At 31.8% G+C, this 72,089-nt stretch overlaps 4 protein-coding genes across 8 annotated transcripts; 2 read left to right on the top strand and 2 right to left on the bottom strand.

Annotated features, from left to right (window-relative positions):
• Positions 1-35,908: 35,908 nt before the first annotated feature.
• On the bottom strand, positions 35,909-39,001 carry Rdgbbeta (cytoplasmic phosphatidylinositol transfer protein 1). The gene is made up of 8 exons (XM_076380063.1): positions 38,804-39,001; positions 38,518-38,666; positions 38,353-38,441; positions 38,113-38,120; positions 37,980-38,051; positions 37,807-37,905; positions 37,497-37,652; positions 35,909-37,420 (listed from the first exon to the last, which is right to left on the bottom strand). The coding sequence occupies exons 1-8, from the start codon at positions 38,852-38,854 to the stop codon at positions 37,169-37,171; spliced, it is 876 nt and encodes a 291-aa protein (XP_076236178.1). The 5' UTR covers positions 38,855-39,001; the 3' UTR covers positions 35,909-37,168.
• A 501-nt stretch (positions 39,002-39,502) lies between these two features.
• Positions 39,503-44,803, top strand: LOC143180444 (nonsense-mediated mRNA decay factor SMG8). 2 transcript variants are annotated; one of them, XM_076380174.1, is made up of 16 exons: positions 39,503-39,618; positions 39,812-39,956; positions 40,039-40,313; positions 40,389-40,619; positions 40,692-40,885; positions 40,947-41,050; positions 41,560-41,753; positions 41,858-42,097; positions 42,530-42,733; positions 42,821-42,933; positions 43,260-43,418; positions 43,490-43,561; positions 43,634-43,700; positions 43,790-44,101; positions 44,183-44,362; positions 44,570-44,803. In XM_076380174.1, exons 1-16 carry the CDS (start codon positions 39,578-39,580, stop codon positions 44,688-44,690), a joined length of 2,652 nt encoding a protein of 883 aa, XP_076236289.1. In that variant the 5' UTR covers positions 39,503-39,577; the 3' UTR covers positions 44,691-44,803. The 2 variants fall into 2 exon arrangements, with proteins under 2 accessions (XP_076236289.1, XP_076236288.1); XM_076380173.1 differs by having other exon boundaries at positions 43,490-43,700.
• A 1,816-nt stretch (positions 44,804-46,619) lies between these two features.
• On the top strand, positions 46,620-50,322 carry LOC143180454 (protein brambleberry). Of its 4 annotated transcripts, none has more exons than XM_076380193.1 (9): positions 46,620-46,745; positions 47,032-47,413; positions 47,992-48,177; positions 48,243-48,465; positions 48,529-48,825; positions 48,903-49,115; positions 49,172-49,414; positions 49,481-49,790; positions 49,868-50,322. In XM_076380193.1, the coding sequence occupies exons 2-9, from the start codon at positions 47,045-47,047 to the stop codon at positions 50,004-50,006; spliced, it is 1,980 nt and encodes a 659-aa protein (XP_076236308.1). In that variant the 5' UTR covers positions 46,620-46,745; positions 47,032-47,044; the 3' UTR covers positions 50,007-50,322. The 4 variants fall into 4 exon arrangements, with proteins under 4 accessions (XP_076236308.1, XP_076236305.1, XP_076236307.1 ...); XM_076380190.1 differs by having other exon boundaries at positions 46,628-46,865; XM_076380192.1 differs by having other exon boundaries at positions 46,628-46,939; positions 47,040-47,413.
• A 307-nt stretch (positions 50,323-50,629) lies between these two features.
• Positions 50,630-52,625, bottom strand: LOC143181128 (uncharacterized). Its single transcript, XM_076381372.1, has 5 exons — positions 52,520-52,625; positions 51,983-52,172; positions 51,088-51,196; positions 50,878-51,000; positions 50,630-50,794 (listed from the first exon to the last, which is right to left on the bottom strand). Exons 1-5 carry the CDS (start codon positions 52,623-52,625, stop codon positions 50,630-50,632), a joined length of 693 nt encoding a protein of 230 aa, XP_076237487.1.
• Positions 52,626-72,089: the final 19,464 nt, after the last annotated feature.

The following is a 72,089-nucleotide window of genomic DNA, read 5'->3' as shown; positions in this document are numbered from 1 at the left end:
TTGTATTGACTTCATAATAAGAATTTTAATGTACGAATGTATTTTAATCGAAAAGTGAGAATAAAGGGAAAATAAGAAGGTGTTTGAATACTGTTGGTAATAAAACCATTTTAGTTATAGGAAACCTTGGTCTTTAGTGAGAGAAGCTCGTCAGCGTTATTATTAGAATCTGAATCGAGGAAAGCCTATTCAGAACAGCTATTATATCCAGTATCTAATTTGTATCATTCTGTTCTCCGTTGAAAATTTTATATTTTATCATTACTATAACAATATTCATCAATAGCATGTATAAATGAATGTTTATATAATAAATTTAGTCTATTGCTGAAAAGAAAACTCGAAACCAAATGTCAAATGGTACTAAATCTGATGTATATGTATACATATAGACGAAGACGTACGTATACGTATATGTAAAGTAACAACAAATTATACAGTGACTCATAGACTCGTTCACATGTACTTCAAATATTATTTAATTGCAAGAATTACTGTGCTATAATTGTTTCAGTCATTTCGAAGTTTTTACGTTCAGAAATGTGGATATTTTAAGACACGGACTTTGTTACTTTCTCGAAATTCTCAATAGAAATGACAAAGAAACTAAAAGAAACAGTGTAACATTTACGAACGAAAACCATTGAACGATATTCTAGAGATAGTAACCACTACTTATATGTATAGGAAAAAGTTGTTCAGAATAATATCCTTGGCAACATATTTCAAGTGCATCGAAGTCGCTAAGGATGCGACTAATCTGCAGGTTCACCGATATTGAGAAGTAACACAGAATTTTTGTAGCTTTTTAAAAGCCTAGAACATCAAAAAATCTTTGGTGAACAAAAAGTATAATATTTTTAAAATTTGAACATGCAGATTTACCTATTGATCTTTTGTGAATAAATACTTGGACCTTTATACGTATGAAACTTTAGGATTTTATACATAGATATAGTATCGTATTTACATTGTACACACAAAGAATCTCATAACCAGTAGTAGGTACCAGGAGAAGACTAGCTATTCGACGGCATAAAATGAAAAAAAAGTCAGAAGCGTAAAATAAACTTTACGAGTATTACGCCCTTTGTTTTGGAAAAAATTGGGCTTAAAATAAACTTTACGAGTAAGCGTAAAATAAACTTCACGAGTATTACGCCCTTTGTTTTGGAAAAAATTGGGCTTGAATTTCGATCGACTATAACCCTATTGAAGTACAGTTGTACAGCTTGTGAGAGTAAAGGGACAAAGGGAATGCTTCTCGTTTGTCATAAGCAGAGTCGTGGTCTGACTACCAGTATTCCTCTTATTTTCGCGTACCTCTCAAGCCTTTGGAACAATACATTGATAGGTATTTTACTGGATCGAAATTCAGGCTTGATAATTCAAGGCGGATCGGGAGGATCTCCTCCATTGACACTCTCAGCCCTAAAAGTAACAACATCTACATATATTATCACATTTTGAAAAAGTTAAGTATACATTGAATGCATAAATAATCAATGTAAATTTAATTATTTAGAACTATGCAAAAATAAACTTTATATTTTAAATCTTGTAGAAGAAGGTTCAAAAATGCATGTAGCTTACGATCCATTTTGATGACGATGTGCGTTATAAAAAACTTTATTCTATATCTTGGATTTAGTTCTTCTTACAATAGAATCTTATCTTTCCTATTTCTATTATCTACTATAAGTAGCTCTACTATAAGTAACTTCTATGTCTACATAACTTCAACTAAAGGTTGCATAATTCGGTCATTTTATGTATTGTTTCTTATACCGGGCGTTTCGTAACATATGGAAATCACTTTAGACATATGTAGATTTAATATATTAACACTTAAAAATAATATGAAAAATTAATATATACGTTTCTTCTATTCTTTCTTTCGAATTATAATGAATTTATTTTTTTTAATAAAGTGTATCTATTTACCTACTTTTATACGAGATGTTCAAAATGACCTTCTTGTATTTGAACATAACCGTGCAGAAGTTTTACTATTAACTGCCTTAACTCCCCTCCCCTTTAGTACAGCAATTGTTTAGATTTCTTGGAAACTTTGTTCGATTCTCCTTTTTCTCATTTTCGCTACAAATAGTTAATTGAAATTTACTTCCGTCTGTCAGAAGAATTATTGAGACATAACACGTACTAACTTGAACACAAGAATAAATAGAACAGATATTAATGTCAACTTCTCATGTTTTATTTATTTGTATAGTATTTATATATTAACATGAATTATTCATTCTTTTTATGTGCTAAATCCATTTCTAAAGTCAGTGATTCGCACATTTTACAGAAGTCGTTGTATTAAAAAAAAGTTTCATACAGGATATATTACTATGTAATGTACTTATACACATCAATGATGGTCAAACTGTGGCTCACGAACTACATACGATAGCTCGTGATAAATTTTTAGACATTTCTTTTAGTTCCTTGGTTTTCATTCAATGAATCCAAATTAAATTATAATAGAAATGTTTTCTCAGAAAGACGTTTTGATAGATTTCTTTTTCTTATACGAGGTGACTCCCATAACTTGTAACTTGTAAGCTATTTGTTGCATAAGAAAATATTCCAAACGAAAGTTGTTTGGAATCAAAAGAAATATACTAAAAGGAACATACTCTCGACACCAGCTTTCGTTTAAAACATTTTTTCGTGCCATAAATAATTTAGAGGAAATTCAAGTGAACCCTGCATCCTCACATATGTGAACGAATTCTTGACTTGACAGTGATATCTATTAGGTCATCTTTGTTTTACATTTTAATTCAAAAAATTAAGAATTGTCAGCAGAAGAGCCTTAAAAATGATCTGATAGATAGGAAATGATAGTAGGTTTCGAAAGAATTGCCAGCAGAAGAGCCTTAAAAATGATCTGATAGATAGGAAATGATAGTACGTTTCGAAAGCATTCTTTATGTGGTGACCTATCTAATTAATATACAGATTGTCCCAGGCTTTTCTCGACAAATTGCACGGATTAAATGTATAAAAAAAAATTTTTTTAAAATGTTATATTCACTTTGACAATAAATGCTTTGTACAGAGTTATAAATAAATACTGTACGCATAAAATAGGTAACGACACAGTTCCTGGAACTCAGCAAAATTCTCAGGAATTTTGTAGCAATAAATTTTCATTTTTTTAATTTTCATTCCATTCATCGATGTCAAGGTTATATTTTGAAACGAGGAATTAAGAGTGCTAATAAGGGAACATCGTGAGGTATAAATCTCCGATTTGTATCAAACTTGGCAGGATTGTAGAATAGTCGAAAATATTCGACACGTATTTTTTTATCGGCTCTAATTCATGTTAAGGTGATGAAAATCACCCCCACAGTGGGTGTGGAAAATATATTTCACTTAATATTTCGAAAACTATTGCGTCCAGCAACATGGTGTAAGTGGGGCAATTGCGTATTTTTGAATGACGAATATGTAAATAGTTTTTAAAAATATTAATTTGTTTAAAGAATATATTAAAAAATAGTATATTTTCGTTGTTTTCACTGTCTAACTGCTGATCGATCGTTTCACAAATTTTTATGTGAATACCATGAAATAAAACACAAAATACGGATAAAATAGAATTTTGAATTTTTACGATATAAACAAAATAATAACATTCCCAGTTAGACTACATTTTATGCGAAATTGGGTCCTGAAACGAGTGGCCTTAAGAAAAACATATATCTTTATAATATTTTCGTCATTACAATATGATACATGTTGTTTATTGTTTACTAAATGTATAAATAATGACATTGTTAATGAATACTCGCAACGTCTCGCGCTCGTTGCAAACAGTACGAGAGTTCAGTGTCAGTGACTCTTGCATAGATGAAAATGTAGTAAATAAAGATGATTTATAAATTATTTTCCATCAATAATTACTATTTGCTACATGCAAACAATTCAAATTTCTCGAGAAAATATGGTTCAATCAAAGAATTGTACAAGAAATTTCAATAGCCGAGTGCAAATGGGTAATGACTCATAATCTGCAGATTCCCCAGGTTCGAATCTTTCGATAGGTTTTCATTTCTTTTCTTTCACTTTCTATTATACATAATTCTAATTTTCATATACCTTTACATAGATTAGAATTCTTTTGTAATAAAAACTATTAATCTTGTTTACAAAATGTTTCAAGCTGTTTTGTACTTTCGACATAGTCATTCGATCATCCGATGAGGAGACAATCACGAATGGAAGGATATTTTTCAATTTTTAATAAATGGATAACTATTTTGTAAGTTGAACCATACGTTGTCTACGTTTAAGAAAATATGGTAGATTTGAAAAGCACTGTTTTTGTTATGAGATGTGTCATCGGTAGTATCTTCGTTGTAGAAGCTGGAACGACTCAAACGCAGTAATATTATTCTACATAATTACTACAAAAATGAAACCTCTGGAAAAAATGAAAAATGTTTTCACCACAAAACAATTTCAATCTGTGCAAAGGTATACGCAAATTAAAATTATTAAAAATAAAAATGAAAGAAAAAAGAGAATAAAAACCTGCCGAGAGATTCAATTTCGGGACCTGCAGCTGCAGCTTATGAATCATTACCTATTCGTTTTCAGCTATCGGAATTTCTTGTACAATTCTTCGATTAAACTATATTTTCGAAAAAAAACTTTAATTGTTTGCACATAGTAAGTAATAATTATTGATGGAAAATGATTTATAAATCATCTTTATTTACTACATTTTCATCTATGCAAGAGTCACTGACACTGAACTCTCGTACTGTTTGCAACGAGCGCGAGACGTTGCGAGTATTCATTAACAATGTTATTATTTATACATTTAGCAAACAATAAATAACACGTATCATAATATAATGGCGAAAACATTATAAAGATATATGTTTTTCTTAAGGCCACTCGTTTCATGGCTCAATTTCGCATAAAATGTAGTCTAACTGGGAATGTTATTATTTTGTTTATATCGTAAAAATTCAAAATTCTATTTTATCCGTATTTTGTGTTTTGTTTCATGGTATTCACATACAAATTTGTGAAACGATCGATCAGCAGTTAGACAGTGAAAACAACGAAAATATACTATTTTTTAATATATTTTTTAAATAAATTGATATTTTCAAAAGCTGTTTACATAAGTGGATTCGTCGTTCAAAAATACGCAGTCGCCCCACTTATTCCATTTTGCTGGACGCAATTAGAGCCCTTAAAAAGAATACATGATGAATACTTTCGGCTACTCTACAATCCTACCATGTTTCATAAAAATCTGAAATTTACACCTTGCGATGTTCTCTTGTAAGTAATCATTTTTTTATTATCCGTTTGAGTCCCAAAGACTTTTGAAAAACCACGGTCGAAAAAACCCGAACGGCGCGATCGCGCTTCTCTTAATCGAGTGCGATTTTATTATATATTAAGCTTATATATATTATATATATTACATAAGTTTAATGAAAAATTTAACACAAGAAATAATGATGAATTTCCCCATTGCTTTTCAGCTAGCGCGATTTTTTTATTCAAGGTCAACTGAAGGTCATAGTCTTATATGTCGTTGAATTCGTCTTTATGAGGGCTACAATACTGCATTAAATGACCTTCAGAGGAAAAAAAGCAAGAATCGTATATTATTCGTTGCTTTGTACCAAACAATTTTGTTCCGACACATTTTTTATATTAACAAAAATAACGAAAACATTAAGGTGTGCAAAGTATTTATACAAAACACACTTTAGATTAAGTTCTTTCGATTTGTCCACAAAACCTGGGACATCTTGTGCATGCATACAAAATACCATTCTGATAAAATTGGCAACATGATTGCGCTACTTTTCCGACACTAGACATGTAATGGTAGGATAAAGTTTTCTGTAACTTCAATTCCCTTTGAAAATGTTAACCCATCCCTCCGAACCTCCCTTCGCCCCTGACCGAATTTTTTGAAAATTTAATAGCATCGATGCTCAATAAACAGAAGCCACGATACCACATTTCATGACATTCCAATAACCCAGCCCAGAGACATACAGTACAATCGACGCAAACACACACTCACACACATCCATATGTACAGATTTTAGTCATTGGTTTTTTGGTATTTTTGGACTCAGGTGACCCCAAACGCAGAGAAATTTAAAAAAACAAGGGACTAAGGCCACAATATGATTGATAGCAATACTCTCCCTCTGTTATATTATAACAGCCAAGAAAATAAAAATATAAGATTGCCCTAGTATTTCTGATAGGCTTAATACGTGACTTCTATTATGATAAAATTGAGCCATCACTGATATACAAGGTGTCCCGTAATAAGTGAACAGTACTTTAGGGACTGATTAAACACCTAAACACAACGAAAAAAGTTCATATAAACATATGTTCTGTTTCACTTTATTTACGAGACAGAACGAGTCTTCTATTCTATCATTATTCTATCATTTGATTACCGTCACAGGAGATGCTCAAAATCAGTTCCTGAATCCGTACCTGAAGTATTACCCACTTATTATGGAACACTTTATATACCATCAAGAGGTATGTATAATGTATGATTAGATTTATGTTACATTGCTTCTTCAGCGAGATACGAAAGTTATTTTGAGTGATCTCAGTAAAAAGACTTTAGGGTAAATATACACAATATGGAACAGCATATGTATATCTAATGTCGAACACCTCAGTATCTTAATAATTAACTAATGATATTGTTACGAGACGGGAGGCAAGCAGCGCGAGAGACCGCCAAGGATAGGAATATTTCCAAAGAATATATGTACATAGTGGTTGATGTGTTAGCTGGTACAATGAACGAAACTGATGCGAAATCACTTAGTCGTTGGGATTATTGTAGGCGAGGACGAACCTGATGTAAAATCAGGGAATCTCTGAGGATAGGTGAGCTTGCGGACAAAACTGAACTATGATCAGTGAGCCGCAGGAGTACGAGTTTTGTGAACGTACCTAATGCGAAATCAGGGAGGTACTAGGATCAGTTTCACAAACGAACTCAAATTACATTGAGATGCTATTAAGGAGGTTGGCAAATTCAAACAGACGAGTCTGATGCGAAATCAGGGTGCTGTATGGAGGTTAAATAATGTACAGACGAACCTGGCGTTACAGGTAGCTGTAGGATGCAGACGAAACTGATGTAAAATCAGTCAGCTGCAGGATAGGTTAGCTTTCGTGGACGAACTCGAATAAATCGAGGAGCCACTAGGCTGAATGCAGTTTTCTTTGAAAGTAGGGGTATGCGGACGAATCTAATGTAAAATCAGAGAACCGCAGGAAATGTTAGTAAGCCTGGTAACCTTTTAAATTACTAATTGATACAACTTGAGTGGCTAAGCTGTATCGTGGTGGATCTGTCAACTTCGAATGGGATCGCTTAAGGTAATTATAGGGTTAAAAGTAATCTAAGCAAATTACTTTAAATACTTGAATATATTCTAAAATCAGTCTTTACGTACAAGTGTACAGTGTAGTGTTTTCGCGAAAAGTATATGATTTTAATGCACGATGTTAACGCACTGGCGATGCGGGGATTTACAGAGTGGTCGTAGGAATTGCCAGATAGAATTTATGCCGACTCGCGGATTCTATGAGGTTAAACGTAGAATCGAAAGGGAACTTTAGCCTGATCTAAACGAATAGCAACCAACTGTAACGAACTTGACTATCAACGTCACGGTACTGTTCTGAACCCGTTAGAGCTAAAATCTCTGGGTTTATATAGGCCGAAAAATGAGTAGGTGATCGTTAGAAATTTCCATATAAGGAAATTTCTCATGGTCGGTAGAGCGTCGTGGTTGCTACCCAGCTGCTCGGAGTCGCACTTCCATTAAGATAGTGCAAAAACGAAAATGCTGGGATGTTTTCTCCTAATAGGCTGAGACTCAAATATTTGGAAGAATAATCGGAAAATATTCTCCATACGTAACAATATTTATCAACAATCGTGTGAAATATTTTCCCTTAATCAATGGATTATCATACTGACAAATAAGTGTCAGTCAAGCATCCATTAGCGAGAACAAAGCGGTTTTCGTTACCGTAGTTTCTAAAACTTTTTCAAAGACCAATAATATAGTTGAATATTTCAATGAATAAGGTCAAAAAAGATGTCCGTTGTATAACACTGTTCGACAAATTTTGACTTTTTTTCGATTTTGTAAACGTGAATAAACATTTCTTATAGATTTCGACGTGCTGATTACGAATCTGCAAACCGTTTTTATCAAGAACGTACAGTTTTTGAAAAAATCAATTTTGAAAAAAATGACAAATTTTCAACTTTGGGATTTTTTTGTGCTTTTGCCGTAGTAGTTATTTAGTTGCTCTTTGCACGAAATGATTCTGTGGACTCTCCCGAATAAAATAATATAAATAGTTATTAGATTATAAACATCGAAATAAGTTTAAATAACAATTAAAGTGAAAAGGACACCCAAAACGCGCCCATTTTTGCTGATATTTTTCACTTTATTTCAAAAAGTAAGGGTCTAGGAGAAAATTTGACTATACTACGCGATAGAGCAAACCTTTCTACTAAGGAAAGCATCAAGCGAATGTCCAAAATTATTCTTGATTTTAATATAGAAATAAAATAGTTTGGCGAAACGCGCGCCGGAGACAGTGGTACTCAATGACGTCAATGCGTATAGGGACCGCTGAACGGCAGGCGGTTGGCGAAGCGTCCTCCCCGCGCGCCGCTGTCATTGAGTACCACTGTCTCCGCCGCGCGTTTCGCCAAACTATTTTATTTCTATATTGAAAACAAAAATAATTTTGAACATTCGCGTGATGCTTTCCTTAATAGAAAGGTTTGCTCTATCGCGTGATATAGTCAAATTTTCTCCTAGACCCTTACTTTTTGAAATAAAGTGAAAAATATCAGCAAAAATGGGCGCGTTTTGGGTGTCCTTTTCACTTTAATTGTTATTTAAACCTATTTCAATATTTATAATCTAATAACTATTTATATTCTTTTATTCGGGAGAGTCCACAGAATCATTTCGTGTAAAGAGCAACTAAATAACTACTATGGCAAAAGCACAAAAAAATCCCAAAGTTGAAAATTTGTCATTTTCTTCAAAATTGATTTTTTCAAAAACTGTACGTTCTGGAAAAAAACGGTTTGCAGATTCGTAATCAGCACGTCGAAATCTATAAGAAATGTTTATTCACGCTTACAAAATCAGACCCGTGTTGAACAGTGTAATTAATCATTAAGTATGTTTGTCCTTAACTGTTTAAGAACAATATACCGTTAATATTAATTTTTTTGGTAACCTAGTTATTGTTTTCTTGTAAAAACATGACTGCACGCAATATGGAACATATCTTGTGGTCACAATACGGAACATGATGACGCCAATGATAATGATACAAAATGCTTATTTTGTGGTGAAAATTACAAAAATAACAATAATGAAAATGTATGAATACAATTCACCATGTAAAAGACATAAAAATATTAAAAAATGAAAGGTATTTGTTTATTTATATCTCTAAATTAAATAAAAATTCGTTTTCTATAACGAACAGAATTTTTTCAATTTTCCTCATGGACCTTTATGTTTTCCATATTAAATATCACTTTTTCAAACTGCCGACATTCTCATTTTTTAATTCTTTTACTATAATTTTAAATTATTTGAATTTTTTCACACTTAATTATTTAAATATGATTCTGTATTACGTTCTTTGATTTTTTACGTTTATTTCATTAGAAAAAAACAACTTCTTTATTTTTGGCAAATGTTTCAAATCAGATGTTCAATATTACGTACACTTACGTTAATTATTTTCTTTAGGGACGTAAAGAAATAAAATTTGCCACGAGCAACTAACCTCAACTGCAGATATGAAAGTTCATATTGCTCGAGCACATAAGTATGTAATGTTACAACTACAATAATATTTAAATGTACACTAGTAGAACTCATTTTAAATCCAAATAAGTATGTAATGGAAAATATTTTGCACATTACTTACATTAAAAAGTCACTAAAATTACGTCTCGATAATTAGTGGTATTCGATAATTAATACCCAGATAGCACACGACGTCTTGAAGACGTCTATTTTATGTTCATTTTATGCCTGAACGTCTTACGAGATAATTTAGACGTCTTAAAAACATCCAAAAGCGTACATCTTAAAGACTTGCAAAGTTTACGTCTATAAAACGTCTTAAAGACACACGTCCTAAAGACTTACGCTTTTGGACGTCTTAAAAACGTCTAATTTTTGTCTGAACGTCTTATATACGTAATTTGGACGTCCCTAAAACGTCTTATAAATGTTTCTTAAGACGTCCTAAAGACATACTGATTTGTAACATCGAACGTCTTAGAGACGTCTTTTGGACATTTTTAGGACTTTTTAAGACATCTTAAAAACGTCTTAAAAACATCCAGTAAAGTCCTAAAAATGTCCAAAAGACGTCTCTAAGACGTTCGATGTTACAAATCAGTATGTCTTTAGGACGTCTTAAGAAACATTTATAAGACGTTTTAGGGACGTCCAAATTACGTATATAAGACGTTCAGACAAAAATTAGACGTTTTTAAGACGACCAAAAGCGTAAGTCTTTAGGACGTCCATGTAGTGTATCTTTAAGACGTTTTATAGACGTAAACTTTGCAAGTCTTTAAGATGTACGCTTTTGGATGTTTTTAAGACGTCTAAATTATGTCGTAAGACATTTAGGCATAAAATGAACATAAAGTAGACGTCTTCAAGACATCGTGTGCTATCTGGGTATTGATTTACCAGTGTTCAATATATTCTTAAATTGCAAGGTCAAAGGCTAAATGCATATTTAAAAACCTGACTGTGATCTTCATATCGATAAGAAAACAAAATAACAAAGAATGCTAATTGTTATACCATATGCTCTCTTGATACTACATAACAATGTTTTGAATCATTCTTGAATATCACAAGCAGTTTAAAAATAATTTAAAGTGGTTAAGTTAAATAGCTCATTCTGTACAAATTTTTGGTAAAAAAGTTACATTAAATTGCGCTAAACATATGATACTCAGTATGTAAAAGTACACTTATAACGTTACATAACGTTATACATATAACAAACCTACATACAGTAATACGAATATTACAACTTCATTCGAAAATTAGGAATTTTATGTCCTTAAATGAATTTTGAAAATAATTTAAATGTAATAATGAAGCCAATTAAAGTGGAATTTCTTGTACATGTTTGACAAGACGGCTGACATAAGCGTTAAAACTAAATATCGTAAAAGCAATGAGAAACAAACCAAACAAACTATACGTATATTAGAAAATATACATGTAAAATATTTATGACTTGCCATTTATTCTACTCCTGAAGCAGTGTGCATCGATCAGGTCAGGCAAAGCGAAGTCAATAAAATAAGTCTCGAGCCAAACACATTTCACGCGTATTAGGCATTTTCTCAACAATTTTTAAGATAGATGTAAGTGTACGTGATTAAAATACACTTGTGTGTATAACAATAGATAAAATTTATTCAATGTTAAATACTTAGAATTATACAATGAAAACTTCGTCAGAAGCGAAATATAAAATGTGCTATGCAACGCGTTGCCTGTGCACCGTTCGCATGGGCACCTAGGACTTTTCTGCTGTTCCTTGATGTCTCTTTACAAAGGGTCCTCGCAGAATAGCATGTGTTGGTTTTTTTTGAACATTACAAGGAAGAAGAGAATGTTTCCCTTGTAACGCTCAGAACGACAACGACGTGTCGCTGCGCAGAACCTTGCACGCTCAATCACATCTAGTATTACCAACATTTGCTGATTAAAACGATGTAAAACTAAAATCGTTAGAACCCACTAGAAATTAACCCCTTGGTAACGAAGTCTAAAATGCAATTTCGTCTATTTTTATTTTTGTCTTATTGTAGCACATGGGACTACCCTTTAATATTTCTGACACTTGTTGTCGAACACCTTGTATAATGAATCTCAAGTCATGGGAAAAAGGGTAATGAGTGGGATGGTTATCCTACCATTATTAAATAAATAGTAGCTTTAGGTTTCGAATAAAACTTAAACCCTTAAAGACTGATAAAGCGAATCATTTTTCTGTTGTTATGTCGTGGACATTTATTAAGTAAAATGAGACAACTAAATTAATTTAACTGCTGAAATTTCAACACTAAAACCACATTTTATAAAAGCAATCGATCAATGCATGCGACATATAACGATTTTGATTGTTTGATTTTCTTCTATAGTAATTTCCAAGGAAAACCAATGATCTCACGTCACACCACGAACTTAATGAAACTTTGCACGATTAATCACCCCAGGAACGGTACCATAGTCGTTCAATTTAAAAACTTTGTTATCGTTGGTTCAAAGTGGTATACAGAAAGTATGAAAACAATGTGCAAAACTTTTAAATGGAGTTGCAGAGTAAATCAAAACACGCGTTTTTTAATAATTAATAGTTAAATGGGGAGAACGTGCAATTACTTCCGTACATGCTTGAATGAAGATATAACGCTCTATATATCATGAATTTCTCAATATTCATGCAAGTTAATGCCTGTATACTAAAGCTACAATTTAAAGTTTAGAACTGTGCAAACAGAAATAAAAACATTTTTCCTAAAAAGAAAACAAGATTTACAAATTTTGCAATATTTACAACGAATATTTGAAATTGTGTCTTGAATATTAATGCTAGCAAAGCAAGGTCCCGAAGTGTAACATTAATTTCTTAAAGAGCTTTACACAATATCCAAACTTAATATACTTTAGCCAATAATAACCGATTTTGGAGAAAAACGATTATATAATAGTCTTTAACATACTAAATGTTATGAAATCATTATGCATCTTTTCTGCATTGTTTCTTCCCATTTCTTATAACTCTTAAGTTACAAAACATATCGAAAAATGATCCACATAAATCTTTTACCATTTCTGAAAACCAATAATCGATTGAAACAATTTTCCAAACAAAAATAGTTTTTTAATTTAAATTCTATTAATTATTTTTTAAATATTATTTACTTCAAATATAAAAAAGTATTCTTGTAATTTTGAATTAAATAATATGTTGTTCCTATAATTACAACATGTAACTTTATCTGTGCACGTACACGTCGAAGATGACAGTGCAATTTTGGACCAAAGTATAGCTCATACATATCGGTAAGACATGCATTGAAACAGGTGGTTGATCTGGACGTTCCAGTTCGATAAAATGTACATGTGTCTTAGAAGACTTCCAATTTCTCCTAGATAATATATCTGCGACTGCAGTAAACAGATCAAGTTACCAATAGGTCAGGGTTTCTAAGGGAGCGGTCGCACACAATCATTACCACCATTCAACAGCCACCGACCTTTCAAACGTAATAACGACAGATTCAATGTAGTAATTATATCTGAGAAATAATACTGTTACTTGCAAATTATCTACTATGAGTTATTTCTTAAATATAATAGCTGTATTGAAACTGTAATTTTTATGTTTGAAATTTGGTCGGTGGCTGACGATCGGTGGTGGTGACTACTTTCTAACTGACTGGCACAGATTGATTAAACCCATTTCTTCAAATATCATGGATATACAAAACTGTCATTGGAAACATGTCATTGGGAAATATCGTGTAGGAAAGCATTAAATAAATTGCAGTGGCTACACAATTTTTAAACGAGTAAGTGGTACCTGTAAGGAGGTTAGGACTGTACGTCATGAATTCACAAACCTACATAGACGGCTGATTGGATCAGGGACACCAAACCTGAATCTACTAGTAGCCGTGAAAAAAATGCGTAAAAACCTAAATGATCACGAAGAAGCATAGAAATTAATTAACCGCGAAAGTTGTGAAGAATTAATATTGCCATTCATCAGTTTAAAGAGAAACCCCTTTTAGATTCCAGAGAGATTAAATTACGTTTTAATCAGAGTGTAATCGTTGTTCGTAATTTCCATTCTGTATCACAACTTATTTCTATTAACTACTCTTTCTGTTAACAGCTTATATTAAACTCATATTGTTGACAACCCGTACATGTATTGTGTATACCGTGTAAATTCTTAAAACATACTTGTGGCATTACAATTAAAAAAATTAGAGTTAAATGTAAAAACTCGAAATGAGATTAACACATGAGAAAAAACAACATAGTAATTCTCGCTATTAAATAATATTTTGAATGTATGTAAACGAACCTATGACTTACAGCGTATATAAACTATTAATTAATTAAACAAATATTCACTTTCCACAGGAATATAAACAGGTATTTATTCAACAAACGGTTTTCATATGTACTGATTACGATTTACACCACTGTCTGATAATAAAATTAACAAAATACACATATATACACAAACAACAGCAGTTATTAGCGTTCTGCGGTACGAGTTTCTCATATAATGGATTGTTCACAGCGTCAACTTTATTCTGGATAATGTCGCGCATATAGAGTAAAATAATTCAGATGGAAAATAGTAAAAGTTGCCTGCAAGTGACACATTTCATTCTATTTTTGGAACTCTAAAATATTATACGTAGCATAAAGACATGACAGTCCCCAAAAAATAAATATTCTATTACATTTCGATACAAAGAACCCTTAATTCGCAGAAGATTGACGTACAAAAGATTTTTACAAGTAAAAAGTTTCTTTCAAGACAAATAATTATTTGTGCAACTTCATGATAAAAATTCTTTTAAAAGCGATTTAAAATTACATTTTAATAAAATTTTGATTCGTATAACAATTTAAATACATTTAGGTATTACGTTTATAATTACTCTCATATTCAACAAATACATACTATTTTTATAAAAACTACAATGAATATCAATATTGTACATTGTCATCTATCATTAAGTACAGCATTAAAAGAAATCTGTTGTTTAAAAAAAAAAAAGTGTAAACTTTTGTTTAAAGATATCCTTTGACAAATTTTTCTTTTAAAGATAGACGTTGACATAAATCAAATATGACAGCTTTCTTAAATCAGATAAGTAAATAGTTCTATAGACTGTATTGACGTACAGCAGTTACACTCCCGCTTATAAGTGTTGGGACCAACGTTGCTAGAAACATTCACTGCATCTCGTTTTGAAGAAGTGGGAGAAAGATGTCCCGGACGCGGTGTTGCTTCTCCCGCTCCACCATATGAACCGAAGTGGGGTGGGGGGGTCGCCCCACTATCCTATCATCCCTCCACTTCTTGAAACAGAGATTTAGTGACTTTTCTAGCAACACTGGTCGAGACACCTGTAGTTTTTAATAAGATTCTGATATTTGGTTTGTCTGTGAACCTTTAATCTCAGTAATCACACAGCATATGTAATTTCGTATGCTCAATACTAGTTCTACGATATAAAAATGATGATATCGGTTCTTTTGTAATAAGAATTATAAAAAAATATATTCCTATCGACTTTTGACGAATTTGATATGTTCAACAAGTGATAATTCGTTGTCTTCATTTGCACCAATACGTAGACATATCACGTTTTGACTTTGGTAATGTCACGTTTTCTGAATCGGTTACTGTGTAAGTAAACATTTTGAAGTGATAAAGAAGCGTGGTGGATTTTTCGATGAGAAGGAAATGTAATAATTTTCTTTTTGTGAAAGTTTCAAATCATGAATACATAATTCTTTCCTTCATGCATATGTATACTATTAAATGAAATAAAAATTCTTACTCTTTTCTGAAGGATTATTTCTTCTTTTCAAACATAAATGCAAATATGACAAGTATCCTAAACTTATGAGTGGGAGTGTACGTTAGTAGATATCTTGTACTTTCTTAAGAAGTATAATATAACTGTAACTGCAAGTAGAACTACTTAACCACTGCTCAGACGAAGTGAACGTCACTGCAACCTTTTTAGAAATTGAGTTTATTACTCGATATTCAAATGTATAATAACGCGAAATAACGTTCGAAAAAAAGAAAACGAAAAAAGTACTGTTGCACTTGACCGAAATATTTTTGCCGCAAGAAAAATAATTGCACCCAACAAAAACCACCATGACGGAGAGAATGAGGGAATGAAGTGAATAGCTGTAAACCGCGAAGAATTCTAGCAACGATTCAAGTTTCAAAATTGATCGTAGGCGTTCCTTCTACAATTAGTAAGTTTCTGTTCATTGACAGATATAAATTACTGCAATTCAAGTAATTAAAACGATATCGTGAAGTAAAAAGAGAAATGTGGGTTAAAGGTACAGAAATGGAAATATAAACTGAATCGATATATTTACTTATGCAAACTGGACCACCGTTGTTTATATTTTTGTAATGAAAGAATTTCTTCTAAATCGAATATAACAAATGGACTAAAATACACAAAAGCGTCGAGAAGATCTAATCTCACCAGAAAAAAGAATCATCGGTAGAAAACACATAAAAAATTCACAAACTTTCAAGACTTGAAGAAAACCACTACCCTAAAAGGAAAAGAACCGAAAAAACGAAAAGAAAGAACGAAAATCCAAACTGTAGCTAACTTCGTGGAACGGAGTTAAAACAAGAAGAAATTTAAAAAAACAACATAGTCCTCGAAAAGCTTTGTCACATCTTCCTAAAGAAAGATGCACTTCGAAGAGAAGTTTTCTCAAACTCGCGAGCTAATCGAATTCGTCTAATAAAATTAAATCCGAAACGAGAACAAACACACAGTAAAGAATAAAAATATCTCACCGAGTTTCGCGGCACTGATTTGTTTAAACCTTGGGAGTTGTTTCGCTGATCGTGTAGAAGGGTTGGTCGTCGATCGACAGAATTCAAGCACCACGAGACGAGGAACGACGCGATCGTGGCACGGTACGCGCGGCAACTGTTCGGGACTGGTTAGAACCGCGTCTAGTCGCGCAAGTAGTCGGTACCCCTTCCCCCTCCATCGACACCAAAAGGGTTGCTCGCGCTACCGTTGATCCTCCGTCCAGGCAAATCGGTCTACTAGGAAATGAGGCAACGGATCCTTTACTGTTCGGTCAATGTTAGAACGGAAAGCTGGAGACAGCTCGATAGAGAAACCGCGTCGAATAATTTAAAGTGATTTATTTTTAAACGTGAAATCGACGCTATCGACGAGCTGTCGAGGGTACACATTTATTTTCTTTCTAATGGTAAGTCAGATCTGATTTAAATTTGAAATTGATTTGTGTTATTTATATTTCAGTAACAAAAATAATAAGATATCGAGGGCTTCTTTGTCTTTTATCGATTATATATTCTTAAACGATATGATACCACCATGTTATCTTCCATTGCTAATATTATAACTTCAATAGTATGAAAGGTTATGAAGGGTGTGTAAATTAAATAAATACATTATATGAACATATAAGATAACTTAGTTTAACATGACTTCAATAACTAACTTACGAAAGAATATAAACGCAGAAACATATTTATTTAATTTGATTCTAGCCTCTTGTCGAGCCTCCATCAGTTTTTATAACAAAAATCATCATATAATTTTGTCACGCTTTTCCCTTGAAATTGTAGCTGCTCTTATACGTACACTGTTTTTACTTACTCTTGTTTTCAAATTGTTGGTCATTAGTACATCCAGAACTCGTTAAATTTCCCCAGTACATTTTAATGACATTCAGTCTTGAACATCTTGCCGACCTTTAAAGCTACAATTTTTTAAATAGTAGAAATCGTTTTTGCTATACTTGCTGTATCAATACAAGCGTAATGTTGTTGAAATATAAACTCATTTTCACCTGTGTTCATGGTACGACTATTAATTTTTTTATTATTAAGATACTCAAACACAAAGTATTTCGCTGTTGAGGGGTTAAATATTAAAAATGTTTTAGTAGGTCAAATTCGGCAACCTTTCCCTACTATTAGGCGGCCAAACTAAAAAAGTAATAGAGGGAAATCTCCTTTTTACTTCCGTAATTTGGTCACTTCGTCGCATTTCATTTTTTTAAAATATAGCTCCGATATTAGGTGCCATCCGGCGCTAGGAAAACTCCCCTTATAATATATACATATATAAAAATGTATTTTTGTGAAAAAGGAGTACGTAAATGTTGTTTTCTCATCGGATATGAGATAATTGCACCAATGTCGTAATTTCTTTTATTTTTATTTATGATAAAAATAATATAATTTTTGTTAAATTAAAAGTTATTATTGTAAGTTCATTCAATGTATGATAAAAACGTAAAACCCTTCACATGTATTCTAGTATCTATACATGTAATTCGATTTTAAGAAAAAGTGATCTTTAACCGATAAACTAATTTTTTCACAATTTATAATTTTATATTAAAAATGCTGCCAAATGATTTCAAAATAATCCTTTAATTATGGCCCACCATGTATACAATGTGCTCCGTCATATGTGGGAATCGCTATAGAAATGAATTTAATATATTTCTACATAGAATAATAGAGAAAGGTTCATATAAACATATTTATCTTCGTTTTCAAGTTATAACGAGTTTCTTTTTTCATCAAACTGCATTTGGTTACTTTCAATGTATCTACTTACTGTCCAGAGATATATAATTAACTGAGTCACCTTTTCTACTGGTTCAGTTACATATTACTTGGATTTGCTTAAAGTCTTGTTCAATTTTTCTTTTTCCCCTTTCACGTTTAGAAACAGTTCAAAACAAAAAATTAGCTTCGCTCAAATTAACTTCGCTCATTTCTTGTATGTGCTAAATCCATACCTAAAATAATTTCTACATGTTACGAGGCACCCTATAAACACGATTGTTGTGGATGGGCAAAAACTTAAAAAGTGATTCTAAACATCGAGGAAGGTCGATAATCAAGAATAATGAAATTGCGGTTGTATTTAATTTGTTAATTATAAGTGTTTAAAGAAATTAGTGGCTATCGCAACCACTAATGTAACAAAGTCTCGCTTCATACATACATATACCTGCGGTGGGTTTCCACGACCTCGACTCGATTAGTGGCTACAAATGATAATAATTGTTTTACACGGTCTGATCACTATCATAAGTTTTACATTGACAATGGTGCCATTCGATTTACCACATTTCTGACGAATATTATAAATTTTTTAAGTCTTGTTTTAATAAACGCAGGAGCAATTTTATTATTTTTAATCATACTTTAAATATACTTCCAACTTTAGTCGAAGACTCATAACTTTATTAAAGACTAGCATTATTTCCTGGGAATTAAACACTATTAACAATATTATACCAGAAGGTCATTGTTAATGACATTGTATTCTATTTTTTACAGAAATACCATTTCTTAGAAAATGTTGGGATACGTTACGGTATGACAAAGTATATTTGCGTTTATGAGACATAATAAATCCAAACAATAGCTATAGAAGCCACTGAATTTGAGTTGCCTTACTATTCTGTTTATTAGTTCGATCTACAACAAACAATATAAAAATACAAAGATTACTTAAAATAATTGTATAAACCAATTCTATCATCTCATATCTCTTGATTCTTCATTTGTTTACAAATCATTTCTCGTAAAATCGTCCATATAATCAACTAGAAATTATCTTGCACTTCTTTACAAATTTTGTTTATGTGTTTGAATTAATTACAATCAATTTTCACAAAGAATTGTAAGTAGGTAACTTTGTTAACACATTATAGTAATATGGGGAGTAACACAATTATATACAATTTGTATGATAGAATCTATTACTTCATTCTAGTGGGTGTCTATTCATAAAACAAGTAACGAAACGATTTAAATGATTAACTATACGTGTAGCGTAGCGTTTGCTAAATTTTGAAATTTCTTCTTTCATTCTAGATACTCGTATTTTTTCAGCATAAATTTTGTTGATACATACCAAGTGGCGCCAGAGGCGGATTAAGATTTTGTGAGGTACGGATAACACTCTTAATATTAAGAGCGTGGCGGAGAGGTGGATGTCTTTGATACTATACTAAAATACTTCCTTCTCTTTAAGAAGATTTTATAAAGGATAACTATTTTTAATCCTTGGTCGAAAGTGTATTTCAAAGTAAATATGACTTTAAAAAAAAACATTTACAAATTGAAAATTATTTTTTTTCTTGAGTATTTACAAAAATATATTTTCATACATGAAAAGATGTGATCACTTGAAGGGTGAGACCCAAGATTATACTGTCTCTGCAGAGAGATGTAAACTTTTTTGCATTTCTGGCTTGGATAATTTTGAACATTTTACGTCAGTTATAGTGTAAAATAGAAGTTTTAGACTGGAATCGTTGAAATACTTCGATGAAAGACTTCGTCTCAAAGCCAGTAATTCTTTTAAAGACTGTGTCTTTAAAATGCCTCTGTACATTATGATTTTACTTTTAATACTTAAGTTCGATTGGAGTAGTCAATACATCCGGTTTTTATGAGCTGTTTCCGTGTTAATCTTTTGTCCAATATCTTACATAAATACTTAACTAGTTGTGAGTCCTTGGTAAGTATTTTGAAATTAAAAGTATTACTTTCACAGTATTCAGTATCTGTTATTACACATGTCAGGATTAATAACCTTGCCATCTAATGGGCCATATTTTGTCATATACTAAAATAAGTTTTTTGCAAATGCTTGAGAAAAAGATGATTTTCACTTGATTAATGATTTCCTCCAAAAGTCCCATTTACTTTGAAGTATACTTCGGACCAAGGATGAAAAATAGGTATCCTTTATGAAATCTTCTCAAAAAATGAGGAATATCTAGGATAGTATCAAAGATCGCTCCCCCGTACGCTTTTCATATCAAAAATATCATCAATCGTTACCTTTATTTACATTAATACTCCATTTATACATATTATAATACTAATATATTGCCAGTAACTTAAATCTATAACTGTTCTTACCTGTCTTTACAAAGTCTATATTTAGTCAAATTAACGATACATCAGTGTTCGAACACAAGGTGTCTTTGACCATTGCACTAAGAAAACTTCAGAAATCCAGAGATATACCTACGTATATTCTGTAATACTTATATTTAGAATTTCCAAGTTACGACATTTCTTAATTCAATTACAAAGTTATCTTGTCACGCTTTATTTTTTCTTACAAAATGAAAAAACTCCATCCTGTGATCCAAGTTACGCAAACGGGGACGAGGGGAGGCAATAAAGGAGGGTGGCACGGACCTCGGCGAGAGTTCTTATCAATTAAATGCGGATCACGGATTACGAAACGATCGCGGGGGCTAGTTAATTAAATCAAATAATAGGACGGTCCCGAGCGTCGATCAAGCGGAATTCCATTAATTCCAAAATACGATATATGTCGGCTCGTTAGGATGGATGTTTACGTAAGTCGTGTGCGTACGGATCACGCGGCCCTTCACGACACGTGATTCGCCACGTGATGCCCGCCCAACCTCCCAGTGGGCCATTCTTTTCTTCAGTTGAAAACGGTTTTCTTACCGCGTGACATAGGTTTCCAGCCACGCGTTACGTAACTATCCAAAGCAAGAAAATCTTTTGAGAAATCCGCCCATCTATTCCCCAGTCCTTTCTACGTTTCCTTGAATATAACTCCTACCCGTTTTCTGTACTTGTAAATCTATTTCCACCGTCGAGATCGTCAAGGGGCTTGCAGCTAACACTATTGCAGATCTCAATGAGTCTAGGTGTTGAATGGCTAACTTTCTACTAACAATAAAATTCTATTAATCTGTAGACATTCCCCTAATAAAGGCTCTATAACAGCTTTGTCCAAAAATATTCAATATAAAGTACAAAGAACAGATCTAAAGATACATGTCTATCAGTAAGTAGCAATCTGGGATCTTTGGTAAGGAGAGAATGATCAGAGACCTTAGATTAGTATTTACATCTATTATGAGACATGTATTGTTATCGTTACCTTTGGTACGGAAAAGATGACTAAAGAACCAGTTTATGTAAAACCCTAGACAGCATTCGTAACAGCACTATATTCCGTTTAGCATTTTCTAGAATTCGATTTGTTTCTTGGAGAGTACTGTCAGGTCAATTAACCTAATATTTAGTTGTACAGGGTTTCCAACACAGGATCTTGCTAAGGCTAGACATATACTAACAACTTTAACTGACAGGTATTAACATAATTGTCTGGAATGTGTCACATTGTTTCTCATTGAGAAGGGCGCACTAGCGATATTTTAATTACAGCCATAGTTGTTAGTACGCATGTGTCCTCAAAATCTAGTCCTATTTGACTGACAAATTCTAATATCATTTTTCTAGAGTACATCAAATTTCGAAAAATAGATTAAACGATACCTATATAAAAATTGTTAAATTGTCCAATATTTAAAGATCCCATGTTTTTTGACATCTACATTTCATATGGAGTTTTTTCAATATATGTCATTCTGTTTGTTTTAAAAGGTGATAATTATTTGAACCACAGTAAAATACGTGCACTTTCTTCATTTTATTAGATACAGATCAAAAATTTGCTATATTTTGTTCCTTTTTATTCCATTTTGATTGTTTGAAAGAACTTCGACTACTTCGAAAAAAAGTTTATATTAAGAAGACATATTTTCAAAAGTTATACAGGTTCTACTGCCGCTCCTTTCTCTGAACTGTTGTCTTGAGATCATATTTGATATGCAAAAGTAAAAACGTGCTATATTAAACGTATATTAGTGGATGATATTACCATACTTGAACTCTTTCTCTTAGCTAGAATACTTTGTTAGTCATACAGTAACAGTTGTAGCAGTATGAGGAATGGGAATTTTCCAGAATTTTCTCCTTGAGGTTCCGTTTCAGAGTTATTAATTTTTCAGAAAACTTTTAAAGAATCCTGCACTAATTAAAGGGAAAATTGAGTATCGGTTAAATTTGATGGCTTTTAGGTATATTGTAGAGTATGATGAGCTGAACAAAAATATGTGACATATTTTCCTGCATAAAATGTGTCTGACTTGCTACTTCTTCTACTGATATCACTGTGTCTGACCTGACTAGTACACGTCGGTAGATAAATAATTCCACGCGTATCTTAGGTGTTTCATTATTAATTAATAATTCTGAAACGTTTAAACACAATTTTATCATTTTTTATTTTCATCACATTTTATCACGTACGATCTTTCCTTGATATTTCTGACATCTGTTGTTATACTTCTTATACAATAAGAAGTTACATTTGTAGGTCCTTCGAGTTTTACTCGAATCAATCTCATGCTTTTCTATATTGAACATGACTTAGCAAGATCGGATGCAAGTACCCAGCAAGTAAGCTAACCATATATAAGGTGTCCCAGAGCTGGTGGTACAAGGGAGAGGGGATAAATCTACACAGAAAAATGAGTTGACAATGTAAAATAAAATTTCTTTATATTATGCTTCGTTTTCGAAAAATCGACTTTGAATTTTAACCGAGGATAAGTGTATCTGAATGTTATCTGATACCCACAGGGATCTTCAAATTCCAAAAAATGAAGAAATGTCACGTTAAAAAGAAATTCAATTATTTCAAAATAAAAACCATGTTCATTTCAGTATAAATAATAAACGACGAATCATATCTAAAAAAAAGGCTTCGTTTCCAGAGCCGGAATGTCATGATTGAGCACCTGTGTACAAAATTTGAAATCGATTAGTCAAACGTAACCCGAATTATTCGGGCCATCATATTAAAAAATGTAGTTTTAAGAAAAACAGCTTTAACGGGTTAATCTTTCAGTGCCAACCGACAATTTAACACTGCTTCCTAATACCGAGAAATTCTACCTTGGCACAAAAAGTGTTAAACCTGAGTTAGCTACTAGACTACCTGGATCGTTCTATTCAAATATATGATTTCGCTAATTTTTCAAGCTTTTTCACGAGATTTATTTTAAAATATTCTTAAAATATTAGTCTAGTAAATATGTAAGAAAATAATTTAATTTAGTGAAACTTTCAAATGGTTAATTTGAAAAGGCATATTCCTAGCATTACTTTCGTTTGCTTTTGTAAAAAATGTATTCAATATATATTGCATAAATATGCTTAATACTATACATAGAGGAAAATAATTAAATATATATCCTATGTCAGCGGTTCTCAAACTTTTTTAGACAAGAAGCCCAGTTTAGTTAAAGGTCCATACATGCTGCGAAGTCTTAACATTTTGCTTAGTTTAATTTTATCTTCATCATAGTAGAAAACAATTTTTATAGCAACGAAATATAGGTTAGAGATTAAAGTTAAAGTGGCACAAAATTAACCCTTTCAGTGCCAAGCTACCGATCTATCAAAAGTAGGACGCAGTACTCAAATTACCGTGGTACGATCCATCAATACCTACTTTCAAACTCCTGTAACTTCTGACTCTTTTACTCTTAAATATGTGGGGAAAATATAATTAGACTTTCTTACATAAGCGAAGTGGGAAATACAAAATAGTCCTTATCTGAATAAGCTTTCAAACAAATAAATGATCAAATATTTTGGTAAACCATAAGTAGATTTATTCGCTTCAAAAATACATGTGAAATGCCGACAATACGTGTCATGACAATCCGATTCGGATGCAATACTGACAGATACGTGCACAATTAATTCAGAAAAAATATTTTTTTGAAAATTTCCTAACTTTCTTACTCATTCTAACAATAAGATGTATACAGAAAATCATATTAGATGCGATTGAAGGCATTCTTATAATTCTTTCAATAATTTTTGGCTAACATCGGCAACAGTCAGCAATGAATAAAATACACTGCAAGCAATTAAGGAAGTAGACTAGGACATTGTAGACAGGTGACATTATCGACAAAATTTGGAAAAAACATGTGTTTACAGGAACTAATTTTTCGTCCTTATATGAGAAGCTTTTTAGCTGGGAAAGGGTTCATTTGAAAGAAAAAAGTTCAATGGAGCGTAGTCAACTTGTGATTTAGCGAGATTCTGCTAATATTTAGTAATACGAGTGTTGTAAAGTAGAGTAAAAATCGACCGTTCACAATCGTGAGATCCAAGCAATTTTATGTACTTCAGAGAGTGTTTTGAACGAAATCACAAGTTGACTGCCCTTTATTGAATTGTTTTCGGTAATTGTTTAGGATTAGGGCCTCCCTACCAATTTTTTTGCGCCTTTGCTACATTGTAGATTTTGATGTGTAGATTAAGAATCTGGAAGAAAAAATTACTGCTCACATCTAATTTTTGAGATATAATAGTTTATAGTACGGTGCGGGCGCCGCAGTATCAGATATACAGTACTGGCAGAATGAAACTCATGCGCATGCGTGAGTTCTGCGAAGTCATGTTTGCTTCTGAAAGTTTGAAAATCTAGCAAAAATAGTTTACCGCAATGATAGGATATTCAGTGACTCAGATGATGAATAACTCTTGGCTATTGCTTCATTAATAAAAAGTATACGACGAACAGACACATGGTTTGTATACTTAAATTAGAGTACGCAAATCATGCGCCTTTGCGTGGACTTAATTTAAAATTACATTGTAATTTCACTCGCTTCTTGTGAGTGTTCTTTGCATACATAACTTTTCTGCACCTGAATATTAACGTCTGTTTAATTAATTTTAATTCACTCCCACATTTTTCGCATATCACGGTTGTAGCCAGTACACTATGGTCTATTAAAAAATCAATTAGTGTATTACTATGAATAATATTTTTGAAGTCAGCAAGGGACAATTGTATTGCGGTCATTTTTTGCAGTATTGTTAAACCAACATGAAAATAATGCAGAAAATTCGAAATTTCACTAGCACGCAAGCGTATCTCGTGACTCCGCGTAAGATGTGCATGCGCATGATCTCCATTCTGCCAGTACTGTATAACTGATACAGCAGCGCCCGCGCCTTAATATAAACCTTTATATTTCGAAAATGACAAAAGAGTGACGTAAGAGAGGGTTTCGAAAAATATGTACATATGCAGTATTTCGCCAGAAATTTCGTACGTGCAACAGTGCAATTGAACATAATAGCATTAGCAGCAACTACCAAAAATTTAAAGCAAATCAAATGAAAGATATACTAAGTTATTGTTAGCTTTTCGCACCTAGAGTGTGGATTAAATAGCTACATTATTATCGTGATAAATGTGAAATAAATGTCTTTTCAAATACTTGATCCAAATATTCTTAATTTTATGTGTATTTGATATTGTATAAAAATAAAACAATATATATTGTCCATAATTTATTTATTACAATGGGGCTCAAAAAATCTGTACGGTCACGAACCTCTTGAAGAGTAGATCCGCCACTGCTGTCTTTTAATAAATTGAGAAATGAAAGTATTTGGGCAATTGAAACGATCGCGTGTGGCTCGTATCGCTTGCCGATAACTTGAACGGTTGAATCTTAGCGTTTCAAGAGCGAGAGAGTAAGAGTCACATCTGTCTTCTCACTCGACTTTTCTCAGTTGTCGATGCGCCGAGCTCACATACACGTGGCTCGTGTAATAGTATGTATAGTGTAGGGGGGAATTTTCTAAGCCGCGTCCCAAATTCGAAATCATAGAGTAGCTCCATCTCGCGTTCAATAAAGAGCTACGTGTCTGTAGGTAATGCAATTCCTCTAACACAAACTGTAACAGCAGATACCGACTTGGGAATCTAGAAAAGTCACGTGACTAGTCTACCCCCTTAAGTGTGACATTGCTTGAATATTTTACGTTATAATTAATTGTAATCGATTAAATGTAATCATTTAAATATTTCTTAATAAAAGTGACGAAATAACAAATTATCAGTGTCTTTATTGCCTTATATAAAAGTATGTCTAAAGTAAATATATAGAAGAATTTATAGTTGTAAATACGAACAACATCGATTTTTGCGTTTTTCTCCTTTTTATTAAAAATTAAAATACATTCTGCCGTACAAGTCGCAACGTGTCAACAAAGCAATACGATATTGAATTTCGTAGGTTTTCTAAATCAATGTCGTGGCCAGGTGAAAATCCTTAAAAAAAACAGTCGAGTCGTGAATTAAGATATTCAACTATCATCAGATATCTCATAGTTATCCGGGTACGCGCTACAAATTAATAGCTCTAATACCCACTATTTTGCAATTGGACAAAAAATAGTAATCGTTGTTAATTTTATTTACCTACAACCAAGTAATGATCTATTAATTTCTCTTTCCAGCACTCAACAGCCGTTCGCCAAGAACATCATATTAATTGGACCGAAACTTTCAGGAAAGCATCCCTACTTAAAGGCATACCAGAATGCGCATTAAGTACAATCCTCAACTCTATATCAGACTTAACTAAAACACAGTACAGTATAACTTATAAAAAATGGTGGCCATTCTGTGAAGAAAATAACAGGTCCTCCTCTGGAGCTGGAGTTGAAGATATAATAACTTTCTTACAGAGTATTCTCGATAACGAGAAATATAAATTCGGTAAAATAAATGCACATCGTTTAGCATTAACAGTTATTTTATCTGAAAATAAATGCAGATACAAGATTAAGAGGATTCATGAAAGGGCTTTCTAAAACAAAACCGTCAGTACCATGATATATTACTACATGAAACCCTTAACAAGTTTCAAATTATATTAAAAACATGGTAGAAAACAGCTGTACATTATTAAAGTTATTATCGTATAAACTGTTTACACTCTTGGCATTAGCTATGGGCCACAGATTACAAACAATTTCAACAATAAAACTTTCGAATATATTCCACTCACAGAACGACCTCCAAATTTTTATAAGCGATCAAATAAATTCATCAGCCATAAACGATAAGTATAACCCTATTTACAAATACCTTACTATCAAGAGGATCAAAGACTATGTACAGCGACAATTATTGAAGACTACATTAGTCGGACTAAACATATCCGAGACACCAACCAGGATTATTTGTTTATTACACGTGAAGCTCCACACGACAGAACTACTACATAGTTAATAACTATATGGGCCAAAGAAACTTTAAAAGAAGTAGAAATCGACACAAATTCTGTTTTAAACCTCATTGAACAAGACACACAGCTACATCAGCTGCATTTAGAGCTAGAGTTTCTATAGACATAAAGACTGCAGGTTAGATCACATCCACGACAGTTGCCAGAATTTATAATAGAACGATAATAAATCAGTCGGACTTTGCACAAAACATAATTTATCTTAATGAAAACAGAATCCGTCTGTAATAATCTTAGAGCGGTGATGTACGTAAAATTGACTCCGTATCAATTAATGGTAACTTGACGTCAAATTGACTCCGCATAAGTATTGTAAATGTTTACGTTTTCTTTGTAATTAATTTCTATTATTATTTTATATACAAAATATTGAATTAATTTCTATTCTGCTTATTATCAATCTTGTATTAAAATTTATTGTTACATTATTGTTAAGTGTATCCGAAATAAATTTCATTTGTTGTCATTGTATTAACAAAAAATACATTTTATTTATGAAATGTTATAAATATAATAGAATTATCTAGAGAATAACAAATAATAGTTTCTTAATCTAAGTAGAATATACCTTCATCTAAAGATACGTCAAATTGACGCACGTTACTACTGGTGATAAATCATCACCATTGATACAAAGTCAATTTCACGTCAAGTCACTACTATTGATACAGAGTTGATTTAACGTCAAGTCACCACTAGTCATATTAAAACGGTGGTTATCACTTGAAGGTTAAATACCTACATGGGATTTTATCCCTTCTATCTATATTATTTATAATTGATTCTTCCTTCTTATGGGAAGGAACATTAGGGAACATTATTTAAAATATAGATTCGTCTGCTTAATCGCAAGTCAACTTTTAAAAATCTGCCAGTTAAATGATATCAAAGATGATACTTGGTTATACATACAATTCTATTCCCGTTGGCTCGCGAAGCTTCTACGATCTTATTCCTCAATTCAAGGATAATAGTTTTTGTAATGTAAGAAATTTTCATGAAATTCAATAAATTAAAAACTAATTTATTATACTACGTTATAAAACGATAGTTGTATTAAATCTTTTATGATTTTAATTTCTAATCGTGTGTGATTTCAACTCTGAATTACAAAACCATTTCCTGCACGATTTTAAACACTCTCGCTGGGAAAAATTACTAAACTTAATTATATTCACTATGAATTTTTAGTGATTAATAAAAGAACAACCCGAAGTGATAATTTCCGATTTTCATGTTTGGCAGGTTTGTAGGGTAGCCGAAAATATTCCACACAAAATTAGGCAAAGACATAACTTTACGGAAATCGACTTCTCGTCCTTATACATATATGTATATCTTATATGTATAAGAAGATTTTGAACTGGGAAAAGGTTCATTCGAAAGAAAAGAGTTTATCTTCTGATGAATCCAATTGCAGAAGTTCAATTGTTTGATGAAATCGTTTCCATATAAATTGTGATGTAATGTTATGCGGTATGGATGGAACTTATAAAAATGTAAAATTCAAAACAGTCGTATGACTGATTCCACGTTCTCTTGCAATTGGTGTACTGCTTGCATGAGGATCCACGTTAACCAATGCCAATACATTAGTAACGACATTATCCGTAGCCACATTCTGAGGTTGATTTCTGTTCACTTGCACAGTACCTGAACGGAGTAAAACGTTGTTCTAGTCTCTTAAATGCCATATGCGATTTAGATGGTCGATTTGGGTAGCGTTGTGCATACTTTGCAACCATTCTGTAATTTTTTCTGCACTTTCCTAATACCAAAAGAATTTCAAAAGAATTTTGAAACATTTCCATTTTTACAACAAATTTAAGGAATACTACCGTTCAGCAAAGGATAACTTAGCACGAATAATGATAAAAGTAAACTTACTATCTTGTAAAAGAACACAATAATACATAAATACGTTTGTTTCCATTTCATTGATAATGACTTCGAAAGCACGGAACGTGTGAATGAAATGAATACACAATACATTTGTAAAGCGAAAATCAAATTCCTTTTTGGAAATAAATTGAACAAAGCATTGTTAAGTGTATTGAAGTACAAAATAATCATTTTGAACACTTACTAAAGTGCAAATAAAATGCAAGTACGTTAATTTATCAATGCATTTATTTCAATCACCTTTTCGACATTTCCCTACAAGTTTGACCTTAAATGACCTTCTGTACATAATTTTCAAATTCGTCTTAACATAAACTACAATGCTAGCAAAAAATAAAAGTATAATTCCATTTGAAAAAATGCTCGTGACTTTCACCTCATCTTTGCGCGTCCACCAGGAAAAATAAAAGTCCCATCACATGATATTCCTCGCGGTGCTGAACAACTTTCATCTGAAACATTTTTGAGTATAATTAATATTTTTGGAAATATTCGTCTGTAACACTTTATAATTTCCACCCTGTATTTATTATTCTTAAAATTGTTTTCAGTATACAAACCTGTCATAAGTTTCATAAAAATCGAAAATTATCACTTCGAGCAGTTCCCTTGTTAGTATGTTTCAAATTACACACCATTTTTTTGCCTTTTAGTAAAGATTTCGTAGTTACATTTAAATTATGAATAATTTCTGTATAATTGTCTACATAAACTAGTGCTGCGCGCAACACTGTAATCTGTAATGTCCGACTGGGAACCGCGAATAATTGGGGCGTAAATTGGGTGAATTGGCGTAATACGGTGCTGGGTGTGTGCTAATGGCTCGCAAGAATATTATTTCAAGTAAAGGTTGCTTTGGGGTGGTGTATTGCGACAGTAATCTACAGGCCGTGCAATGTGTCGGGTACACGACAATTCAGAACAGCACGCAAAAATCAGACGAGATCGGCCGAATATTCGTGACATGTGTAAATACATATACAGGGTGATCAATTTATCTAGAAATCCTCCGAATATTGACAGCATTTATCGTAATTGCTGTTAGCATTGTAAGTGCTGTCAACATTTATTAAAGGGTTTTCAAATAAACTAATCACCCTGTAAAGACAGCGGGATATAATATAGCGACTCCAGAGACACAGCAGGGTCCTTCACACTTCTAACAATCGACGTTGCGCTGATAAACCGGGGTCCCAGGTAAAAATAAACGTATTTTTCCTGATTTCTTCCAATTCACAGCCCCAGGAATTACTAAAGAGACGTTATCATCAATACAGAATTATCAATTAATCACGTAGTAGCTAATTACGTAAAAATAGAAAAAACTCACCATTTAACATCTACTTCACTAAAATATCAAATTTTGTTTGCGTTCCTCTCTTTACTATTTGTAATATTTGATTAATTATTAATGCTATACTGATGATAATAAATTGTTGAATAATGGATCTTATAGAATTAAGACTTGTTTACCTCTTTTGCTACTTCTGGGGCCTCGAATTCGCAGGAATCAAGAAAAAATACGTTAGTTCGTACCTTGGTCCCCATTTGGTCATCGTAACGCCAATTGTTAAAAGTACGAAGGACTGATACTCTGCTGTTTTACTGGAATCGTTATATCCTGCCGTCGACTATACTCGAGTAGCCTGATACTTTCAGATAGCCCAATTTTTTGGGATAGCCCGATTCTTTCAAGTAGCCCGATACTTTCGGTCAGCCTGACACTTTAAGCACAAGCTGATGATTTCATAGTTGGTTCTACGTTCTACTATTTCAGGTTCAGGTACTGTTTAGAGCTGGTAAACTTGCACTGGAGACGGCACAGGGGCAAGAAGGGTCCTTCACTTGCACCAATTGATTTCATCTTTCCTCAGTAGTTGTGACCATTTCGGCCAACAATACGTTTCGGTCGAAAGTACGTGTGAGATCAAGCTGGGTCTATCCACTGTAACCAATTAGACCCATATACTTTCTAGATGCAAGTTTACCATCTCTAAACACTACACATTTTTAACTGGAAAATAATATTATTTGATAATTGAAACTATTAAACAGAAACAATAAATATATTTCAAATTCTCTTAGATTGAACTATGTAACGGCTAGGGATGAGATCAAGTTCAATATGTAATCATGAATCCGAATCAATTTCAATACTCGAGTTTCGTTTCATAGGTTTCGAAAACCTACTACCCATACGACATAATGTTTCGCTGATTATATTTATAACGTATTTAATTTATACAAGCTGGTTTCAAACCTTGGAATGAGTATCTGTAGCTTTCGAAAACGTACTTAGAAGTACATACTTTGATGTTTGAAAGAACTGTATCTTGGAAATGTAGTACTCGAATCTTAACAAAGAACAGACTCTCTCTTCACACATCAGATGGATCCGTAATATTAAGTAACACGTCCATACTCCTATTTACAATTATACAAAATACAATTTCTCCTAACTAAATACTTCGTTTGCGACATATGCTTTCTTTCAAACATTTTCTCTTCTCAACAAATAGAATACGCTTACATAAAAAAAGAATTAAAAATTAATTTTTGGTGTTATAAATAGTTTTCCAAGTTTTTTAGAAATGTCCATCGATTAAAAAATGCAGTTACATCTCTAGAAGCCACGACAAACCTTTCTTTTACACCCTGTACAGGATAGAAAATTCCTGGTTTAAATACTCATAAAAGGTTCGACTTTACTTAGTCAAGGTTCGATTATACCTGGAAGTAACATTTACATTTATCAAAGTACGTATAAAGAATTCGAACTTTTTTTGTCTAGATTCAACTGTACTTACAAATATTGCTTTCTTTTTCGAAGTATACGTGAAGTGTTCAAACCTACATATGTTCAGTAGTGTAACTCATAATTGCACCCAAATCGTAACAGCTATCTGCACCTAGAATATCCCTCCTATCTGAAGGGCTAGGTGACCCTTGGGGAGCTATTGCAGCAAGGGTCCAAAATTCAAAGAACAATGCAGCCACAAAAGCTAGAAATCGGACTAGACCTTAGCATTCTCAAGTATGCAATTCTATATTTTTTATCATATTTCGTTGCAGGTACTACCAATCGATTCCTTACGTTTTCCCGATCGAAATGATACCAAGTACGACACAGTTAAGATGACTTATAAAGAAATTCTGTACAAAAGCGATTTTTACAATTTTACCCTAACTTCATTCAAAATGGTTCAATTTGCATAAAATTTTGTACTATTTTAATCGATAGGACATAAGGAATTCATCTGTATCACTTTAATAAACCTTTGATTGCCTGGCCCTAAACCGACGTGCGCCCGACGCTAGCAGACGAGGCACACCAAGGAGCCCGCCTCCTTATAAAATACAAATTAAGATTATAAATAGTATTGTTATGAATAGATTACAAACACACTTTCGAGAATAATAACTTGTTTCTAAAGCCTTTGGGGGGACACTACACTTTTGAACGGTGGTGTATAGGTAACAAAAGGGTTCCGAAAATGGTGTGAGAGTAAAATACTCAGGACATGGCAGTGACGTAGCATTGTTATCGACAATTCTGTCCATTGTCCCGGACGACGCGAAACGTTATGTCCAGATAGGTAAATAATCCTAGCATAGGATTTGACAAGACAGGACTATATTTCACACGAAGTATTTGCGCGTGAATTTTCTAATTTTAGAACGATGATAACGAATTCGACCGAGAAACGAATTTAATGGATAGTTAGACGGAGTTAGATAAGTGGGTCGAGAGTTGCCCGTCCCTCGTTTCTTTTCCGAGTTATTTGAGGATCCATAGTTTATTAATTTCGCATAAGCTTATGGAAGACAATTAAAAGTCAAGGCAGCTTTCCTTTTCTAATTACAAACATTTTTCAAACTCCTTCAATCAAGAAGTAAGAAGATAATGATGATAGTACGCATACAATGGTTCTCATCACAATTATAAGTGTATTCCGAAATTACCTGAGACTGGTAACATTGCTGAAGCTGAACATTCGAATATTTATCCGTTCCGAAATTACATTCTGTAGTTGCAACACTGACAGCAGGATTGTAATTCGAAACGAAAATAACGGCAATTTTCAACAAGTTCAAATTTCAAACTGTAGCGCGAATTAAGAGTTATATTTATATTATTCAAGCATGGATGTTTCAACAACTGCGGCAACAATTTGCAGCTTAGTAACGGAATTAATAGCTTCATTTGATGATGAATACAATGAAAACGAAACAGACATGGAGTTACTGGCGAAAATATATTATTAATAATTAATAATAATAAATATAATAATATATATTAATAACGTATTAATATAATAATAATTAATGTGTTATTATTTCTAATAACAAGAATTGAATAATGCAGAACTTTCACAAAATCTTATAACAAAGCAAAGAGCCACGTGCCAGGGCTCACACGGTGCTGTCGTTGCGTCAACTAGACGGATAATGGTATTATGTGAAACTGTGTGCTATACGTTAGCGTAGATAAATAGAAACAGCCCTCATGTAGCATCCGCCATATACATTGCTGAAGCCACACCACATCTTACAGATCAGCAGAAATAGCCGGAAATGAGCAGTTCCTTAGGATCGACTTATGCAAAAAAGTAGTACCGAAATGACAGTTCAGTAAAACCAGCACGCTACTTTGAAATTCAGAACGCATTTGCAGCACTTTCAGCGCTGTCAACTAATTTCAAAATGCAGCTATACTGCTTCGTTTGCTTTCAAGGCCATTTCAAAATCATTTTACATTTTCTAAACGAAACAGTACATTTCTTGGCCGATAGTGAAGGCTATTGTTACGTGCACCCCTCTGTATACAGAATGTTCAACAAGAGGTGACAACTTTTAAGGGATGACTCTACACGCGAAAATAAGACAAAAATCGAGAATGATATAAATGCGTTTGTGGCCTCGTTTTGAAGTTATTAATTGTTGAGGAAATACTTAAAATTCGCGTAAAATGTGTTTGACTTGAGACTTATTCTACTAATTTCACTATGTCTGACCTAGCTCAGTGCACGTTGACAGCAAAATAAATCCTAACCCAGCCACATTTCACGCTTATTTTAGGCATTTTATCGATAAATAGCTATGAAATAAGCACTAAATGCAATTTTGTCATCCTTATATTTCGTCCTATTTTGTCATGTAGGATCACGCCTTAACATTTTCACACCTCTTGTTGAGCTGCCTTATAGCTAATCTACTTTATAGATGCCATAATAAAAGAATAGAGAGTTAGTTATTATCAACTAAATTACTGACTAATAAAACAATTTGTCTTTTCACAGTTTACAACATCTGAAATATGTATATTGTACATTGTAAATGATCATTTGATATTTTAAAGATAAAGTTGTTACTACATTATAGAGAAATCAGTTATAAAAGAACTTTAAACCAAGACGCGTATGACCAATAATTTTGTCGGTTTAACTAAAGGCTGATTACAGACTAAACAATTCTTGTTTTTCTATCTAATGCAGGCCTGCGAAAAGTTTCAATTTTTCGTTATACTTTCGGGTATACAGCCTACTGCTGCATACCACTCGAATCGTTTCGCAGGAAACATGGGTAACTTTTTCAGCACATAACATGAGGGAAACAATCAAGTAGTGTTTGAGAAAAAACAACGCATCGACAATAGTATCTGCAGGGTGATGTGGAAATACATTGTATTCAAGTGTAATATATACTGTAATATATACGAACATCAGTTCGTCAGAACAGGCATCCACTGTAACTGCAGTCTAAAACGTACCAGAATACAAGTATTCTGTAGAATACTTGTAAAAGAACAATGTAGAATGTAGAAGTACAAGGTATAAAAATACAAACCGAAAGGCGCAAAATAAAAACCTTTCTAAACAAGAATTTAATATTATACAAAAGTTTTAGCTTTATATCAAGAACTGTATTAAAACAAAAATATCAATGATCTACTCAAAAGTATTAAAATATCAATTCATTTCTTGTAATATTTATTCAACAAATGTTTAATTTCATAAAAACACCATTATAATGAAAATTTTATGGTAAATTAACTGTTTTGAGTTACAATGTTACAGAATAAATAATAAAAGATCTATGAGAACGGTTTGAGATATTTATTTAAATACATATATATACATCGAAAAGACAATTAAATACTTTACAATTCATGATCTTAAAATGAACAGACGTAATTTTAAATGTGCCATAAAGAATAAAAAAATAATAAATATAATTCTGAAATTTTAATATGGCAGAGCTTTGTATAATTGCAAGTGTAATTTTTAACTGTCTCAAGGTGACAAATATGCAATGTGTGAACATTTGTGCTTTCTTTTTCTTCTGAGTTTTTCAACACATTTGGTCCCGAGGAACTTTTAGAAAAAATCTCATCAAATACTATTATTTCATAACAAAGTATATCACTATGTTACTCAATTAATAATAAAGGAAAACCAAACATTTGTGCTAAATTAAAACTCGTTTCCTTTAGTTCTACCTAAAGCTATAATTCTAATCAAAGAAAATTAATAGCAAAAATTAAAACTGATGCCTTACTACTATTACCAATTCTGTATATATGTACAACTTACTTGACCAATTGAAAAAATAGTATAATTCGTAACTAATGTAAGTTTCATTATAAAATTAGAATAGAACACAATTCATTAGTGCCATGACAATTCATAGTTTGCTTGAGTAAACAGTACATGTATCTTTGTGCAGTCACAGTGTAGTCAATTACACCACTAAACAGTTGTTGTACTAAACGCCAAACGCTATCATTAGTTTTTACAATATTTGATACGTAGACTGTTTAAGCCAATGAGTATATTATCAAGAAGCATCCATATTTTTCGATACTATGTGACGTATTTTCTGACTAGTTCAAAATCTTGCTAATGTTATTAACGTTGTTTTCTTTTCAATGATATAGCAAAATAAGTTTATATACGATAATTGTATTGAGAATATGATTGATATTTTATGACGCAGCAACTATAATAATAACAGTAATAGAAATCACAAAAAGCTGATTAAACTAAAGAAATATTTAACATCTGATCAAACAGCTAATATCTTTTTCTTAACAATATTACGAAATAAATGATTTATAAAAACGATTTAGAACATACAGTGCTTTTCCTTATTTTAAAACTTGGAACTCTGAAATTCAAAATTCCTGGATCTTAAACATTTCATGTTTCAGTTGCAAGTACTTGTAATACATACGCACACATACACGTGTATTATATATATATATATACAGAATCAAAAATGCTGATGTTTATTTGCACAATTTCAATTATCTTTCCTAGATAAGCTAGCAAATAACTAAATTAATTTCTCTAAAATTGTGACTACGACCAAGAAAACCATGATCGATTAGACTGAGTTGGAGATTTAGGTATTGGAGAAGATGGTACTGATGCAGTTGGTGTAGTAGGAGTTGACGGTTTCTCACTGCCCTGATTTCTAAGGCGTACTTTCTCATTAGTTTCTGCTTGCATCTTTTGTTCATATTCTCGAACATCTTCCAATGTCATGTCATACCACTCGTCGATCCATGCAAATGCTTGTCGATGACCCAGTAATAAAATATCTCTTATGCACTATGGATGAAAAAAACATCACTCAGTCACACTAATTTTCTAAATTAGCACTAAAGCTCTTCAAAAAAATAATTACCCTATGAATAAAATCTTCCACGCGAGTTTGCATACCCCAAACTTCAAATGATGCATGAACTAGTTTATAAGAACACATTATCGGTTGCACTGTTTCTCTCCATCCTTCTATTAATGGTCCACGACCAGTTCGTTTAGATTGAAAAAACTTGGGATCCTGTAGAAAAAGTATATAACAAAACCTATTTCACTTCTGCAACTTGGGAGAATTGAATATGTACACATTCAAAAATACATGCTTCCATTCTAAATGTTTTTGCAGTAAACAATATAAAACAGTACAAACAACAAAACGTTAAATTCAGTAGTACCTCCTCTTCCTTATAATGCTTTGCAGAGATCTCATCATAAGCAATATCTACAAAATCAACTTCTCGATGTATCAGTTCAATAGGTGAAAGACCTAAACACTATTTCAAATATATTATAAATAACACTACACAATAATGTATTCAATTTATGGAATGTACATTGATTTACATACATTTTCTGTGGACCCATTATTATCCTCGTATCGAGTTCTTATTGATATACGAAATTTAGGAATGAATGAGCACTAGAAAATTTAATTTTATGTAATAGAAAGTTTGAAACAGAGCAGAGATATTAATACTTACAGTATATTCTTTGTTGACCATAAATAACATGTAAAAAAAATACGGTATTATTAAATCGAAGAAACACTTCATAACATAATAAAATTTATAGTTATTCTTTCAAAAAGTAATACTGAGATCAATAATATTTCAGTCACATTGTGCTCGCATTTAAAAAATGTTAAAGAACCATAATTATAATCTCTTTGTTTTACTTAGATATATAAGATTTTATTGTATAGTTATGGATGTTATATATACCTGTAATAGTAAAAGGATAATAATTCCATGCCTTCTCCGTTACATAAAATATCCTTGGAATGACAGATTGAATCCAATATGGTAATTTACTATAACCAAAAAAAACTCATTAATATCTTCCTATATAAAACTGTAAATACGTATATAAGATATCGTAATTATTACCTAGACAAATGAATTCTTTTTTCTGTGTATTGACCTTTTCCATGCTCTGGATGATCATACTCTATGTTTTCAACTACTTCAACACCTTCATCATTATCAGATTGTTCATGACTATGCCTTGCAATCATATACAGTTGGCCTATGCGATACTATAAAAGAGCCAACTTATTAAATGAAAGTGAGCTTATAATAGTTACTGAAGCTACACTTGTTAAGAAATACAATGATATCTAGTGTTAACATTTTAATTTTTCAGAATAAATCACAGAAACAAAAAAAACATTACCTCCTCTGTGGTGAGCGGCATGCATATACGGTATTCCTTTGTTAATACCATACTTGTAATGAAAAATTTGACAATTCTTTACAATAACATTAAATCACTAGTAGCTAGCAAAGCTGTAATTTCTCGTGAATGAACAAATTCTTGACTCATGAAATTGTCATGTAAATGTTAATTGTACACACTGTGTTCGACGAAGGAATAAACAATTGAATAGAACGAAGTAAGCCGCACTTTCTTCAATCGATAATAAAGCTTAACAACTTAAGTTGAAGCATAACTAGAAATTTAATAAACAAAAATTCCCACCAGCGTAAAATTACATTTATTAGCGATCAGAATTATTATAATTTATAATTTTCGAATGTGAAATTCATTTTATAAGTCTATGTAAAAATAAATTTTTATATAATTAATTAAGTTGTAACTTACTAAATGAAATTATTTTGCTAGGCAAAATATTAAGAATATAAATTGTTTAACAATAACTATTTAATCAATTATTTTTTGTAAAATTTAATATTAAATATAATCTTAAAAATTAAAAAATATTTTTAAATAGTTCAAGATTTCAATAATTTCATTTTAATTGAAGAAATATACATAATTTCAGAAATACATAACTTAACAAAAATATTAAAATTAAAAGAAAAGTGTGTTTATGTGCACGTGTTGTAATGTGTCAAACATTCTGAAATACACTGAATTTTACTGCGTTAACTTTTGTAACGTATAATGCTGTAACCTCTATGTTATCAAAACGTAAACAAACATATAATGAGACCGCAAAAATTTCGAGTTCCATGCAACTTAGACAGGTAATTAATTATTGAAATAGGAATCAATTTTTTTCAATAATGTAAAAATGACATTAATACTTTATAAGTTCTACATAATTGTATATAATTCATAAAACTTTCATTTTTAAAGCATTGCAATTTCAAATGCTATTAAAATATCAAAGTTAAAAATTATAACAAGTTTTACTAATAATGCTTAATTTTATTTTAGTTTTGTACATACTGATAAAAAAGTAGTGATTGTATCGGTATTTGGAAAGTCACAGCTAAGGGCTAAAGGATGCAAAACAAGTATGTTAAGTTCGATCCTTCAAGTGGATCTCCTGGATGAACCAGAAGTAGATAAAGAATCATTTGTAAGAAGCTTGTTAACATTGCACTAACAATATTAAATTAAACTACAAGAATCATAAACGTTTTCTTATATTCAACTTTCAGTGTGAAATTGAAGGATATTATGATACAAAAGATCGAACCGTATATTTACATTTAAGGGGTCTATTAGATACTCATACTCTTTTAGCAGAATATGATAGATTTATAGAGAAACAGGATTGCAAAGATTTTCTCAGTGTATGGGCTCATATGAGAGATAAATATGCTAGAGCATTGCTTGTCTTATTTCATATATCCCATGTCATTATTCTCACTCATCCAACTCATACATTTGATTATAGTTATGTACATTTATTTCGAGCTATGGATATTGTGAGGTAAAAATCTGTTCTGTTTTAAGAATACAAAAAATGTACAAAATTAATAACTTTATCAGATTATTGTTGTTTTAGACTAAAAGTTTCACCTCAGCTTTCTGATGTCTTGAGCTGTATTTATAGCTTGCCCAAAGATTGGGTATCCAATGTTAGACCATGTTCTCCAAGAGTACTTTTTTATTTTGAAACTTGTCCTACTGTATTTCAAGATATTTCTAGTGGAGCTAATATCAAGAAATTAGAACACTCTTTGGAGGACCAAATTTATCATGTATTAAGAAAAAATCGTATAGTAACTAATATTAGGTACAAAAATACTTTAAATTTAAATATTAAGTTATTGTATTCTACTTAAAACAATGTTATTTTCAATTTTAGTTCAAATTCCTTATTTGCAATTCCTGCAAACCAAGAATTTGTTTATGTGTATACTGGTTCAACAGAATCTAGAGATATTCTGGGTTACATGGCAAAGAAACTCATACAAAGTTGTAAAGTTAGTTCTGGTGGCAGCACATCAAGAAGTTTGGCCAGTCAAGACTCTAATTTACAAGTAGATGAAACAGAAACTGGTAAGTGAACAGTAATCAAACTGAACTTATTGAAATTGTGTTATATCCTATACATTTACAGAAACTCGCTCCTTCAGACAATTTTTACAACAACATATAAACTTAGCTTTTGCAAGAGGTTTTGATGATAATGTTGGACGACATTCTGTGCCTGCCTACTTTGAGGTCAGTATACAAAATTCAAACGAATAATTATAATTTAAAATTAAAAAAGCTTTATGTTTCTTCTCTTTCTTTCTTTTTTTTTTTTATATTACGCTATGAAATCTCTTACAAGGGTTATTAGTAGCATGTGCATTGCTGTGCACACTAAGAGCCTAGTCACACAAGCGTTGATGAAGTCTGTCATATATGTCTTTCCTTGTTTTCCCAGTTAAAAATAACAAGGACACAATTACAATGGTTCGTTAAATTCGACGCCCGTCAATACTCGTGTGATCAGGCTCTAACATTATACCAAACTTCCATGAATCTTATCTATAATATTTATACTTGTAAATATCTATGCTTATATCTAGTGTTTAAAACTAATAACTAAGTACCTTTTCACGAATATCATTAAATGAACATCATTTGGCTGTACAAAATTCAAATTATTGAATATAATTAGAGATACAAACTATGCCTTTTCAGAAGTTTGTGAATGCTTAGTAATATTTCTTCTCTTGAGCTAGATACCTACCATTAAAACGTTCTGTGAAGTGGTAAATAGAGTGTATGACTATTTCATTCATGGAACAGATAAGGAATTATTAACTTTACATAGTTTATTGGATACTGACGTTAAATTCAGTAAGAGCAGATGTAGCAAAGTTCTACCAAGAGCCTTGCAAACCTATCAAGAGAATTTACCGCAACACTATACAAGGTATAAATTTATTAACGAAAAGACAAATTTCTTTAACAACAAATCATTAAGAAATTGATCGATTGAGAGGATTAGAAATATTAACTTTTCAATTTTTATTTCAGAGCTTATCACGAAACTAAATTGGCTCATGCGATGGCAGTATTCGAGATGCATGCACGCGGTCCCCTTTTTGAAGAATTCAGTGAGAAATTACAAGCCGAATGCGAGAAACATTGGCGTGCTGGAAGACAAATGTGTGAAGTTTTATCCCTAACAGGCAATCCTTGTACAAATCCTATTCACAGAGGTGGAAGCGAGGGTGCAGGAGGCGGAGAACAAATGGAAACTAGAGAAAATGACAGGTGTAGTAATTTGAAATAGACTTGTCATGCTGTTATTATACGGTATGTCTGGTTTAAAAATATATATACACGATAATTTTTCTAAGCATAGAAATATGCAAAAAATGTTTCAGATAAGTATTACAAGATACCAAGGAAAGTATATAGCGATAATTATTTCCCTTGTTATGATCTTAGTAAGATCAAAATAAATGTCCAAATAATGTTCTGAAAACGATTCTATTCGGCTAGTAAGGTCAACTTAGATCATAATAAGATCAAATCATTATTATGATATGTACCACTTAATACCAAACAATATTTGTCTAAAATATTTTTTTCACATTTTTAATAGTTTCATTTCGAGAAATAATTGCGTGTATACATTTAAACCAAACATGTATATATATTTTTTTAAATTATTGTGTAACTTAAGTTTATTTCATTTTCTAGTGATTTGCCAATTAGAGAACATTGCAGCGGAGTTCGATACATTTGTGCTTGTAATTGTGGTCGATGTCAAGGCTCTAGAGAAGATCCTTTTAGTCTGCGACAAGCTAACTATGATTACTTTCAAATGTTGGCAAAACAGTGTGGCTGTGCCCAACTGGAAAGTATACAGTTCCCAGTTTTTCAACCAAGTACACATAATTATAGGTAACTTTCAAAAAACAAAATTCATTATCATGTACATTATGATTACATGTTCCTGCTTGTTATTTACATTGCTTGCTCTTATTGCAGGCCAGCACAATTATTTTCAGTATCAAAACGGAAAGATTCTTTTAGTCACGCTGAATCACCCACGCCGCAAGAGACTACACAAGCCTGTAGCCTTGGTGTTAATACTCTAAACGGTATTCCCATTTATGCTACAAGATTATACTGTGCAAATATCAGAAGTCCAAAAAAATGTCAGTTCAACTTATCCTAGTATAATCTTCTTATAGCTCACTTTTAATTGAATCGGATGAGCTAGCGCGTCCTTTTCTTTTAATAACTGAGCATATGTGCATAGTTCTCAAATAAGAAATTCGTCCCTAATTCGAAAGCAGAATGACACAGACAGACCCATGCGAAACAAGTGGAGTACTCTTTTTACCCCTGTGCCATCTCACTGGACTTCTCATTTCTATACTGTACATAATTTAGAATTTCAAAGTAATTTTTCCAACTTTTCCAGATGATATTCGTACACCATATGGAAGTGGTGGTCAATCCCAAGAGACAAATGAGACTAACGAAGACATACCTAAACTCAGTAGTAAAACTAGTTTAACTCCTAGCGATTCGCATAAAGTTGTCATAGAGGTGTCCGATAGTGATGCGGAAAATGCTAAAGGTGATTATTTATTTTTCTTTTTTCGTAGCATTTTAATAATTAAAGATATTTCTTAAATTTAAATTTTGCAGAAAAATCTCTGATTAGACAACCATCTACGACTGAGTATCTACCAGGAATGTTACACACAGAATCACCGTCTGGTTTGTTACCACAATTTTCCAGTTGGTCTTTGGTTTGTTTGGGACCTAGTAGCTTGTATTCTCATAATTTAGGTCTACAACATCAAGCTGGTGTTTTACCTACTTCCGCTTTTCTTCTACCTTGGGATGTTACTGTGAGGTTGTTCAAAATAGATAAAATATATTTGAAAATTTTAAAAATTGTATGTTATAGTATTAAATTTCCATTTCTATGTTTTATTTTGATAGATTAGAACATCAAAAAGAAAGAGGTTCTCTATGGCCCACAGTCGGTGATCATGGAACCCATGGTTACTGTCAAAGAGGAAAAAATTTCCAAAATATAAATACTATTCGTGGTCGTAAATCTAAGGGTGGAAAGGAATTCGTAGTGAAAATATTTGTGGGAGTGGAATATGAATGTCCACGAGGGCACAGATTTATGGCATCAGCACCCGATAAAGTTTTGAAAGCAACTGGAAATGGAATTGTAAAGGATAGTGGTAATAAGGTTACATCTAGTACCGCGGACATGCCTCTTTACTTTCCGTGCCCTTGCAGGTATATAAAAGCTCAGACTACAATAAATTGTTTAACAGTTTATAAAGTTATGTGAATACTACTGTTTATCTAATCACTTAGGCAAACAAAACCACTCATAGCTCAGTTGATGAGGATTCACGTAGTAACGCCAAAAGCACCTGTTCACGTTACTTTGAATCCCCGAGTTCAACCAGGACCACCACCGTGTCCAATTTTTGTAACCGGATGTGATGAACCAATAAAATTGTCGCAAAGTGCCTATTGGGTTTTGCGCTTGCCGTATCCTTTTAAAATAATATTACTTACAAAAGATCATGTTGTTCGTTCTTAAAAGCACAAGTACCTTTATTTTTTATTCTTTAATGTTTGGAATAATAGAGATTTTGTATACAAAGAAAGGTAGCCCTCTGCCCAGTATAAATAGAATTAAATGATATACTGTAAAGTATAAAAGATATTTAAATATTTTTCTTAATAGAGATGTAGATATGTCTATATGGATGAGAAGGGACCGTATTTGGCGCCAAAAGAACCAGTTCCTACTTCACATGGCAGATTATTGGCGGGAATGTATGGAATTAGTGAAGTAGTTCCAGAGAAGAAATAATGCAGTATTGAATTTTTTTTATAAGCAATCATTTTTATGGAAGTGTAGATTAATTCTTGTAAATACATAATCTTAAGGAAAATATAAAATTTAATTGTTTTTATGGCATTATATACCTAAATAATTTGTTTGAATATTATTACAATTATATGCAACAAATATTACAGCAACTTGAAATAAGTAATCAATTAATATTAATTGTGTAAATTTCTCCTTATAAACGTTGTCATTTTTTTTTTAATTCTAATATTCATACAAGATGCAACAAATATAACCTTTAATATTTTTAGGGGTAGTAGGCTAAACTAGCAATCAGAGGATTCTATAATTTTACAGATGCATTCAAAGGCAGAAATAAAGCAAAAAATTTTCATTTTGTTGTATCTCTTACGGTTCAACTTCTATAAAATCTTAAAAATTCGCAAATTATTTTCTCTGAACGTCTCGGATTTTTAAAACTTTACAGAAATTAAACTGTATGAGATGCAACAAAATGAATTAAAATTTTTCGCTCTATTTTGCCCTTCGATACATCTATAAAATTATAAAATCTTATGATTGTTAGTTTAGCAATTTAACATATAGGTATGTTAACTTTTAGGTAATATTATTGTATAACAAAGGCACATTGTGCACTATGTCACAGGATATTTTATGCTCCAATTTAAATCCCTTACCACCCTTTAAAATATTGAAGGCAATACTTATTAGACCTTGTATATGTATATAATATACTAAGTTTTTTTATCAATAATGGAATAACAAATTAATCAATTAAATTAGCTACATAAAGTGTTACAATTAAACTATTTTGTATTCATAATTTAACACACTAGCAACCACTCCCTTCAAAATAAAATTTTTACTTATCTAAATGATCCCTTGGATTAAATGTTTATATAGAATATTAAGAAATTATGTAAAAAATTGTAATAAAAACTGAGGAATATCCATTTACAATAATCTATTATTTCTGTATATTTCCACTGAGTAACATTACCACATTATAATAAAAGAGACGAATAAGAAAACAAACTTTGTTGATTAACACATGAAAATAAAATTGTTGTAAATGTTTACATAAGTGTTTGCATATATTAATTCAGAAAGCACATATTTTCTGTTCCTTTTTTTAGAATTATTAATTTCTATTTATTCTGTAAAAGTTAATTGTAACTCTATCAATAAAAAATGTATTCGTTGTTACATATATTGAAAATAAAAAAGTTCATTGTATCCAATAACAAAATATTTATAATGTATAAAATTATTAACTAAATTACAACTTTTTTGAGGTGCAGTTGCAGCAACCGATACGTATTATTGACTTCTCAATTTTTATTTGTTTCAAAAAGAAAAATTTGCTCATCGTTAATATAAAAGATGGACTTATAATTTAACATTTACATATCCTACTTACCAGAGTGCATGCAGTTCTCCTTTTAAATTGTTTATTCGTTTTTAGGAGTCTTCTCAAGCACCAATGATATGAAAAATTTAACTTTTGTCGAATTTATAGAAAATCATCTTCGTGTCACAATCGCGGCGCGAAACTGTTTCAATACGAAATGGTTAAGCAAGTATCATCGTGATTGGTCTATTTAAAAATAAGCAGTTGTGACGTCAACTTAAGACTGTTTCTGATAGGTCGATGTTTCAACTACTTCGTAAAAAATTTTCAAATCCATTGCACTTAAAATTCATTCTATAATTTAATTCTAAAAGCTATTATGCAATACACGCAACATTTAATGTTTATCTTATGATAGATTTTCATAATTTTAGAAATTAATTGAGATTTAATTTATATATTTCTCGTAAAACCAAGAACGAGTTCTTAAATAGAATTTATCCGCCACTGTCTGCAGCGCTTTGCGCTAAGAAACGTTAGGAGCTGCAGCTTGCATGCACGGGAAAAAATAAACACATGTCATCACGATCTCAGGTTCTCACCTGCAGAGCAGTTATTTTTGTCATGCTACACACAACTACCAACAAGATTTTCGATGACATGAATGAAAATTTCTGAACGGCGAAAATATTCTGTTGCTTTTGGTCAGTGAAAGTTATTGCCAGGCGCGTGTCATCTATTAAGACGATTTACATATTTAAACACATAAAGTTCCAAAAGCAACAACTAGTCATTATTGAAAAACTATTTAGAAGAATAGTAATGTAAATTGTTTTATTAAATTATTTCTTTAATCTATCGAATTCTGGAGGTTACTGCCTTTTAGTCATCATTTTAAGTATGTAATTTTAGTTAAATTGAGCAGTGAGTAATTAAAACGAAGTATAATAAATAAAAGGTGTTCAGTTGTATTTTTGTTGTATTTTGCAGGAAATTAGTAAGCATGGAGTATGCACATTTGCTAATGCTTCTATTTATGACAGTATCTTGCGAAGGACAAGCCTCTATGTTTGGATGGTTATGGGGCAAGAAAACAGATGAAACAACTGTTTTGGTGGCTGACGGAGTACCACTGGTTTCAATTCCATATGAATCCATGACAGAGGATGAAAAGTTTTTGCAAGAGGCAGCAAAATTTACAGAGATTCAAGTATCGTCTCCTTTGGAAACCTGCCAGCACAAAGTCATTATGAAGATTAGAACTTCTTGTTCTGAAATGACAGAGGAGGAACTTGCTAAACTGAGTGTTAATCTTTTAAACTGTCAGTCTGCTGTAGAAGGTAGAAAAATGTTTCCCTGCACTGAAGAAATGGTATATTGCTTATAATACTAATGATTTTTACCTGTTAGAACAATTTAATAATTTGTCAAATATCACAAGTTTAATGTAGATTCCTTGATTTATAACTTTTTTTTAGTAAAAGTTTTTAATATCTTCTGTTATTGTTATTTATAACAATTTTTTAATCTTTTTTTATTGTAATAAACGTCATTTTGTTAGTGAACATTAAAAGGGGATAATATTATAGATTCAAATCAAAGTCACAAATAAGAAACTTACTGTATGTATTTTTAACATCTGCCAGAAGGGTAGTTTAGACTTGTTCAGACCTGCAATATTCCCCCTCCTAAGAGAACACAGACCACCTCTGAGCTCTGTTCAGTTGCAGAGGTTCATAAGAAGAAGTACTTTTTATGTGTGCACATCTAAAGTTTTTTTATATTTTTATCATTTGTGTATAGATTTTATAGTTTGCACTAAATAATGTATGACTCAATATCTTATAGTAGGTGTTAAAGAATTATAATGATAAATTTGAAATATTAAGGGAACGTTACTTGTAATATACATATTTTGTGAGTAATATGTATGACATTTATGTTTTTTAGTCTCTAAAACAATGTACTACAGATATGGATGCAGATATGTGGAATGCATATCACTTAATGAGTAACAGAGCAAGAGCTGTTTGTTATGCAGCTCGCAGTATCCAGTTTCGTGCTCTTACGGAATTAACAGTTAATAAGTTAATGCAAACTGCACATACCCAAATTAAAACATTAGGCTCCTTAAAGGTAATTATATAGAAAATGCATTATTATCAAGTGTATTATTTATTTATTTAGTAAATATGAATTAGGAAAGTCAAGATCGGTTAGAAGAACAAACAGTAGAAGCTCTATCTTCATTGTCAGAAGGCAATAAGGCACTGTTGGAACAGCAACAGCACTTAAAAAACGCCCAAGCTTCAGCACATAATCTTGTGACAACAAATCTAAGAGAATTGAGTAACGAAAGGGCATTAATCCGTACAGGTCACGCACAGCTTGCAGCAATGGCAGAAGACATCAAAAGAAAATTAGGTAAATAAATAGTAACAGAAGTAGTTAAATATAATCATCTTAATTAATTGAATTCTTTTGTAGAGGAAGCTAGTCAGAATTTAGAAGAACAAGCTATTGCACGTGGTGCAAACCATCAAGAAATACTTCAGGATTTATTGCATATTCAAGAACAAGCCCAATTGATTTGGGATAAAATAGATTCCAGCACTAATCGTATATCTGCGCAACATGAAGAAACACTTGTCCAATATGAACAAACTCTACAAAAGTTAGCACAAATTAATGATACAATTCAATTTATTTGGAATATAACAAACACCATGCGTGTAGAAGTGGATCAGAAACTTAACTGGTTAACTAATTACATTGGCGATACTGGTATTTATACAAAAATTTATTAGTTTCGTATGACAAACAAGTAATTGAATCAATATTAATAGTTTCCAAACTTTTAGGGGAACAAATGCAGAGAATGTATCGTATATGTTTACACATTGTTTATTTACTGTGTGCTATGATAGTTGCTGCGTTTTTGCACGCACCTCTTTCAACTAGAATCACTGTTATGGGAATTGTACCATTAAATTTAGTATCATATTTAAAACATGGCATGGAAGCTTGCTTGGATTTCACTTCTATAACTGCACTGATATTTTTGATCACAGCAAGTAGGTATTACAAGAAATAATTGTGGATTTATTGAATAATATTTTTAACTTTGTAGTGCATTTTTTGATGGTTGGAATTCAGCGCATATTTGGTCCAAAAACGAAACAAATACGATCAGAACCAGTACAAGTTATTAATCAAAACGGTCACACAAATGGCAATGCACAAAATTACGTATCGTCTTCTTATGCTAATCTACAGTCGTCTCAAGTTTCTTCAGTGTCTTTGTTCACAAAATTAAAAAGAAATACACAGGAGCTCTACAATGTCTTTCTTTATCAAATAAATCGTTGTATTCGTAAGTGTACCAACTTATAATTAGGTAATTAATTTTGTATTTATTTTAAAATTAATATTTTTTCAGAGAAATTTAGTTCTTTGATGCAGTCAGCAGCTTCATGGAGCCGACAGAGTTTGACACAACGCGAAGAGTTGTCGTGCTCGTACATGCCCTCAAGAAAAAATCGTGAAGACCTAGTTTATAATTACGAGCACGAATTTCCGAGTATGATGTCTGACGATGCAACAGATTTTGAAAATTCAGATGTAATAAACGATAGACACGCTGAGGATTTTGACAATCTGATCGATGCGAATGAACTGAGGAGACGGTTAAAAAAACTTGAGGGTTCTGACAAAAGATTTTCTTCTCGTCAACAATCGCCCTCCCGGAGGTATATATAAACATTTTGAAAAAATTAAACAGTATTCATAATTTAAAGAGTCAATTGTTCTGATTGACTGATTTTAGTGTTACCCCGTCCTATGCAACTTCTAGAGTCTTATGCAATGGCGTAACAAGAAGTGGAAGAAAGTGTCGTATGGTGTCAACAAGCGGTAGTAATTTTTGTTTTAGACACACCACTGGATCTTCTATATTAGGAGATTGAAATATTTATTAGGCATGATCAATTTTTAATTTGTGTTGTAAGGATCAATTATTTTGAAAAGGAAGGATTTAAGAGTTCACGTAATTCTTATTACATCAATTGTGTAGGAGTTGTTAATTATAAGAGTGACATTATTTTAAGTGAATTCTATTTTAAAAAAAAGTTAATACTTACATCTAGATGAAATTTTTAATCCTACGAGGATTCAGTATTGGTATGGTGGCTCAATTTTCAACATGTATTTCATAGGTACCATGAATTTTTTAGTGTTATATTTGTAAATATTCTTCGTAATTTTAATATGTATACTGTGCCTTTTAAAAGTTATATATAATCAAATACTATTTTACCTTATAACAAGTAACTATTTATTTAAGCATAATGAAAAAGAATGAAATTGAAATTCAATAGAATGTATCAATTAAAAAGACATATGCTACTTAATTGTAATTTTCTATCATAGTTCTTGATATGAAAAATATGTACATTGTAAGTTATTTTTATAAATATAAAAAATTGATAAAGACAATTATCAGAATAATTCACTGTTTTATTCAATGAAACTTCCAAAAGATATGAATAAATATTATTAAAGTAAAACTGCTTATAAAATGTAAAAAAGACTAATCGCAAACCGCCATATTATATTGCGTGCAAACCGTATTAGTTGTAAGTTCTACAAATCTTGGATTCTTATCAAAACCAATTGCAGTTACCAGATTATGCAAATTACAGTAATTCGTGCCGTAATCGAATATTCTGAACCATTCATTCGATACAGATTCACCCTATAACAGATAAAACAGAAGTTAATAAGTTCCTATTTTTATAAATTGTGTGACGAAGTTTAACGGTAAAAAAGGTATCATACCGTTGCAGTGCAGGTTTTATTCACCTCTTCGAAAGTTATTTTAATTGTCTCCATAGTCTTCATATTTGAAGCTAGATGAATTGCTCTGATTATGTTACTTTCATCTCGTTTTGGTTCTTTGAGCTGAAAGTTTAATTTTAAAGTGGATCAAAGTAAAAATAATACGTGTATCGTTTTGTGAGCAAGCTAAATGATTTCTTTCTTTCTTACTGTGTAGAGACATTTGCTACCCCTTGAACCACAATTGATGCAAGATGACCAGTTAAGTATCTGGCATCTAAACTTTTCCATAGTATAGGTACAAGGATCTCCGAATTTCCTAACGTGAAAAGAATTATACACTTTGTACACTTTATATTATACACTTTATATTATAAAAATCAGAATCTGACCTGATTTGTTTCTTATGCAAAAAGTTAAACTACTACATTAATAGATAAGATATCTTTTGAAATTAAAGTTTCAGAAATAATCGTAAAAAAGAAGAGAGATTTCTACTCATTGTTTTAAATAAACAATTTTTCAATACCATTTCCCTGTCTAAGAAAATTTATTGTCATCTGTTCAAAGCATAAGTTCAAAGAGGAGTACCGAAATAACGCTGTATCAGCGTGGTAAACGACAAGTTGTTCTCAGGGATTTGAAAAGTGTAGCTCGTATATTTTTCAAGCGGTGTCGTCTAACCACAAGAAAATATACGAATCTCACCCCAAGCAATATTGAGTTTCCCTGTATACAAGATTGTCTGCAGAAGCAGCTAACAACTAGATGTTATCTCAGAACATATTTTTCTCAGATTTTTGCAGGGGTAGACAAAACAATCATGTTAAGTTATTAAAAGATTAACTATTTTTATAAAAGTAAAGCAAATATTTTGAAGTTAATAAAAAAAACTCATGGGAGATACTACAATACGTGTAATCAGCAAAAGTAGAAAGAATTGTAATTGAATATATATAATCCTTTAAATAAAAAGTATTGATAACTGATTAAACTTTAATAAATATTATAGTAGAAGTATATTAATAATAAGTAGAAAAAATGTTAAATTTCTATAATTAAAATGGAATTAAATTTCAATAAAATATAGGGTTTTCAATCATACCATTTAACAATACAGGAAGCATGCATTGGATAGGGGAAACTTAAATTGATTAAAAGAGCACAAAGAAGGAACATGGACAGTCCACTGACACAATAAATGATGTATTGACATTTTGAAAACTTTGTACAACCACTTCTAAAGATTATTGTTGATGTATCTTCATTCTTCTCTAATTTCGCATGAGTGGAACCTTTATTTTTAAAATAAACGTTTCTTCTAAATTGCATTGACCACCAGAAAAATATAGAAGAAGATTAAACAGAAGCTAATAGAAGTAAAAAAACTATACAATTTAGGAATTCTTTTAAAGAGAACTCAAGATATTAATACTTTTATTTAACATTGTGAACAATTTAAAATGTTAAAGATATTACCCTACAGACATTGGGATTATGATCCGAATTGAAAGCATTAGCATTGAAGTTTCACAAATTCAACATATAATTGTAAAGAAAAAAGATTTGTAACAAGGGAAAAATAATGAATAACTCAAAAATAGACTAAGAGTAACGTTGGTGAAATAGCACGAAGAATAACCGTTTTGTTGCCTTGATGTAGATTCATTATGCAAGTTTATGAGCTCATGTTTGACCACTTCGGAATAAGGTGGTGGTGGCCGCTTCGACATCGACCTGAGCTCCATATATTCTCTATTTGGTATTCCGACCTTCTTAGTGTTTCCCTTTGACCTGACCATCACGAACCGATCATCTTTCACGCGAGAAATGAAATGATCTGACGTATTTCAAGATATGTCAAAAAGAAATGAAAATAAGCGACTGTCTTTTCCTTCTGATTAAACGGCAAATAATTACATGTACAGTTTATAGTTTTATAGATCATCGAATAAACATACCTAAAATTGTATACACCTCATAATTTTAACATTTTGGTTTGACTATCTATAAATAGGTATCTATTATAGCATTTTAATTAAATTGTAAAATTTACAAGAATTAAATTATGGTATTCCGTGTTAAATATTATATCTATAATATCTACATATGTACATGTAATCTATTGTTCGCATACGCACCTGTACTATTTATATTCATGTTTTGCTCCGAATCCACCATATGTGACTATTTGAACGTGTTGCAGTGTTCGAAATGTTTCGATTGAAAATTTAAAAAAAACAATTCCTTTGGAATGAAGAGACTCTAAATCACTCGATCGATTAATAGAAGCATTCAGGAAACCATGACTTCCCACGAGTATGGATTCAATCATTTTTTCTCAGCCTTTTTTGTGCGTAAGGCAGACGCGTATTTGGTGTCCCTAATAAATGCTATCAACGAAGATACGATCCATAAATGTACTTACTTACTCCTCTCAGCTACTACTTCCATTTCTCTTTACATCGCTGCTCGACTTTGTTTCTCGATGCTCGAACAACCTTGTCATGGATTTATCTGCTGTGTGATTCATATTTCTCAACATTGAAGTCATTGTTTAGCGACAGGCGGTCTTAAAGGAAAGGAAAAGGAAGTGAAGAAATGTCTGATATGTTTAATGAAGTATCAAATACTTGTTCTTCATGCCTCATTCGATGTTTTACAATTCTATAAATAATATTCAAAATTTTGATAATTTAAGCATTATGTATTTCTTAAAGAGAATATTCTCATTTGGAGCTGCTGTTTTTAGAGCGATATCTGGTGTAAACTACTTTTTATTATCAAGACGGATCTATAGTAGTGTTAAATTTTTATGGTATTATTTTCATTATTATTTAAATAATTGCATGTTTCCTGCACTATGGTATTTTAAACGGCTGTCACGATTTATTTGCTTACGATGTATTTGCTTGAAATCAAAGATTCAAACACGTTTTGAATTTATAGATTACATAATCACTATCATCTGCACTAAAATGAAACAATTAATTCTTTTGACAAAGTGGCAGTCGTAGGTATACAGCAAAAAGTTACATTTTTTATTTCTTCAGGTGACAAAGAGAAGCTTATTGTAGATGTTGATATAATTTTATTTTACACAATATAAAAAAATCTAGACGTAAACATCTTATTTATAGAATTTCAAGAAGATTCATCTATCCATACTTGGTACATCATAACAGGAAATTTGAAAAACACTGTTTTAAGACAAACGTGTTCAAACTTTCTGAACGAATTGCCCTGCTAGCTACATCGTGTCGTTTAAAACTCCATAACTTCGTTAATTTTCCGAATCTTTTTCAAAGGACTCGTTTAAAAATATTCTTGAAATATCAATCCATGTAAATCTGTAAATCATTAAACGGTCCCATCCTTAAAGTTCAGTGTCTATATAGTAACACCAACATCGTGCTGCGTTCTTTTGCTCGTGTAACTGTGTTATAACTTTGTTATAACTCATTTCATCGAATTCTAGTATACAATTTTCGGAATCGATATTCAAGATGACGCACTACAAGAAAATGCAATTAAAAAAATCGATTTTTAATTCTTCTGAATGGAAATATGAAGTGTAATTGATACGTTCTTATTTTTTGTATCTCTTAGGTTTATACAATATCGAAAACTACTATATAAAAGCTTCATGGATTGAAATATATTTTGTAACATTCTCCTATTAACATAACGTTGTGCCTATGAACTATTATATTTTTTGTAAGTATATAAATAATTGTTTAATTAATAAATTGCAACGAAATGAGAAAGCTATAAAAAAAATATTTGTAGAATTTATTATATACTTTTATAAGTGTGAAAATAATAAAATTAGGCATTAAGAAAGACTGCATAAGATTACGTGAAACTTAAGTTATAACTTATTTTGACAATATTTTGAAGAAATGACATATATTCAAAGTTTTATATGTAACACTTACATATGTACATCAAGGTGAAATCACTCACTCGTAAATTTTCCAATAACGAACTTAAAAGAATTGAATCAAGTGTATAAGACTTAAAAATTTGCAAATTGTAGATTTGAAAAGTTGATTGTTCAAAAATTTGAAAACTTCAATTCGATCATGTAGGAGAAATAGTATTGAGGTCATTAACAAAAAGTGATCCCACCTTGGTATGCTAAGATATTACATATGCATCAACCTAATACCGAATGTTATTGTGAGTTGCGAAAAAAGAATTGAAAGAATATTCTATGTGCAATATTTTTGGACTTACTGTACCCAAATTTTCTTGGATAGCTCTTGAACATTCCTCGCAATTTTCCATGAAAAAAAACGATTTTCTTTGGAAGCTTCAAAGAAGAAACATATCCAAGGGAATGGTTACGAAGTAACGTCTGTCAGCGCGGTGTTCCATCTTCTCGGTCTTTGATGTCAACTGACACGCGGTACAAATGTATTTCTTCGAATCGAACGCCACTAGGCGATGCCTGTGCAGCGTGATCCCGACTCGAATTAGTAAATTAGTCGAAAATAGTCGGGTCCAATGTCTGCGAAGACGAAAACAAAACGGAAGAAATGGAAGATAGGCAGTCGGCGTGGTGCTGTCGCACCTTCATGTCCTTCAACAATGCAGAAAAGAGACAATCATGATCCACTGACGAATGAATCAGGCATTCCTGACGTCATTTACAGTAGCAAACATTGAGTATCTTCAAATTGACATTTTCAATCAGATTTAGTGTCTTATAAAGTAAAAAAGTGCTTCTTTAAAATTTTAAACAGATAGAAATTTCGGACATTGCTTCTTTTACAATTGGACATTTTTTTGAAAAGTAACATTTTGCAACGCTGATTCTTCAGAGATAACGGTAATTTTAAACAAAAATTAAAATTCGATTGACAGAAAGTGAGCTGAAGAAAGGGAGAGATTGTTCCAGATTTGAATTGCTGCGAAGAAACGAAACAAAAACTACATAACTCGAGTCCTTCTCAGAAAGATTCCATTCTGATCACTCTTATCAAAAACAATTTGTTGTTGCAACGTAAAGGAGCGAATCGGTAGATTAAAAGCGATCTTCAACGAGCCGTGGTCAGACTTATGAACGATTGTTCGAGGGCGAGACGGCCAGAAGAAAAGATAGTGATTTCTACGAATGTGGGTCAGTAGAGAGGAATGAATGCGGACAGTGTTTTCCTGTTTACTGATTCAACCGTTCGCCATCACCATCTTCCTGCGAATCTATTGCAACTTGAATGTCCTTGACAAATATGATTGAATATCAGTTACGATGTTAATCAATACATTTTTTCTATGATAAATTTATGTCCATTTTTTATTTGTTAACATTTGCTATGCATTCCCAAGCGAAAATAGAACTGATTTTTGCAATATTATGAGCTAGCAGAATGTGTAATTTGTAGAAAATCTGCTTTAACTGAAATTTCAATTATGAGAGTTAAGATTGGATACGCGTTAGAAAAATCGTTTCCACTAGGTTGGTCCGCCCACAGAACAGGAAATTAGTCGCCGACAGGCGGTTCGAATTATACATTTCCAGGGAGACCCTGTTAAGTACCTTTCTTTCCTATCTTCCGTCTCGCGATTTTGTTTTATCGGCGAGTTCAAAGGCGAAACACGTTCAACTTAATTTCTCAAACACGAAAAGAGTTTTTTTAACTATTTAATTTTCAATGAAAATTTTAACAAGAGACCTATAGTGTAATCGTAAAAATATTATCATAAAAATATTTCGCAAAAATGTATCTATGAATATATTCGAAAAAGCTTACAAAGCTTTCTTCTTTGCAAATCAATCTGCAATAGTATTTGTACTCTACTCATTTTCTTCTTCTTTTTGTTGAAAATTTATGGCGTCGATGTATATGTAGCGACAGTAATTTCAGAGGTGTTTTTATTGAAATTTGTTTTGTCCAAAATTGAACAGACTCTAGCAAGGAAAAGAAAAGAATGAGAAGAAAATAAAATAAGATCATTATCAAACAGAAGCTTGGGACAAATAGACGTGTTGACGTATAGATACCTCAAATTATAATTAAAAGTTCAAAAGTTATTGTAGGTATATAGAATATTTTAGGAAAATTATAAATATAGTCTTACTTTAAAATTCTATTTTATTTAAATTCAAATTCAGTCTTCGTATTTAATTACAAAATTATCTAGCTTTTTCTTTAATTCCTATCACGTATTTCTTAATGCATTTTCGATAGAGGATCGTCTTTGAGTGATTGCGATGCCTTTTGCTTATCTGTCTTCGCGTATCTCTTGTACTCTACCTTACCACGCGTACTTCTTTTTATGTGAGCATGGCGTGAAGAGAGAAACCGACGATGTGTCCCCTCGACAGCTGCCACTAACGTAAGATCCGGTTCACACGAGTCTCCCCCTCCATCAAACATCCTATCTCTCCCACCCTCCTTGTCTCTTCTTTTTGATAAAGCTCGATGAAAATTTCAGAACTTTCTAAAAATTAGTTGTGGATTATAATTCAAACATAACTTGATGTTTGTTATTTTCAATGCAATTATTAACTGTTTATTGTCTTGTAAGCTTATCATTTATCGCATCAACATTGACAGCATCAAAAGAAGAAAAAAGGAGACAGAAAAGAGAGTAAAATAGTAATTAAATTGATCATGATAGTTGGCATGAAGGAAGAAACTGATCATCTCCACTCGTTCATTTGATCACAATAAATATCTGGAAAGAATTATAGAACCATTAATGAATTTCACTAAATATTAAGTACTTTGTTCGGTACCATACGAGAATACACACAATATTTATATCTATTTTTTCTTATGTATATATACATACTTTTTGTATATCTGCCATGTACTTTTTATAACTGTTTTGCAATTCTAAGTATCCTGGCTATTCATTTATGTAGTATATCGAATGTTATATTTTTCAATTATTTTCGTAGAATTTAAAAAAATATTTAAAAACTGTTTGGAGACATAAGAAGGAAATAATGTACAGTCAACGCATATGCTATAAACAATTAACAATTTCAAGAATTTGGAAGATTAAATCATTTACGTTCATATAGCTAGAGAACATTCCATGTATATTCACACTAGAATTTGTAAAAGAAAGTAATTTAATATTCATAAGACATATTGTAAAGCAAAAGTTCACTGAAAATGGTAGATGTCCTAGTATCTTTGAGTGAACGAACGAAAAAACCGAATATAATACACCAAGGCATAAAACTGAAACTGATATATAAGTATTTAAAATCCTAATTTTACTTATCCAGCATATCACTTAATTATATAATGGGATTTTTCATTCTCTTATTCAGGAATTTCGTATTAAATATTCAATTTACTATAACTCTCTCTTGACAATATTTGAATCTAAAAAAGGAATTAAATACATATATATATGTGTTACCACCCCTAAAGTGGTTTAAATATCAAAATAGAAAACCATAAGAAGTAGGCCACGTATGAGGAGATTTCAAGGGAAGAAAAAAGACAGGACGAAAGGTAAGAAATAGGGGAGGAAACAAAAATCAAAGCACACAAGAAACTGAAGAAGAAAATTAAAAAATCATAGGAGAGTATAAAAGAGCGAAGGATGAAAGTGTAAAAGAGAACAATTTTTTCTGTATCAAACTCCTCATTTTCATTCGAGTTTTGTCGAGAATCAAAGTAGTAGATTTAAATCTTAGTTTTTTCGAAAGATCTCTTCGCATTCAAAATGCGTCGGCAACGTTTCGTCAGTCGAGGAAACAGCTGCCTGACGAAAGTGACGCCCGTTTCGACGGCACGATAATGTAATGGGTCCACTCTATTAAAACCGGAGGCTCAATTTTGTCACCTCTTCGACTCCCCTGAGTCCCAACTGCTAACATCTGCGGAGGGAAAGGATTTTAAACCTTCATCGACCTGCGGAAGATCTCCGGGAACTTCGTTTCTTTAAAAAAATTTAGTGTAAGACATTTTAAGCATTTCCCTGCGCTCATAAAATTTAGAATAGTCCTACATTCCTTTTTGAATTTGTGAGTCCATGTATAGTAGAACCTCCCATATCCAAAAGTTCTATTATCTGAATAAAATAGGTAAATAGATATACAGTATCTTCTAACAACCTTGCCATTTTCTATTGCAAGTATGTAGTACTTGTACATTTACAATACATGTACGTAGGTATATAAATATATTCTAAAAGAAAATAACTGAAAAATGGGTCCAATAATTTGAAGCGCAAAGTGAACATAATTCTACAGAATTACTTATGTCGACAAGTTTATTTATGCAATTTAGTAGTCCAGAAGAAATGAAATTCAATTGTGGATTACAGGTACTGTATAAGGCGTGTGAGGCACGTGTCTGGGTCTCTTTGGCAAAGAAAGGAGAATCAAATTAAACAAGAGATTACTCATTTTTTCTTATAAACAAATGTAACTTTTTATCTATGATAGCTTTTGTATTGATTAGTTTTTCATTTTAAGAGAAACTCTTTAATATGAGATCCTTAAATATTGTAAATATTGTCAAATTTGTTATCTAGGTAGACAATTCAGATGAATAAACGAAGTTTAACAACTTAAGTAATGTCGTTCTATTATCCGAATACTTTTATCTCCAAATTATACCTGCCTACGTATAGTTCTGATACAGGAATCCTTATCAGAATATCGTACTTTCAGAAATGTTCTACTATAATAATAGAACTCTAATTTTGTAATAAATTATTGGCTCCCATGTACCTTCAATTGGGTCTTAATAGTAGTTAATATCTATTTTTGTAAATAAAAAAATATAGTGTCGATAAAAATAGAGTTTCGAACTTTAGTAGCGTATAGTAAGTATTCATTAAGAGGGGTAAAAAATATGTAATCATAGGTCCTAAAATCAATCTTTTTGATGTAAAATCGATTTTTATTATTTTTGAGCATGTGATATCGTAAATGAGTCTCTTCACAATAAATTTAATATAAACAGGGAAGCTGATTTATAAGTACAGCGAATCCTATTAATATTCGGACACTAGTATAACTTGAACTTCTACGCTTCATATCTTCAATCAAAGAAATGTGTCGCTCATTTGCAAAATCGGATGACTTCACCAAAGAAATATTTATATTTATTTGAAGTACGAAAAGTTAAGCATCAATCATGTTCCTTGGCACTAAAATTTTAAATAATTTAAAAAGTCGAGTTAATCATTTTGACTTGTGAATAGCTCAAATGTAAAACTAGCAACCGATTATGTATCTACACTATACACATTAATGCTACACTAAATCTGAAATCATTAAACTAAAATAAAGATATTTATACAAAGACATAGAATTTGGTTGGTATTTTTATTCATTAATCAGAAATTACTTTTTTTTAATAATTAAGGCTTACCATTTATCGTTTATTGTTTTCTGCAAATTTTACAGTCCAAGTCATTTCATAGTTGTAGTCATACTTTTGAAAAAAATCATTATTTTAATTTTTACATATGTACCCACTATACTGTAATGTGGCGTAATATATTTTTCGTGATCGTTGTTTAGGTATTCGGAATACAGAGCTTAAAAATTGAACTTACGTTAGTGTCTGAATATGCAAGTCACTGTACATTAGTCCAAAATCATACTACAAATACAAGAATATCAACAAAAATTATGAGAGATACAAATCTTCAATATCCATCCAAAGCAGTTACTGCTATTATCATGCCGTTAACTCTGTCTATGTCTGCCTATTATTCTAGCACAGGTATAATAAATACAAATTTTATGTATAGCCTTATCAATAGAATCGCCTTTGCATTTGGAACAGAATATATCTCGAATTTAATTACAGATAGAAAAAACCGTAGAGGCAAGAATTGAATGATATGGCAGTGTCCATTTTTCTACGGTTTTACTTTTTTCATAAGTATAACAACGTACCTGAGAAATGTAAATGCATTTTTAAAAAAAATGGAATCACCTATATTTTTTATTAATATTGATTTCTCAGATATTGTGCGTAGAAAAAGTATTACGGTACCATATTCAGAAAATCAATATTTCATAAGAAACTTCACATTCTTTTGTAACTCGTTTACTCACTTTATAAAAACTGTTCGAACGTTCCGCCTCCACATTGTAAGCACTTCGTACATTCATTCTTAGTATTTTTCATAACAGAATTGATGTGATCACTGTTTATGTTTGGACAATGTAATTTAATTCGTTCTTTCAAGTTTTCCACAAAAACAAATGGCCGCCAATGCACTTTATGTTTGAGTGAGCTCAAGATAAAAAATATATATACCTCCCGAAATATTGATTTTTTGAATATCCTGACCTAAACTTTTTTTATGCAGAATGATTCGAGAAATCGACATTAACAAAAAAGAAAAATGGGATTTTATTTTAAAAAAGTGCATTTGCATTTTTCAGCTGCATCGTTGCCATGAATATAGGAATAATGGGATGGAGCAATAGCCTCGGGTGGCGAAGCCATCTTACGGGGTGCGGGGATAGGGTCACGTGGTTTCTAGGGACCCGTTTTTTATTCTAACCTTTAATAATTTTATTTTAATCTCTCAATAACATGCATTTACAGGACACCATTAACACTTCAATATATTAATTTATAAATAAGACACTTTATTTCTGTATTTTGTGGAAAATATTCTATCGTATGTACATTTATAATTGTTAACAAAGTGAAGGTCTCATATTGAAATTTCTCGCATTTATACTAGAACCAATCACCGATGGGTCCCCAGAAACCACGTGACCATATTCCCGCACCTCAGGAGCAGCTTCATTCCCCTCGCCTAAAAACGGGGTTTATGCTCCATCCCTTTATTCCTATATCCATGATCATTGCACTCACAAAAATAGTAAAGCCGTAGAAATATGAAAACTATTATACTATAATACCATTCAACTTTTTTCTGTACAGTTTTTTCTTATTCGCTACTAAATTCGAGGTATAACTCTTTCCAATTGCGTGACTTATCTTGTATGCAGTTATTTTTGTAGTAACTCCAAAGTAACGGAAAGTAGCGTCAAAAGTTTCATGAAAAGCTCAATGTAAAAACTGTTTTGTATTTTTTATCAGAAGGCTAGGTTTTATATTCTAAAAAGATGTTACCAAGACATTTTTTACTTCTTTTAGTGATTACTGCAACTCTATAAAGTTTCAGACCTTTCTTTTAGTACTTTAGGTGTAACGAATAATGTAATTTCTTTTGAAAAATATGCGTAACCCGACCGTTGTTTGAATCAGAATATTAAACTTTACTTTATAATTAATCTGCTTAATTTCTCATTGAGTTGCATCTATTGGTTAAAGTAAAGAAGAAAAGTGACGAAATAAGTTTGTTCTGCTTCCAAATAAAAGTTTTAATAAGATCAAAGCTTGCAGACATGTTACTCTTCCCGCTACTCGATTTGATGGGTCTGTGGGTAAAATAAAATTTCATGGTCTGATCAAAGGGATATTTCCGGGTGTAAAAAGAAATGAAAGAAGAGATTCCAACGATCCTCTTATCGACATCCTTTTTCTTTCCAAGACGCGGTAGATTCCTATTTCTAACCTCTACTCGACTATTTGCGCATATAAATATTTTACGAGGGCCAGGAAAAAACTCTATTTTTGTACGAGGAGAACCCTATCGCGCATCGTTCATAAGGAAAGATTTACGGCGAACGGAAGGCGATTATTATCCTCCAGTCGGTTTCCTCTCTTCGACAATGAAAACCTCAAGCTTATTATATTTTTATCGTCTGACACTATGAAAAAGAAATCAGTTAAACTTCTTAATCTATAGTTGCATGTTTATTTGAAGGAGCAAAATTCGAGGAGACCGAATTAGTACAAGATGCTGAAGCAAAGAAATGTTAGTAAATATTGAAGTATTGAAATAAAAGAAATAATGTTCAGATATTTTCATTTCACTTTAAATTCTTCTGGAAATGTTAGAAGAAGAAACAAAATTTCACAGAATGTCCAAAATAAAAAAATTAAAATGTCTAATATTGGAACATAGAATGTTAAATTGAAGAAACGAAAATGTCATAAATAGACTGTAGATATTTATGCAGGGAGAAGATATTTCAATATGCAAACGATATGCGAAATACATATGTGTAGACATATCATATAGTATATTACGAAATATTAGTAATTTTATTGTAATTTATATAACTATTTTTTTACATTCCTTGATGCATTGTTACCATCTATTCCGAAAACTTAATTTGTAAACAGAAAATAATTATTCTACGTTATACGATATAATATAGGTACTTATCTATATACATATAATGTTTACTTTTCTATCGTGCTGGTGCATCTTCTGTCCTTTGATAAATGTATTATTCAAAATTTTTGTAATTTTTAAGAGTGAATCGTAACTTGGGTTTTTCTGTATGGTACGATTAAATTTCTTTTTAATTTTTTTTTTAAATATAGGTATATCTTTCATGTATCCAGCAATTTAATTTATTATTGCCATTAATGCAGTTAAAGGTACCTTTATTTTTCAGTTTTTTTTATGAGAAAAAAGAAAATTGCAATGCGCGCTTTAATATATTATACATAAGTCAAACCTTGATTTATCTTTTCTTCTCGAAAACCTGTTTTAGAATATGTAATATGTTCATTCACCCGCTGCTTATATAGATAAAATTTGCAAAACATACAATAATAAATATCCGCAATTTAAACATAGCAATAAAATCAAAGAAATGAAATAAATTCTTTATAATATAAAGCAAAATGTTTTTAAGTGCAGAAATTGAGAAGTCGTTAAAACATAAAATAAAGTGGGCCAAATAAAAATGAACGTAGTTTCGTAGGTCAAGCTGAACGCTGCAGTAATAATTCTTTTTTACGCGAGATAATGAATCAGGGAACGGGTAAAAATACCGGGATCCTGTCAAATTATAGAGGCACGTTCGCCATGTTACAGGGTGCACCAAATAAACGTCACCACGAATTAAGAACTGCTATAAGGCATTCAGTGGCTCTATAATAGCGATTTACGTGCTGTTCCTTCAGCCGCTTCATTTTTCACACGATACACCCCACTACAGGGTTTCTCAAACTGTTTTATGGACTTTCATCTTACTATATTCTCGATTTTCGAGGGAAAGTTCCGCTTAATTAAGTTTACTTATATTGCTGGTATAAATCGTATGTCCTAGATTTAATTATAGCACCTCTAAACTCAAATTTTTTGAAAACTACAATTTGCAAAGAAAAAACAATTTGTACAGTTTCTCAAAAGATGTCTCAAGAGAAAAGAAAAAAGATAGACATAAGAATTTTTTCTAATGGAAAATAAATGTAAATGAAAGGAAGAAATCGGTTTTTTTCCTAGAGTTTTGTCATCTGTGGACAAAATTTTTCCCTTTTTGCTTACAGTTCCAATTCAAAGTAATAAAACTTTGTAACTTGTACTTTGACTACTACTTCTTTAAAAAAATGTTTTTTAAGATATATATATCCACGTTTCTACATACGAAGAAAGAAAAAAGTGTCTCCTCTTAATGGTGAAACTTGAGAAACACTGAATCCTTGAAAGAACATCTCGCATCGTCAATGTTTCGAGGTTCCTGGAAGGAATCGCGCAATTTATTTCCTTTCTTCCCCTATTCTTCACCCTTCTGGAGGGGAAGAAAAGAATATCCACGGCCGCTAATTATCCTGGGACGAAGATTTATGGAATTTTTCGAGTAGCAGCGCCAAATACGTCGTATCGAATAATTAAAATAGATCGGAACGTGGAAACAGTAAATTTCAAATGACTCACACACTCCACCCTCTTTCTCTTGGAATTCGCTTCACGGAATACCGCGGGATCACGACCACAATGCCCTCTCCACAGGTCCAAGCCAAAGAAAACTCGTTAGTTTTCTTGGCGAGCAAAAAGACGTGACAACGAGCGTCGAATTATCTACGGTGAAGTGTATAGTGCCGTGTAAACAAGCTTTCGGTGGCGATCGAAGGCAAGAGGAGGGGGGACGGGGTTGCTGCTGCATCCAGAGTTTATTTCGGACAGTGAAGGGCCGTCCGAGGGAGGTTCGATGAAAATGATGGAGGCGAAAGGGGAAGACGCGTTCGTAGTTATGGCTGAACGCTGAGATGGAGAAGCGAAAAAACTGGAACAGTAGTGAAAGAAGATTCAAGTGAAGAAGAAGTTTTTCTTCACTTACCTTATTCGCAATAATATTCGCAATATTTTGTTGCATTTATGGAATCGAGGTGAGGGATTGCTATCAATAATACTTCCATAACATATAACGAAGACCAATTGTACTGTCTGTGTAAAAACGTAGGTATTACTCGTTTACGTCTAGTTATGTACAGTGGGTGATCAAATTATTATGAAAAGATAGAAAGACTTTGTTTCCGATGGTTTTATAACTTCAATAATAGTGTATTATCTGTAATAATAATAATTGGTATTAGTGTATAGTGTGTAATAATAATAAGTATTACGACTTCAATAACAAATATATTATTCAATAAATAAATATATTATTTAAAAAATATACATAGATTTATATTATTTCTATACATTTATACAATACATATATTTATATATACCTATTTATGTCTATCTATATATTGTTGTAATTAATAAAAAAAATAAATTGTTACAAAAAAATGTAAATATGTATATGCATAATAAGTTGATATATAGGCTGGATAGAAAATCGTAGTACAACCGACCAGAAGGTAATTTCACGTAAAAAAATAAGGAAAAACTTTGGTATACATTATTTTCGTCCGAGGTTTTGTTTTCGAGAAAATCAAATTTGAAGTTTACTATTTTTATTTTAGTTTATTACTTTATAAGTACTGTTGGAAATGCTTTTCTCGTTGCTGCACACATAACTGCGCTCGATGAATTAAAGATAACTGAACGAATTCTAATGTATCATTATTTTTTAGTTTTTCAAACATTTGAAGAAGTTTTTGCTTTAGCTGTGCAATGTTGTGAATATTTTCTTTGTACGTTTTTTCTTTAACTTGTCTGCATAAGCAAAAGTCAATAGAGGCCAGTGTATCTTACCGCTACAACCTATTTATAAAAATAATTCTAACAAAATAAGATAAAATAATTCTAACAATGAAGACAACGTATTATATAGAAATTCTAAATCAAATTATCTGGGTATTTCTTACAGTGTCCTATCATTATCAATGTTTATGAACACTAGCACGTACAGAGACAACCAGCAATAGAATACACGATAAGTAAATCGCATTGCGTAGTCGAGCAAACTTCAAATTCGATTTTCTCTAAAATGAAGCCTTGGATGAAAAAATTGTATACCACATTCTTTCCTTTTTTTTTAACACATTTAGATATTTAGTGTTGCTGTTGCTGATTTATAAGTCTGGTTTTATTGATTTTTGTTTTTCTTGATTATTCTGAACTGTTACATTGCTAAATAGTAGTGTGTGTACATAATACATATGTCGAAGTATATTCAGCGACGAAATATTCGTATATACATTTTTGTTTAAATTGTAGGAATTTGCCTTAGAAATAAATAAATAAAAGAATTTTTAACATAGATGAGTCGGCTATCAGAGACATCAAAATGAAAGAACAAAATAAGCAATTAATGGAATAGTAGTATTTTGTAGTTTAAGTAGGCATAGATATGCATTTTTTATTTTCTCCGTAACTTTTAGCAGTAAACGATAATGACAAATATTCAAAGATGTAAAGATACACAAAATTTCCAATCAATCCTTCAGAGAGATCTTAAAATGCAAAAAAGCTTTATTTTTAAGTAGTTGCCTATTGTTACTTTCACCGTTAATCTTTTTGCTTTAAAAAAATTTGTGAAATATAAATAAATATACACATAACTGCTGGCAATAAAAACAGTTATAGTTTTCTTATAAAAAAAATGTAAAAGAATCATAAAAGCATGTAGTATAGCAGAAAATCTCTCTTGAAACGACAAACGTTTAAAATAACCTTCTTTTGAAGGAAAAAAGGAAGCTCAATGTTGTTAAATTTCTCCAAAACGTCAAACATTGAACCTTCAAAGACTCCGATACAATAATATCTAAGTAATTTGAAGAATAAGCCTTCGTTAAAACCAATTTACCGGCAACGAGGATTTTAATTAGATTCGAGCAGCTTCCATGTCACGGCTCCGAAGAAGATAAATTGGGAAGAGTCATCCGCGGCTTGAAAATTTGGATAATTTATGAGGAGTACCGCGAGGGCGATAGTCACCCCGAGGGGTATCCTCTAACCGGAAGTACGGTGTGAAATCGAGGGCGTCTGTGACTTCGGAGCCCTTTCTTGAAAGCGCCGCCCCTTCGCGACTGCGTATCGTCGGTTTCATGAAAGAACGACCAGCGAAAGTGAGAGAAAGAAGGAAGGTTCGACCCTCTTCCGTGTCCCTCGAAATGGAAAGGGTGGGTTATCTTCGTGATTGGAAGTTGCTGAAGCGTGTCGAAGTTCCTGAACTGACAGGATCAAGCTGGCGGGAAAATGTGGTCTCAGTTTTGAAATTTGGAGGAAACTCAGTAATACAAACAACATAGTATGGGAAATGTTTTACATTTTTTATCGTCGTTCCCACCACGCACTGTTGTCTTTATTTAACTACGAAATATTTTGTAATAAGAATCTGTAACATCTATGGTTGTAAGGCAAAATGATCTAAGTAAATCACGTGGTTTTGTTTTTGAAGTATTGACGTTCAAAGTTTTAAACTTCAATACTGTCATATGGACTTGTATCTTTTTGAACCCTTATTTTTAAGTGAAAACGTTCTTCAAATGAACTTTTTTCTTTTTGCAAACACGATTTCTGTATTCTATATCTCAATTAAGGCCTTAACTCGAATCTTTTGAAAATGTGACAGGCACAGATATATGTTATGTCCTATTTGTGTGCGTATTTAATGTATGTTTTTTGTTTTAATTGACTTTTTTAGGAGTAACTAATTGTAAGAATAATTGTGACCCTCCGCTCTTTTCCTTTCTTATTTTTCTTTGTCATAAATATAACTTTATTTCAGTCAAAATTTTCCTATCAACATCTGTAATTTCACCAGAAAATAAAAAACGTGACGAGAAATAATTTTTTCGATATGCATCGATAGGAATCAAGGTTCTATATTCAACTACTTATTTCTTTACTTCAAGAAGAGTAGATGATTTATACCGCCGAGGTTAAGTTAGAACAGTTTTTCGCCCCGATATCGATGAACAGCACCTCAAAAATAGCGCCCACGTGTTTCATTGAGAAAACAAGATTCCCTATCTCTTCATTAACACATGCTTCATCAGCGACCGTTAACGAATCACACGTCTATAGATCAACCACGAAATGACTTTCTCTGTTTTTCCAAGCTGTTGATTTATACGTCAAAACGGCTGCTGCCATTTTCAGCCGTCCAGATGAAAAAATGGAGCCATCTCCAACCCTTTTTACTCGCTTATGGGGTAGTAACGCCCTTCCCCCTCCGCCCATGCTTTTAAGATTTTCCTCGTAACGATTCTTTCTTTTTCGGCGACGGTGTCTTTGATATCTGAAATTGATTTCTTTAACTAAAATGGTAGTTCTTCCTTTAGAATTTTAAATCGTGGGAAGAAAACTACTACTTTTAACTTATACGATTTATGATACTTTGCAATTAACGGTTATTACCAAGTAGCTAGTGAACGAAACACATTTTATGGTAAGAAAGAAAGGAAAGAAAAAGATTTAAGGGAACTGACAATCGAGTTCTATTTATATGGACAATCGCCGAATTTCCTCAACTCTTTTCCCTGAAACCACAGAAGTATCCTAAATGTATAGTACTTTCTTAACAAACTTTGTTGAAAAAAACTTACATAATCTTTAATAAATCATTTAAAAAGTGACCGACGGTCATATTCTTTATTCACTTTTCATTTTTGTCATATTCAATTTTTTTCATTTATTATGTTTAGTAACTTATGATTCACCACAAAACAATTCATTTACGTTGTGGAAGTCATGTTCTACAAATTCCGGAATAGATAGCGGTGTATACAGTGATTAATAGCACATGTAAATATTTTCATAAAAACTATATAAATGCATGAAAAACATATAATTTAATTAAAGTACGCGCAGTTTGTAATTATTATACAATAATATAGCTTATTTGTTCTAATAATGAGATAACTAAAAAAATAATTGTTATTGAGTTATTAGTATAGAAAATTTACATTTATGCAGTTTACTAGACTCGCGTCACTAGTTAATGCTTAAATAACTATTACATGCAAGTATATCTAAATGAATTAATTTCTATCGCATACAATAATGTATATACTATTAATAAAAGCCAACGAATTTGATATAAATTGAACACTTATTAAAGAAACATTAATGGTTAAGAATTGAAGAAAAGAAAAATCAAAGATTTTCGTAGATTAAGGGAACAGGATTTGATTCCTCTGTTAAATAAATTAAAAAAGGAAAAGAGACAATGAGAAAAGAAGAAAAAGTGAAAAAGCACATTTGAATTATTGTGTTTTTCATTGTTCTAACGGCTGATACAGACTGCAAATACTTGACAGCAATAACAATTCTTCTTTTTCAATGTCATGGACTAGAAAACAGTCGGTATACAAAATCTCCAACGATTGTATCCTAGTCTGTACCAATCTAGAGGTACTACTATTAACATCGGAGAAGAAAAAGAAGAAATAAAAAACGATCGACACTGACGTACCCCCAGCAATGTCTCACCGCTGTCATTTGGATATTAGAGAAAAATCTTTCGGAGCGATGTGGATTTAAGGATCTTGGAGTAATCGATGGCATAGGGTCGCATAGAAACGAAGAAACGAAGGGAGACACGGCCGATTATGGGAGGGTTTTTGTCGTGCTGGCGCCAGCGGGTCGAACGCGACGTTCCCTCCTTCTCTTCCTTTTCCATGTCGGCCTCGAATAGCTAAAATCATCCTGCGTGCCAATTTCAAAGCCAGCGGCTGAACTGACTTCGAAGAAAAAAAAAAGGAGCGAAAAGAAGGGCCGACACGGTCTCTCGTTACACATCCGTGCAACGGTGCATTTAGCGTGGCTGCAAGTCGAACTACGGTCCGCGATGCGTCCGCTTAGGAAACGGAAGAAAACGCGGGAACCTGAAGAAAGAGAAAAATGGCCATTTTTCTTCTAACGCCATCTTCGTTTTACTTCAGCAGAAAAGGAGAGGAAGAAGAATATGTACACTACTGAACAAAGGTATGCAGGTACAGCATATTTGAACACTTGCCGAAACCTATTTAAGCGATTCATATCTTCATTTTAACGACAGTCTCTTGAAATGGATTGTCATGAATAAACGTTGATGATATTTAGAAGAACTAATAGAAGTTAGTCATTAAAAATCCTACCAGAAAATGGACATACATACTTAAAGAATGTCTTCACTGTATTTCGTTTTGAAATATCCAGTCAAGTTTTAAAAATTCAAAGAGATTTTAGAAGTACAATGAGAAAATATAATATCCACGTAAAAATTACCTAATAGTTAAGATGCTCAGAGAGATTAAATGCATTGCCACCAAATATAAGTAAAACTCGAAGTTTTAGATTTTATTAATGTTAACTATTTAGTCACCAAATTTGCTGTCATGATTTGATTTTAATAATGTCTTTTATTGTCGAAAATACTCCACATAAAGTGGGGTATGTCTCACTCATCTTACGTCGACACTCTTTCTGCCTTCCATTCACTTTCCGTTCCGATTCCATACATTCTTACCTATCATTTGATAATTACCAATAAGGTACCATTCACGCGACATATTGATACACTTATGCATAGATGTATGCAATACAAATATCGTAGTGTGAAAGAGCTCTAGGCAATTACGAACAACATGGCATTTCTACAGTACGGTTCTATTTTAATATTATTAATAACATTATTAAAAAAAATGGAGATAACTTTGAAGAATTGAATAGTACATTGAGTACTATGTAAAAAATTAGCATACATTATGTATTTAATATTAATGTACAATACATTTGGCTACGTATTTATATTTTATAATACACACATAATTTGGCAATTTTGCAATCAAAATAGTGTCGGTTTTTTAGTTTTCGGAACATAGTCTTATATTCTGTATTTACACACATGAACGTGAACGAGGTGGGCATATTCAGATAGGGCAGATATTAAAATTAATTATTGAGAAAATAAAAATTAAAAAGGAACAAAGAATATGTGAAAAATATTGTATGGTAGTTTAAAGGGAATATTTTTATTGTATGTCAAGGTTAAAAGGCTGAAAATCTTGACAAGTCCCAAGATATGAATAACTATTTTCATAATGGTATACAGGGAAATAACTTGATAAGCCCATGCGAAACACGAAAATAATTTGACAAATCAGCGAGAAATTCGAAGTTATTAAATAGTTTCTAATAATTGTATTGAGAAAGGTTGACTGCACTGATTGTGTGACTCGTTTTTGTTATTGTGTAGTGTTATATTTCAAATTTCAAAATCGCTAGTCTGTAGAATTTAGGAAATGTGACTTAACAAGTTCTTTCCTTAATAAATTTTATTAAAAGAATATATCCGATAAAGAAAAGAACAGAGAAGAAAGTTACAAGTTACAATCAGGACAAAAGTGTCAACTTGTTACTTTCAACCCTACTAATAGTATTTCTTATTAACGTGTTTTACATACTAATATCATTTATAATTATAACAATCGTAACAAGAGGATACGTAATTGACCAAGACCCTACAAGTTTACTTTTAATATACTACTGCAATAAAACGTTAAAATACGAAGAACCGCTTATTATCATATGTTGCCAAAAACTAATGTGGAAGAGAGACGGAAATGACATGCAAACATGGAAGCACAAGATTATTGGTCGACTAGTATTAGTATTTATAATGATTGTTACATTCATCCCCTGTTACATTCGTCTCTGATTTCTTCTATGTAGCTATAGAGGTTACCTGTATTTCAAAGTTAAAAGACAAAAATAAGGCAGATCTGTTTAAAATTGAAAAAAGGTAATCGACAAGAAATGAACAGAAGCAGTGAAAAAGGCAACTAATGAACAATCGTGGGACCAAGTGTGGTAATTAGCAGGAAGATTTCCTTAGAACTAGAGTACTAAAATCATGTGGACATTTCGAACTCCTCGATGTCGGAGGTTGGTGGTCCTCTAAATCTAAATGATCCTGCTTCTAGGAACAAGAGAAACACCAGGACACGCGACACTTCCCGAAGAAA

Source organism: Calliopsis andreniformis, chromosome 6, assembly GCF_051401765.1.
Source record: "Calliopsis andreniformis isolate RMS-2024a chromosome 6, iyCalAndr_principal, whole genome shotgun sequence".
NCBI classification, from domain to species: Eukaryota; Metazoa; Arthropoda; class Insecta; order Hymenoptera; family Andrenidae; genus Calliopsis; species Calliopsis andreniformis.
This window is presented reverse-complemented; position numbering and strand designations above follow the sequence as displayed.

What these genes read in the sequence shown, in the direction of transcription:
- LOC143180444 (XM_076380173.1), top strand. Translation starts at nt 39,578, where the DNA reads ATGAGACCGCAAAAATTTCGAGTTCCATGCAACTTAGACAG. An exon ending in AGTAGATGAAACAGAAACTG is followed by an intron (nt 40,886 to 40,946) that starts GTAAGTGAACAG and finishes ATACATTTACAG; the next exon opens with AAACTCGCTCCTTCAGACAA. An exon ending in CTGTGCCTGCCTACTTTGAG is followed by an intron (nt 41,051 to 41,559) that starts GTCAGTATACAA and finishes CTCTTGAGCTAG; the next exon opens with ATACCTACCATTAAAACGTT.
- Rdgbbeta (XM_076380063.1), bottom strand. Translation starts at nt 38,854, where the DNA reads ATGGTATTAACAAAGGAATACCGTATATGCATGCCGCTCACCACAGAG. An exon ending in TGCCGCTCACCACAGAGGAG is followed by an intron (nt 38,667 to 38,803) that starts GTAATGTTTTTT and finishes GCTCTTTTATAG; the next exon opens with TATCGCATAGGCCAACTGTA. An exon ending in TGGAAGATTTTATTCATAGG is followed by an intron (nt 37,421 to 37,496) that starts GTAATTATTTTT and finishes TTTCATCCATAG; the next exon opens with TGCATAAGAGATATTTTATT.
- LOC143181128 (XM_076381372.1), bottom strand. Translation starts at nt 52,625, where the DNA reads ATGGAGCTCAGGTCGATGTCGAAGCGGCCACCACCACCTTATTCCGAA. An exon ending in TACATCAAGGCAACAAAACG is followed by an intron (nt 52,173 to 52,519) that starts GTTATTCTTCGT and finishes TTAAAAATAAAG; the next exon opens with GTTCCACTCATGCGAAATTA. An exon ending in GTAGCAAATGTCTCTACACA is followed by an intron (nt 51,001 to 51,087) that starts GTAAGAAAGAAA and finishes TTAAACTTTCAG; the next exon opens with CTCAAAGAACCAAAACGAGA.
- LOC143180454 (XM_076380190.1), top strand. An exon ending in AAACATTAGGCTCCTTAAAG is followed by an intron (nt 48,178 to 48,242) that starts GTAATTATATAG and finishes AATATGAATTAG; the next exon opens with GAAAGTCAAGATCGGTTAGA. An exon ending in TCAAATAAATCGTTGTATTC is followed by an intron (nt 49,415 to 49,480) that starts GTAAGTGTACCA and finishes ATATTTTTTCAG; the next exon opens with AGAAATTTAGTTCTTTGATG.